This window comes from Chenopodium quinoa, unplaced genomic scaffold, assembly GCF_001683475.1.
Source record: "Chenopodium quinoa cultivar QQ74 unplaced genomic scaffold, ASM168347v1, whole genome shotgun sequence".
Taxonomy (NCBI): Eukaryota; Viridiplantae; Streptophyta; class Magnoliopsida; order Caryophyllales; family Amaranthaceae; genus Chenopodium; species Chenopodium quinoa.
The window spans coordinates 1,049,732-1,121,820 of record NW_018743555.1 but is presented as its reverse complement, the minus strand read 5'-3'; the positions used below and the strand labels follow the sequence as shown (position 1 = coordinate 1,121,820).

Below are 72,089 nucleotides of genomic sequence, written 5' to 3'. Positions count from 1 at the left end.
GTTATTTCGGTCCTGGTTGTGAAAGATATTTCTCAAGTTTCCTACGTGTAAAATCCTATGTTTTTAACTCATTACGGATGGTCTTTCCAATGAGATCTTTTTTATGCATATGACAATAATGTTAATCAAAATTACGCACATGAAATACTTAGAACGTTTCGAGTCTCATCCACTCATTCTAAATCATTGCCGAAACAAATTCAGGAATTAAAATAGAAATCCTCTCCAGTGGAGTCGCTAAAAAACTATGGGGGATAATTTCAAGCGTTAACCCCTATCTTGAACCCCACTGTGATCATACACTTAAGTACGGTGGCGTCCAAAAGGGAAGAAAATAGAGCAAAAGAGTCGCCAACAAGTTTTAGGAACTTGAAACCGTTCACAGGGTGAAGGTTACACCCCTTAACGATCCAAGAGATCGTCAACTCCATAAAGTCTTGAACCAAAATAGGTTTCGGGGATGAAGCTACAAGTCCAACCTAAAAGAGATTGAACCTGCCCTAATAATAGGCCTCTACTTTATTCAGATCGTATTCATGTGCGCTTTCTGATTAACATGCAATCAATAGGATTAACCCTAAACCTGTTTATCTATGTTGGTTGAATATAATGCACAAATAAACTATTATTGGCGATCACTTGAAATTATAATCATATTAACCCTAACAAGATTATTAATCATCTTATTAAGCGTGATTACAAGTACTAATTCCCTTTAAACATGCAAAAAAGGCGTGATCAAGCAATAACAATAAATATAATCAAGCAACATAATAATGATAAATATCATGACAATAAAATTATAATCATAATAATAATCATCATAAATAAAATAATCATTATCAAAATAATAATAATAATAATAATAATAATAATAATAATCATAATCATCATAAATTATAACAATTATAATCATAATCATGTTCATCTTAATATTAAAGCATAATAATAATAGCAAGATCCTAGGCATGATACTAACAAGATTAAAAACAAACCCTAGCATGTCACTAAGAAATAAAAATCAAATCTTTAACCCTAACATGATACTAATAATGATAAATATTAGGAAGAACATAGGAAGCATCGCAGGAATCATAATAAGCATATTTGATATCATAACTTTTTCCCTAAACATGATACTAGGAATATCATAATAACAATCTAAACATGATTTCTACATCATAATATCAATTAAAACCATTAAAGCACTTACTTTGATGCTTCGTACCACTTTCTAAAAACAAAATACACACGTTAGTAACTTCAAGGAAAATAATAAACAAACAATTAAATTAAATAATTGAAATATAGATTTGGGACCAAACCCTCAGAAATTAAACCTTTCACGTCTAGGGCAAAGGCAACTTCGAATATGGCTAGGTGTTTCTAGATCTTGCGAATGCGGAATTTTGTATGTAAAAGACTAGTTTAGAAAAGGAGAAAGAAAGAGATGAATGAATGATTAGAGAGAATTTTGAATGAGCAAATGATTAAAGAGAATGAAAGAGAATTGAAAGCTGGTTGTAGGCGAATGAAAACGGAGTTTTTCAACGTTATTTATAGAGAAAATCAGCCAAAAAGATAAAATTAACAAAACAAAGCATCTGACGCACCTAAAACAGAGCTGGCGCCAACATGATGTGTCTATTTTATATAGTATTTTACCACCGTCCCTTGGTCATAATTAGTAGTGTTTTTGGCTCTTTAGAGCTACTTTTATTACTAATTGGTGTTTTCTAGTGTTTTCGTAGATTTGGTTGACTTTTGTAGGGAATTACACTTTTGGAGTATTTTCCCGAGTTATTTTGGAGCAATCACGAACATTGGAGAAGCACGACCAGATTTTATAGCCCCAGGCCGGTTAGAGCCATCGAACCGGGTGTTATCGGGGCATTTGGACCGAGTATTCAAGACCGGAAGAGGAAACCCAGATTGGCCCGAAGGAATGGACCCCAATCGTAGTCCAAGTAGTTGCCCAAGTGAGCCGCCCGGCCAAAGAGGCTGGCGCCCGGAGGCGCGCCCGGCCGGGCGGGAGAAGCTAAGGTTGGAGTCCGGTGACGCGCCCGGCCGGGCACGAGATTAGTACTAGAGAGTAAAAAGGCGCGCCCGATCGCATGGTGCCTCGCCCGATCGGGCGCATGTATTTTGAAGGGACGATTAGCGTCGTTTTAGTTTGTTTTAGTTTAGGATTTGTACGGAGTATAAATACTCCCCTTAATACGATTTTAAATCTCTCTCTCTTCATCTCTTTTGACTCTTTCTTTACTCTCTTAATTGTTTTCTTAGATTTTCTCCCTCTTAATCTTTTGTTCTTAATCCATCCTTAATTCCAGATTTGTTTGGTAATTATTTCTCTTCTCTTAATCTTAGTTACTTATTATATTCCTTTAATTATGTCTTACTTTATTGTTTTGATTTGTTTAGTTTCTATTATGTGTGAGTAGTTCTATTTCTAGGGTTTTTGGGGATCCATAAATAATATGAAGGGGTAATTTATTATTGTTAGTTATCAATGCTAGATTATTTTCCTATTGATTGATTTAATGCTCTGTGACTAGATTAGGCCTGATCTTTTATGCATGAGTTTGACAATATTAATTCGAGATTCGACAGATGAGAATTGATGTTTAGGTCTAGTTTCAATAGGCAGATTAATTTATAAATGGTTAAGTCGAGATTCGAGAGATGAGATTTAATACCGGTAGATTAATTTTGTGATTGTAATACGTAGCGAAAGCCCTTTACAATCTGGTTAATTGATGCATTGATGATTGACTATTATTGGTTCTTGATATTGCATGATAATTTCTTATTGAATTATTTTAACGCTTTACAATTATGGCTTGTAAAAGTATAGCAATATTGAATTGATGAAACGAGCAGATGTTAATTTGATATTAAAGGCTATTTTCAATAGGAACTTAGGTCTAGTAAATTGCGAGAGCCTGTTAGATCTATGTTGATTAATAAATTGCGAGAGCCTGTTAATCATGTTATTTATGCAATGTCAATGATTGATTATTATGTTTTACCCTGGAGTATTATTTATTGGTGAACCTATGCCCTAGATCCTTTTATATATTGTTTTCTCCATATTCTCAATCTTCGTAGTTTAGTTCAGTATTCAAATATAAATATTGGTTACTTCATAATCTAGATTATATTAGTTAATTAGGAATAAAAAGACTTGTTTCCCTGTGGAGATCGACCCTACTTCCCTATCTGCTTTAGTTAGAGGACTTAGGTATTATTTTTGATTAGGGGATACGACTTTACCCTGTCACAACATTAGGCTCTTGGCGCCATGCGCCAATGCCAGCGCCAGGCGCCAATGCCTGGCGTTTGGCGCTAACACTGTTTTTGATGCGCTTTCTCAAATCAGATAAATTTTGCCGTACATGAGGATAAAATCGTATCTTTTCCTCAAAAATGTTCTTTATTTTTAATTAAAACTCTGAAAAGTCAACAAAAGTCAATTTATCAATGCTAATTGAATTAGGAATGAAAAGAACCTTCTAGAAGAATCTAGAAGACTAAAACCATTCTTAATTGCATTAGGAATGATAAATCATATTAGGTCTTCCCCTAGATCATTGGGCCGCATATAAGGCTCAAAACGGGCCCAGTTCGGTAAATTGGCCATAACTTCCTCAATATTCATCGGAATTGGGCTTATAATATATCGTTGGAAAGCTCTTGTCAAGCCCCATCCAACTACACTACTATTGGACCCATATCATGAACCAACCAAACTGGATTGGCTATTTTCTTAAAATAAGTTTTCAAAAACAGAGAAAAGAAATTAAAACTATCCGCAACAATAAAATTTCCACACTTTCACTTCATTCGATTATGATTCGACGTGAAAGGTACTCATCACTGGGTTTGGTTTTGGGGAGACACAAATGGGTGTCTACAGTTAATTGTTAGTATTCTCCCTTTACCCTTTGATTTCGACCTAGCTTAAGCGCATAATTGAAAGTGCTTGAACATTACCGTTCCTTTTGGTTCGACCCTTGACTTGCCTCTATACTCGTATTTAGGTTTGTTAAGTGTTTATACATTTAGTTTGACCGAGGGAAGATTAGATAACGACCTAGTTTTCCCCTCGTCAAAATGGTGAGCATTTTAGTGATGGCGAAGGAGTTGAAAACCAAGAGAGTGTTGAATTTTATTATCCTAACCCTCCTTTCCCATCTTGATGAGTCTCAAGTGTATGAATGTGACTCTTCTACCCATTAGTGTTTGGACTTGTTTGAGGTTATGTCTAATGTTTTTATTGAGAGTCAAAGGAAAACCCATAGCCTTCTAAGTGAGTTCATTGAGAATGCTTCATGGGAGAGGGATGATTTTGAAACAAATTTACATCCATTCATGCATGGTTTTGAGACTTTGGGCTTTAAGGAAGTTGAGGGAGTTGTTTTCCATGAATGTAGTGGAGGAGATTATGTGGTTCCTCTTGAGAGTTTGATGTTTGAGGGAGATGGTGATCATGAGTGTTCTTCATTTGAGGATTCTATGATTGATTTCCATGCTCTTATTAGTGATTTGAGGTATGGTGGTAAGAAAGAGTTCATTTGTTAGACCATTGCCCCTATTTCCTCCTCTCATGTCCCTCTTTCAAGGAGTTTCAACCATATCCCCTACACTCCTATATCCCTCCCTTCCTTTTTTAATGAGCCTATTGGGGACCCTCTTGTCTATGATGATTTGTTTGTGGCTCATTTGTCCCCGGTTGAGGATAAGGGTGATGTTGTCACCCAATAATATTTTGAGGAGAGTTTGCCTTTTTTCTTCTTCTTCTTCTTCTTCTTCTTCTTCTTCTTCTTCTTCTTCTTCTTCTTCTTCTTCTTCTTCTTCTTCTTCTTCTTCTTCTTCTTCTTCTTCTTCTTCTTCTTCTTCTTCTTCTTCTTCTTCTTCTTCTTCTTCTTCTTCTTCTTCTTCTTCTTCTTCTTCTTCTTCTTCTTCTTCTTCTTCTTCTTCTTCTTCTTCTTCTTCTTCTTCTTCTTCTTCTTCTTCTTCTTCTTCTTCTTCTTCTTCTTCTTCTTCTTCTTCTTCTTCTTCTTCTTCTTCTTCTTCTTCTTCTTCTTCTTCTTCTTCTTCTTCTTCTTCTTCTTCTTCTTCTTCTTCTTCTTCTTTTGTCGAGTTTTCTTTTTATTCTTTTTCCTTCTTTTGGCATCTCTCTCCTCATAGGTGTGCATTAAGCTTGTCGCATGCCTTATTTTTTTCATGCCAGAAGTTTGCGACCCTAATTCATCGCCCAACTAACAGTTTGTCGGCCATAAGTAGTCCGCTCCCCTTTGCAAAATGGGGCATGGACATCTTGGGTCCGTATACGCCATCGTCTGGTCAAAGGCGATATGTGTTGGTAGCAGTTGAATACTTCATGAAGTGGGTCAAAGCCGAGGCCGTCTGAGGCATTAAGTGGACAGATGTGTCAGCCTTCATATGGAAGAACATAATTACTCGCTATGGAGTACCTCAGTCAATGGTGTTCGATAATTGACCTCAGTTTGAAACGCATCAACTTAAGAAATGGTTGGGAGACCAGGGCATAACTCCCTGCTTTGCCTCAATCGTCCGACCACAAGCCAACGGCCAAGTAGAGGCCTACAACAAGTTAATCTCCAATGGTATTAAACACAAGCTTGAAAAAGCAGGCGGCATGTGGGCCGATGAGTTGGTTAATGTGTTATGGTCCATACAAACAACAACAAAAAGTTCCACAGGAGAGACCCCATTTTTTTTTGGTCTATGGTGCTGAAGCAGTTCTCCCAATTGAGATGTACGAGCCTACCCTTCGGGTGATGTTATATGATGAATCGACCAATTGGAAGGCCATGAAGACCGTCCTGGACTTTCTTCCAGAAGCCAGGGGCAATGTGGCGCTTAGAGACGAAATTTATCGTTTAAGGATGACAAGGGCATACAATCGCCAAGTGTCTAAGCGTCCGCTAAAGATGGGGAATCTAGTGTTGAGAAAAATGGAAGATGTAGGCCGAGCAAATGAGGATGGCAAGTTAACCCCAAACTGGGAAGGGAATCAACGAGGAAGTTTGAGATGGTACTTACCGTCTTGAAGCCCTAAATGTCCGTCTAATTGCACGAACATGGAACACGGACAATATAAAAAAAGTATTATGTTTTAAGTTTTTTTCCTTGTACTTAGCCAAAAAGCTGTAAATACAGCTAGGTCCTAACGACCGAACAATGTAATTAAAGCCATACGGCCCCAACAATGTAACCTTGACAAATTAATGAAAAAGTTAGGCATTGTTATTTTATTAAGTTATCTAATTTTGCTTGCATACGCTTTTTGTTGTTTGAGCTGAAAGGCCGAGTGAAAATCATAACGATGTTGTCTGCAACATAGCAACACGACCTATAAAGGTTGAACAATATTGCTCATGATATAGTAAGATTGTCTCAAAGGGCCACCTTAATTTGACTAAAAAAAGAGAGGAGAAAATGATGACTGGAAAGTCATAGGCAAATGTCCAACCCCCATCGGGGCGGACGGTAAAGGCACCAGGTATCTTAAGTCTGTTTCAGGCATTCACCTCCTAACAATCGGGGCAAGGGCATACCTAGGCATTCTAGCCCAGCCAAACTTAGAAATTTCCGAGTTGAGATATTACTTGAAATTTCCTGAGTATGTCCTAGCGATAGATTCAACGGACGGCTCACATAAGGCCCATCAAGAGGCCGCAAAAAGCTGTTGATTCGGTGTTTCACCTAGTCCAAGGGCAATCATTGATATGATTTAATTAACTCGCTAGTTGACATACCCTTTAAGGTATAAAAACTACCAAGTCAATCAAACCACTCAAAGTATGGACTAGGCGAATGCCGAATAAAGGGGCATACCCCCCAGGTTCGTACGAAACCAATAAAGCGTAAAAAATTTCTAATTGTAAAAATTTTCTAAGTATGCAATAGAAAATAAAAATTGCTTAGAAGGAGAAAAAATTAACATTCATAAAAAGCAACTCAGAAGGCAGTAAAATATCTTACAAAGCCGCTCAAAACAGGCGGCACCAAATAAAAATAAAAATTGTTCAACAAAAACAAAAGTTAAATACTGAAAGCCTTGAATTAAGGGACGGCCGGTGGAGGACCTAATCTCTATTTAGCCAAGTCTTCGTCTTAGACAGGTTCCTCGGAGGCAAGAGCGGACGCATCATCAGCATGCTTTTTCTCTTTTCCCTCTTCGCCCTCCACCTCGTTTGCCTCATCCTCATCATCCTCTTCCTCGTCCAAAGTGGTCGGCGTAACATCTAGTTCGGGAGAAGGTTGTCCGGCCTTCTTGGCCTCCTCTCTTAGGCAGACAAAGGTTAGACGCTTAGTGAAGCGCTCTTGATAATAGGCGGCCTCCCCTTCCTCCACCATCAGCTCAAACGCCTCAAAGAAGTGGCTTTTCAACCTCTCCTCGGTGTTGTGCTTGATGCGGATGACCTCATCTGCACTGGGCAACCGAGGTGCTTTCAGTTGTTCTGTTAAGTCCAAAACGGACTTCTTTAAAGTTTCCACCTCGGCCCTAAGTGCGTCCGCCTCATCTAAGGCCTCCTTGAGGTTCTTTTGAGCTAGGGCCACATCCCCTTTTAGCTTATCAGAAGCCTCAAAGGCCTACTTCCAGCGTTGGACATCTAGGATGGTCGCATCCCTCTCCTGCCTCATAGTCTCCCTAGCCAAAGACTCTTGTTTAAGAGCCTTACCCAGTTTGACTAGGTTTTCAGCCTGCCGCGCAGCCTTGTCGGACAACGCGGTAATCAGGGTTTCGAAATAGGTTTGGTGGATTGCAGCCGTCCCAGTGACGGCGTCCTCGGCCTTCCGGACTTCATTCCAAGCCCTCTTGAGCCTCTCATTTTCTTTCTCCTTCTATTCCAGGAAGGCGTTAAGCCGGAGGAAGAGTTGCGTACAAGACAAAGCAAGTTAGAAAAACAATAAAGAAAATATTCTAAGTATAAAAGTGCAAAAGGTTGCGAAAAGTTACCTCGACGCTGCAATTAATTATAGGGCCAACGAAGCCCTCATGGATCCCTTGCAACTTGTCACGTTGCTCTAGGGGGACGGCCCTGGCCATGGATTCTCGCATGGCCTTCCTGTCCGCACCAGTAAGAGACTGGCCGGGCAGCTTCATGTTTAGCTCCTCCGCGATATCTGCATACGACCATAAAAGGGTGTTAGATCGAGCAATACGACTTGTACTAACAATGAGTAAAATTGTGCAAGGTTATTTAAACTAACTGTCTGAGAAGCTCGGAGGAGAAAGAGTGTTGAAGGTGAATGGAGGAGGCGGCCTAGGTTCGTCGCCCTCCTCACTAATGCGGCCGGGTTGAGTACTAGCCGAATGAGAGGCCTCAAGCTAATCAGATTTTCTAACTCTCTCGACATGCGGAGTCGAGATGGGGCTGGTCAGTTTTTCCGGGGTCAACTTACCCCCGTCGTCCATTTTACGGACTCATCATGGACCAGCCTAGCGGCCGGATCCACGGACTTGGAGACCCCGCTATCACCCAGCCGGGGTAGCTCTCCTTTAGACTTCTTAGAAGAAGCATGCGGCTTAGTCTTTGCCACCAATACAAAAGAGGTCTTGGTGGCGACCATCTTCCTTTGCTTGGACGTCTTCCCGTCCTTAGCAGCCGTGGACGACTGCTTCCGCTTAGCCCTGGGGGTGGGAGTGGCCAGCTGAAAAGAACAAGTAAAAGTTAGTGAAACAAAAATAAAGCAATGTTCCAGCATCCGTGTAGACTCAGTTAGGAGCCTCCTCCCAACATACCAACACAGACGAAAAGAGTCGTCCAAGTGAAAAAGAGAAGGAGCCTCCTCCCAGCCTATCAACACGGACGAAAGACTCTGAGAAATAAACCTATACCTTCTTGGTTTGCTCGTACATCTTTTGGCGAGCCTTGTATCTGGCCAAGTCGATTTTCGACATGTCCACCTCCCCCTTTTGTTCCTTATCCAGTATGGCGTACGCTTCCGTTGCAAAATAGAGGTAGAAAAGAGTTAGAAAAATTTCAAAGTAAAAACAATATGTGTACAAGGAATATCTAAACGTCCCACCTTGGGGCAAATTCTTGTACAGGCCGCAGGCCGACATGAATGTTGGGTCCTGAAGCCAACTGGATAAAGGAATCCAATTCTTTGGGACGACCACCATTTTGCCGTCCCTCTCCACCCTCTTGACTTCAAAATAGTCAAGTTGGTATTCCTGGCTGGGGTAGACGGGAGGCTTGTACGGCTTGTGGTCCCCTCGTCCAAGCTAGATCGGTTTGGCGTTGAACCGATTTATCCGCAAGTTAAACTCAACATCCTTAGTCTTGATGCGGTAGAAACGGTTCTTCCAATCTCGCCACTTGGAGACGCGGTCAACCACCACCATATAATCCTTAGTGGTGATAAGGATGAACCAGTCGTCCGTGTGCTTCTCCATCTTGGTCATGGAGTGCATCTCGCAGAAAACAAGAAAGTCTGGCTTGAAACCCTTGCGGATGCATGTTACCAAGTACCAAAAAACATTCAACCATCTGTTCGGCATCAGCTGGAAGAGAGTAATGTTGTATTCGTCCAGGACTGTGCGGACGAAGGGGTAAAGGGGGAAGCGGAGTCCAACGTCTAAGGTGGCCCTATAGACGCTAAAAGCTTTGCAGCGTGACCGCTCGTTCTCCTAGGCGGCCACAGAATGAGATTTCTTTGGTGCCACCTGTTTAGGGTGAAAATACCCTAAGACACGTGGCCCAATAAAGGCTTGACACGTGTCAATCCTTCAGCAGTCTGCAAAGGCCCATTTCCTTTGCAGACACGTGTCCCTTATACCCTAATTGAGGTACAGTTCTCCCTTACTATAAATAGTAAGGGTAGACCTCATTTATGACGGATACATATACATTAATTGCAACCACAAAAAAAACCAAAAAAAGCCAAAACCTACTGAAACGCTCTCGAACCGAGAAGCTTTTACTGTTCTTATTCCACTTCGAAAAGATACTAACTTAATCTTCGGAGGCGGAACTCCCACCCCCCATCCGGAGTCTCCGTTACTTGTGCAGGTACAGGCGCAAGAAGGAAGTCGGCTAGGTGCAGGTACAGGCGTAAGAAGGAAGTCTGCTAGGAAATTGTAACTCTCCCGAAGGACACATAGAAAACCCCCAAACATCTGGCGCCGTCTGTGGGGAGAGTACTTTCTAGATGACATCTGAGCCTATACTACCTGGTAAAGGCAATCTGCCTACTGGGGAGGTTGAGGTCCATTCGGACCAAGATACAGCCGATAACTATGACTTAGAAGCCTACACTGCTGCAGATGGCTCTTTGAGGACCAAGAACACCCGTTCCAAAGATAAGAGAGAACGGGAAGGGAACCAGGCGGCTCCTAGCAAGCCAACTAGGGGGCCGCTTGGGTTAACCTCTACCGCTGGAGACTCCCCAGTCTCCAGAGATGAGCTCATGAATATGATGATGAGCTTCAAAGGAGAGATCAAAGGCCTTCTAGACTCCACAGCCGGCCCCCGTAAGGGTCAGGCGGAAGAAAGGCGTCACGGTAAAAAGACGGCCAAAACAGTCAAGGGTAGAGCATCTACCCCACATCCGAAGTCAGACATGCCAGCTAGGCTCTTTGATTTCTCAAAGATGCACACTCCTATAGATGGAGTCAGAAAGCCCGTCCGGCACATTAAGCCGGATGGAACCAAGAAAGTCTATTCTGATGCCCGGACGCTCATCCAAGATAAAAAGACTCAGCGATCCGAGTCGGCATCAACATCGACCTTTCGAGACATCTTCAATGCCACCTCAGGAAGGCACTCGAGAACAAACAATGACAGCCGGACGAGCGAGGTTTCCGCTCGATCCGGCCCCCATATGATCCAACCGGCAGTGCATGGAACACCGTATACGCCCTTTGGATCCCCCTATGCACAGGCAGGTATTTTCGGGGGGCAGCATCAGTCGCCCGTCCAGCCTATGGACTGGCAGCTCCGGCTGCTCAACCTTGGGGAACAGCCAACGGCGTTCTCCAGAGAAATTACCGAGATGACCCAGCCGTCTAAAATCAAAAACGTGTTGGTAGGCGCCTACGACGGTACCACCAACCCGGAAGATCACCTTATGGCATACACCAACCTGATGTATTTGCAGGGTTTGGATGATGCCGCATACATCCGGTGGGCATGATTGATCTACCCATCCGGTTCGGAGAGAAGGGTAAGGGCCGGCATATGGTTGTCAAGTTTCTTGTTGTAGAAGAGCTGACTGCCTACAATCTGATTATTGGCCGTCCAACCCTTAACCTCTCAAAGGCAGTCATCATCCCATCTCTAATGTTGATAAAGTTTGAAAGGGATGATGGCACAGTCGGTTCCTTGAGTGGGGACCAAAAGATGGCGAGAGAGTGTTACCTCTCGGACATCAAACCAACGCTTGACACAGGCGGTCAAGAGAAAGAAATTGTTGAACTTGACGACTGTGATCAAAGCTTACCGGCTACAAAGCCAGCCGGTAAAAAGAGGAAGGCGGACCAACTGGCGCCTGTGAAGGAGAAATAATAGCAATCACTGTCCGAGAGGACAAACGTCCTTCGCCCTCAGCCGGCAGGAGAAATAATTGATGTTGTCCTTGAAGACAGTCGGCCAGACAGAACCGTCAAGGTTGGAACGGCTGTGTTTGAAAGTTTGGGATCAGGTTTGCTCCTTTTGCTGAAGGAGTTCAAAGATGTGTTTGCCTTTGAAGTAGAAGAGATGCCGGGTGTAAGTCCGGATCTTGCTGTACATAGACTCGTTGTGGATCCTAAGAAGAAGCCGGTCAGGCAAAAGAAACGGAACCATGGCGAGGAAAGGTCCCAGGCGGCAGCAACCGAGGTCAAGAAACTCTTGGATGCTGGATTCATCCGGCAATGTTACTACCCGGATTGGGTAGCCAATGTCGTCCTTGTGAAAAAGCCGAATGGAACCTGGCGGATGTGTGTAGATTACACGGACCTCAACAGGGCTTGTCCAAAGGATAGCTACCCGCTTCCAAAGATAGATCATTTGGTAGACTCTACAGCCGGCCATGCCCTGATGAGTTTCATGGACGCCTACTCCGGCTTCCATCAGATACCCTTGTGGAAGAAAGACCAAGAGAAGACGGCTTTCGTCACAGATCAAGGGCTATATTGCTACAAGGTGATGCCGTTTGGGTTGAAGAATGCGCCTGCTACTTTCCAGCGAATGATGAACTCGGTCTTTTATGATCAGATTGGAAGGAACGTGGAGGTGTACATTGATGACATGATTGTCAAATCAAAGCTGCAGGCGAATCATCTAGCCGACCTCCGAGAAACTCTCACCACCCTCAGACGGCATAAAGTCATGTTAAATCCTAAAAAATGCGTCTTTGGAGTTGAGTCCGGGAAGTTTCTTGGATTTTTGATTGATCAGAGGGGCATAGAAGCCAATCCGGACAAAGTACAGGCGGTGATTGACATGCAGTCGCCACGTACCGTCAGGGAGGCTCAAAAGCTTACCGGTTGCCTGGCGGCACTGGGGAGATTCCTCAGCCGGTCAGGAGACAAGTGCCTGTATTTCTTTCAAGCAATCAAAAAGAGGTCAAGGTTTGAATGGGGTGAAGAGGCTGAGGCGGAATTTCAACGGCTGAAGCAACACCTGCATTCTTTGCCAAGATTGGCGAGTCCCCTACGCCAGGAGGCTCTCTACATGTACTTGGCCGTCTCGGATCACTCCTTGAGTGCCGTCCTCCTTGTTGAGAGAGACGGTAATCAGCTCCCGGTATACTTTATAAGCCATGTCCTCCGGAATGCTGAACTTCGTTATTCCATGATCGAAAAATTCGGTCTGGCTTTGTTCAAAGCAGTCAAGCGGTTGAAACCGTATTTTTTAGCACATCTGGTGACCATTTACACTGATCAGCCGCTCAAAAGGCCTATGACCACTTTAGAGTCATCCGGAAGAATGATTAAATGGGCTGTGGAAATCCAAGGCTTAGAAATCACTTTCGAACCCAGGCGAGCATTGAAGGGTCAGGCGTTTGCCGACTTCATTGTTGAAATGACAAGGCCAACACAGCCGGATAAAACTGATGAAGTTTGGAGGGTTTATGTAGACGGGAGCTCTACGCTGAATGGTTGCGGAGCGGGTGTAATTATTCACTCTCCGGAGGGGGACAAATACGAGTACGCTCTACGATTCAAGTTTCAAGCTTCGAATAATGAGGCTGAATACGAGGCCCTGCTAGCCGGTATCCGCATGTGTAAGGCGGTCGGGGCAAGGAAAGTTGATGCCTGCTCAGATTCCCAACTCATCGTTAGCCAGTATAACGGTGACTACGAGGCCACCCATCCGGTGATGGTTATGTATCTGCAGGCGGTCAAAGAGGAGGCTGGGGCATTTGATGAATTCAACCTAAGTCAAGTACCCAGATCCGAGAATAATCAGGCGGATGCACTATCCAAACTTGCATCCTCCGCCACATGTGATACGCCTAGATCAGTCTTCTGGGAAGTCATGGAAAAGAAAAGCATTGAACATGACCCCATTGGACTTCTAGATCGAAGCTCCACATGGATGGACCCCATCCGGAATTACTTGGAAGACGGCACTCTACCGGAAACCTCATCCGAAGCAGCTGCTCTTAAAAGACGAGCATTAAGCTTCGCAATGCACAACGGTGAACTGTTTCGGAAGGGTTACTTGCAGCCGCTATTCAAGTGTGTTACCCCAGAACGGGGCAAGGAAATACTGGAAGATCTCCACGCCGGCTTCTGTGGATCTCACATTGGCGGGAGGACCCTCGCCAAAAGAACCCGGCGCCAAGGATACTTTTGGCCTACACTTGAGGCGGATGCATTAGATCTGGTGAAAAGATGCGACAAGTGCCAGAAGTTCGGCCGGCTGATAAGGCAGCCGGCAACTGATATGACAGCTATTCACAGCCCAATTCCCTTTGCAAAATGGGGCATGGATATTTTGGGGCCATACACTCCTGCCCCAGGCGGCAGAAGATACATTTTGGTGGTTGTTGATTACTTCACCAAGTGGGTTGAGGCCGAGGCGGTAAAGGGCATCAAAACTAAGGATGTCATCTCCTTCATTTGGAGAAATGTCATCACCCGGTTCGGTGTACCAATGTCAATGGTCTTTGACAATGGCCCCCAGTTCGAAACGCCTGTCCTGAAGACTTGGTTGCAAGATCAGGGGATTTCCCACTACTTTGCATCCGTTGGCCGTCCGCAAGCAAACGGTCAAGTTGAAGCTTTCAACAAGCTCATCTCAGGCGGCATAAAGAAAAAGATCGAGAAGGCAGGCGGGCTTTGGGCAGAAGAGTTAACTCACGTTCTTTGGTCCATCAGAACTACTGAGAAGGGGTCAACCGGTGAAACTCCATTCCTTATGGCATATGGCACAGAGGCGGTGCTTCCCATTGAATTATATGAGCCAACACTTCGAATCATGTTGTATGATGAAGAGGCAAATTGGGAAGCCATGCGCCTGTCTCTGGATACTCTTCCAGAAAGAAGGGGGCAACGCCGCCTTGCGTCATGAAATCTACCGCCTTCGAATGACAAGGGCCTACAACAAAAAGGTGCTTAAACGCCCCCTCAAAGTTGGAGATTTTGTATTACGGAAGCTTGAAGCAACCGGTAGGGCATACGAACAAGGGAAACTGACCCCAAACTGGGAGGGACCCTACCGGATTTTTGAAGAAGTTAGAAACGGCACATACCGCCTGGAAACCCCAGACGGAATGCGGCTGCCTCGTACCTGGAATGTAGATAACTTGAAAAAGTACTACTTCTAAGGATTGAAATGTGAAAGCATATAATTTCCATTCATACAATTGTATTTGCACCTGTCTAGTGCAAGAACACAGACGGAAGAACACTTGTTAAAACCACTGCTCCAAAAAGAGCAGTCATCCGGTGACACCCATCCGAGTGAATCACTGAAGAGAACAGCTCCCTTCTGGGTGGAACATTGTTCTAGCGATCCCATAACTCAACGGCATTTGTCAAACAATTTTGCAGCCGTTAGAGATGATCCTTTGCATCTAGCATTCATCCGGCAAGGACCCAAAAGAGGTCCATCCGGAAAAATGAAATTCCTAATGGGCCACCGTAACCACCTAAACGGTTTTACATCCCATCCTATATATAATTGTACCAGACGGGGCAAGGTTAGGTCAGTCACTGACCCCCCATCCGGCTTCCATGAAACGACTGCCTGTCTACTGTTGGGGTAAACAGGTAGCCATTTCAGGGGCATATTGTGGTATCTCTTCTTCATCCGGCATATATAGAACGTCTGAAATACTTGTAAAAATGCATATAAAAAAAAAAAATTGCAAATACTAGATAGAAAACCCGACTGTGTCGGTTAATAGATTAATTGAAATGTTAGCCGGACCCCTGTCCGGGAAAGATACATCGAAAATACACGGCACGCAGGCCGGTAAAAAAAAAAGAAAGAAAATATCAATCTTGCTGTTGCTCTTGTTGCTGAGGCTGCTCCAACCCTTGAGCTTGCCCAACCTGAGTCTCAGCCGTCTGCTCCTGCTGCTGCTCTGGCTGGTTTCCCATTGGCACCCCATCCGGCTCTGACCCTAACTCCTTCTCAGCCCACTCGTCGAAAGGAGGAGGGGCGGGAGTGCCGAGTACTCGAGCTTCATAAACTTCAGAAGCATACAAGTAACGGAGGTTGAAATAGTCAAAGTCAGAGTCCGGATGGATGAGGCCCCAAGCCAGCTTCATGCGCTCCTCGCAGTCGGCTTCATTCTCTGTAATCAGGCGGCTGAGTTCCTCGTTAAGCTCCTTTTTGTGGGCCGCCTGAATATTAGTGAGTTGGACAGTCAGCTCGCTGTTCTTCTGGCGGAGGTTGGCATTTTCCTTGTCAGCTCCTTCCAGAGCTCTGAGATCAGCCTGGAGGTCCTTGACCTTAAGCTCAAGTTCATCAACTTTCTTTTTGGCCTCATCCCCAGCCAGCACAGCCTCTTTCAGTAATTCCTCCTGTTGCAACTCTCTCTCTTTAGTTGCCAAATCATATTTAATAGTGTGAAATTGACTAACGTCAATTAGGTCAAGGGCACGCTTCTGAGCGTCTCTTACCTCCTCTTGCTTTTTACGCAAGGGGACTCGGAGCCCGTCCACTCTCAGCATCACCTATGGTACCAACCGGAAAAGGAGTTAGAACTGATGATGATAATTACTACTCATCCGGCAAAAGCAGAGCTTGAGACAAGCATAGGGCATTCGGGTTATTTACCTCAGCAAGAAGAGAGTTGATGCGATCCAGGTTTACCTGGTGTACAGCCGGCACCGCCTCCTTTTCAGAACGGGTCAGAGTCTTGACCATTCTCTTGGCGTATTGGTTGTAGTCGGGCCGGCTGGTAGAGACATCTGCAAAGGAAGGGTTATCTGTCAGATACTGGGCATAGGCGCCGCCTATATTCATGCGGCTGCCAGAGGAGCCCCCAGACTGGCTTGCTTGAGTTTTGACTCTCATATGCCCAAGCGGCCGGGGGGGGTCAAAGGCAGAGGTTTTACCTTGTACAGGTTGTGGGGTGCCATCCCCCCCAGCCGCATCTGAGCCAGATCCCATCCGGGTCTGGCCCGCCGAAGCACTCGGCGTTAGCTGCAGGCTCTTCCCTGCAGTGGTTGGCCTGGCAGGGTCAGACGTCCTCTTTGCAGGACTAGCTGCCAAAGGTGGACCCGGCAGCCTTGGAGCTTTTGAAGCCGGCTGAGGTATCACACCAACCGGTCTTTTGTGCATGCTTGCTAGTGATTTTGGCATGCCTTGGGTTCCACCCTGAAAATAGTCAAAACAAAGCAATCAGTTAGAAACAAAGGCAGATCATATGTCATCCGGTAAGAAATGGAAGAGGTTTTACTCCATTCTTGGCGGCCAGTGCCGCCTTCTTCTCTTCGATTTGCTTCTTTCTCAGCTCAATAGCTGAGAAGGCAGGTGTCTTTTCAGGAGGCACCATTCTTTTAGCTGTACCTGCAAAAAAGGGAAATTCGAGTTAGAGCGTGTATGCATAATCAGGTGTCAGAATACCGGATGGGTTAATGAACCTACTCTTTTTAAACATTGAACTTAGATTGCAAAGGGACAAGAAGGACTCGTCCCTTAACCATTCCGGGAGGGGTACCCAGAACTTTGGGACGATGATTTCACTTCCGTCCTCCATCTGATGGGTCGTTTTGAGGAAGAGACCCGTCTCCATTATTTGGTCCCAGGCCTCAGACGGCACTTTCGGGAGCGCGCATTTTTTGCCCAGTAATGCCGGGTGCTTATTATACCGCCGCAGCCGGTGATTTAGGGAAGTGGAAGGCGAAGAGACGACATAAAATTTTCTCTTCCAGTTGGTCCACTTTGATGGCTTCTCCAAAGTCATCATGTATTCTTGGTTGGTGGTAAGGGTGTACCAGGCATTCCACCCACCCGGAGCCCGGCTGAGGTAATGCATGTGTGAAAAGGCCTCCCAACTGGGGTTTACCTCCTGCAGCTCACACGCGGCAATGTACCCCAAAATATTGATCCAAGAGTTAGGAGTCAATTGCCATACGCCCAAGTCATACCCCAGCAATATGTCCTTGATGCAGGGGTGAAGGGGGAACCGGAGGCCTGCTTTGAATGCCGCCTCATAACAGCCGAAAAAATCATCGGCATGGTCCAAGTCGTCCTCCCATACGACGGTTGCATTAACAGGCGGGACTCTTATTTCCCAGTCCTTCCCAACTGGTTTCCTTTTAAAAAGAAAGGCAGGAAGGGTTGCAGTAAGGGTGACCACGTCTCTTGCAGACATGGTCATGTCAGTCGGATCCCCCTTAGCCGGCCATTTGTAGGCCTCCTCAACAATAGGCTCAGCCTCCTGTGCAGGGGCTTCAGATTCGGACCCAGACCCTTCTCCAGCAGATTCATCGCCGGATCCTTCGGCATTAGAATCAGAGTCTTCTAATATGCTATCACCCGGTGTGCTCGGACCACTCGGGGAATCTTGACGAGTCCCCAGGGTTTCTTCCAAAGGAATTTCACCAGACGGTCCTGCCGTCTGGTCCTCGTTTCTGGGATCAGCCGGATCTTCGGCTGCGTCGTCGGATTTGTAATCCGGGTCAACTGCCGTCCATCTTATCCGAGCCATTCTGTCCTGCACATGAACAGAGACGGTCGGATTCGAGGTAGGTGAAGGTTCGCCCAAATACCCCCAGACGGCAGTCCCAGTCCTAGACTCAGCCGTGCCTGGTGACCGCCTGACAGCAGTCGTAAACTGTGCCGAGTGTATAATTGAAGGGTCCATATCCTATCTATGCAACCGGAAAATTAACAAAAAGAATTGAAAAAGGGTGCAGACGGTACCTTTGGAGGTTGGAATTTGCTGAGATGGTGGCTTGAAACCTACACAGGCGGAAATCTCCGAATGTGTTTGAAGCTGAAATAAAGAAAAATAGATCAGACATGTTTAATTGGAAGCTCATTTAAAAGCCCCCCAAGCGGTGGAGTCCCGGATGAGGGATAGCAGAGATGGGCTGGAAGTTGCTCAGGCGACCCCCATACGGTTAAAAGCCGGATGGGGGCTATTTGTATGTTTGAGAAAAAGCTAAAGGCTGCTCAAACAACCCCCATACGGTTAGACGCCGGATGGGGGCAATTTAAACAACGTTTGAGAAAAAGTCGAGGCTGCTCAAACGACCCCCATACGGTTAAAAGCCGGATGGGGGCAATTTGAAACAGTTTTGAGCCAAGGCTGCTCAAACGACCCCCATACGGTTAAAAGCCGGATGGGGGCTATTTGTATGTTTGAGAAAAAGCTAAAGGCTGCTCAAACAACCCCCATACGGTTAGACGCCGGATGGGGGCAATTTAAACAACGTTTGAGAAAAAGTCGAGGCTGCTCAAACGACCCCCATACGGTTAAAAGCCGGATGGGGGCAATTTGAAACAGTTTTGAGCCAAGGCTGCTCAAACGACCCCCATACGGTTAAAAGCCGGATGGGGGCTATTTGTATGTTTGAGAAAAAGCTAAAGGCTGCTCAAACAACCCCCATACGGTTAGACGCCGGATGGGGGCAATTTAAACAACGTTTGAGAAAAAGCTAAAGGCTGCTCAAACGACCCCCATACGGTTAAAAGCCGGATGGGGGCAATTTGAAACAGTTTGAGCCAAGGCTGCTCAAACGACCCCCATACGGTTAAAAGCCGGATGGGGGCAATTTGAATGATGTTTGAGAAAAAGCCAAGGCTGCTCAAACTACCCCCATACGGTTAAATGCCGGATGGGGGCAATTTGAAAGATGTTTGAAAGCAAAGGTTGATCAAACCACCCCCATACGGCTAAAGGCCGGATGGGGTTACTTATGACTAGTCTGCATAAAAACAAAGTTGGCTCAAAGGGGTCCCATGCGGCACAATGCCGGATGGGAGTGTATTAAACATTCCAGACGGCAAAACGCCGGATGAGGGGGATTTTTGGACTTGTCCCAAGCCAGCCCCATGCGGCAAAATGACGGATGAGGGCATTTTACAAGGGAAATATTTCAAAAACCTCACACGGGAAATCCCGGATGAGGTAGGGGTAATTCAGAAATTTCGGACAAAATATACCCAGGCGGCAAAATGCCGAGTGAGGTCCTTAATCTAGGGGCAAAGAGGGAGAAAGCAGACGGTACCTTACTAAATCCGCACTCAGCCGGAAGGCAGATGTCAAGTTCTTGCGAAAACCGGATGCTCGAAAGTCTTGAAAGAAGCAGCCGGTATTAGAGCTTCTCAGGAAATTTTTGAAAATAAAAAGTGCGGAGGAAAGAGGTAGCCACCCTACTTATAGAAAGAGGCAGAAGGCGAACAGTCACCTTCTGCACGAAAATTTGAAATTCAAGGGGGGAAGCAGACGAACCGTCACTTACCCCATGCACCCTACGTCTGTCACAGATGACACGTGAGTTTGCCACATCTCATCTGTGAGGGGCAGATGTTTAGGGTGAAAATACCCTAAGACACGTGGCCCAATAAAGGCTTGACACGTGTCAATCCTTCAGCAGTCTGCAAAGGCCCATTTCCTTTGCAGACACGTGTCCCTTATACCCTAATTGAGGTACAGTTCTCCCTTACTATAAATAGTAAGGGTAGACCTCATTTATGACGGATACATATACATTAATTGCAACCACAAAAAAAACCAAAAAAAGCCAAAACCTACTGAAACGCTCTCGAACCGAGAAGCTTTTACTGTTCTTATTCCACTTCGAAAAGATACTAACTTAATCTTCGGAGGCGGAACTCCCACCCCCCATCCGGAGTCTCCGTTACTTGTGCTGGTACAGGCGCAAGAAGGAAGTCGGCTAGGTGCAGGTACAGGCGTAAGAAGGAAGTCTGCTAGGAAATTGTAACTCTCCCGAAGGACACATAGAAAACCCCCAAACACCACCAGTTCAAATTCCTCCCCAAGGTGGAGGAATGCCTTGTGCTCCTCAAACCCATCATGGAGGTAGCCCAAGGTCGTGCTACCCACCGTACAGGCGTACGGGTCCTTGAAATTGTCAAAATTTGCGACGTCCCCTATGGTCGCCGCCTCGCCTTCGGCCACTTCACCTTCGGCCACCTCACCCTCAGCCTCATTTTCTAACTCCTCGTCCTCTTGACGAGGGGCAGTCCTAAACTCAGACGATAACACTCTGTCCAAATCTGCTGCCTCGGCTGAGCTTTGGCTCCTAGAGCCATGGCCGCCCCAGTTGAGGGAAACTCCTCAGGCACTAAGGGACCTTTTCCCTTGTACTTGGCAGTGGCCGCCCGATTCTCCGAAGAAGGGCCACTGCGAGGAGCCAATTCAGACGGTTCATTAATGGAAATCCCAACCCTTGGTCTGTCCGACTTGCTATGTTAGATATGGGATGGTACTGGAACTAAGACGGACGGACCAGCAGCGTCCACCCGAGAAAGGGAAGAAGGTCTCTCTCGAGATAGCAACTCGGCCTAAGGCATGGCCGAGTTGGCATGTTGTGGGGACCTAAGTTCCAGGGTTCGCTCGGACGCTCCACAGCAGAAGAAACGCACTGTGTACGTTGGCGCTCTTCAAAAGAAGAGGTTACTTCCACGGCCGAGTAATGAGTACCTGTGGAAGCGGTTGTACGGGTAGTAGACCCGGTCTCTACATCTGTGCTATTCGGGTCATAAGGGGTCCTAGGATTAACCAGACTTTCGTTTGGATTTATGGCCGCATAAAGATCATGCATTCGCATCGTCCTTGCCATGTTCGACTGCAGGGACAGAGAAGAATAGTTGGAGGTGAGTAGGTACGCACTAGAAATGGACCCACTCCATGAAGGAGACAACTCGTCTCCGTCCAATCTAGACTCCTCGGTCCCAGGCGGCAAACGGCCGACCTTATGAGGAGAAACGGACGAAGCCGAGTGTTGAGCCAGATTTGAAAAATAAACAACAAAAAGGAAAAATAAAAATCCAAGTAAAGGAGAAGGAAGAGAAAACAGACGGCCTACCTTTGTTCGTGTAGAAAGCTTGCAAAATTCTTGAGAAGTCTTGAAAGTTGACCGAAAAACTTAAAAATGTGCCCGGAAAACTCAATCACACGGCGGAGCTCTTGAAGATTCAAAGGAAATCACTTTCTCTTTCAAAAAAGTTTTGATCTCTCTCTAAAATTCGCAAAGTTCCAAAGTGAAAAAATGAGGTCAAACCCTCTGTATTTATAGGTAAAATTTATGGAGGCATAATAGTAAATACATCTTTCCCGTCTTCAAAATTCAAACGGTTATAATTTGAAAATTTAACTTAGAATTCAAAAAGGTGAAAAGATAGTTCTGTCAATTTGGACGGAGAAAGAGACAGACGAGTAACGGCGCATCCAAATAGGCGGCCAAGTAAAAGGAATTGAAGCTTTCACCTCCAAAATCCGGGCGTCCGAGCTCTCCTCTAAAAACTCAGGTGTCATTCTTCGTCCGCCTAACTCTCAGACTCAAGCGTCTCCTAGAAGAGTTTCAGGCAGACAAGACAGTTAACCAGCCCAGGACGGCCAACTTTAAAGGGGCGGACAGATTTGTTCGCCTTTTCAACAACATGCCCAATCTCCATGTACTCGTATGCATCAAGATTAGTGGATGTTTATGGTAAAAATACCTTATATACGTTGTAGACACCTAAAAATGTCTCCCAAAAACCAAACCCGATGATGAACAAACTTTCACCGCCGTTATTGGTCAGGCTGAGTATTTAATCTTTGGAGTGCTTAAATCCATATTTCCATTTCATAAACCAACCCAATTCCTATCCCATTTACCCAAACCATAACTTATTTTCCTCTTTTCGTGCCTTTAAACCCAAAATAATTTATTTCGTGTCCTTTTTATAAAAACATTTTGTCCAATTTATTTTGGTACATAATCTGGGTCCAATGATTTAATAATTGGATAGGGCTTTAAAAGAGCTTTCTAACTATATATTATAAGCCCAAATCCGAGTTATAACGAATAAATTATGGCCAAAATACTAAACTGAGCCCAAACCGAACCTAAGCCCACCTTACCTACGACCCAATGATCATATTGAGGGTCCAAAGACTTTAATCTCATTCCTAAACCAATTAGGATGAATTGGAAGCTTCTATAAGTTTCTAAAATATTTTAATTATTCTTTTTGAAAAGATGAGATTAAAGAGTTTGAAATTGAATAAAACTTTTCTTTTTGAAAGTCCTATTCTATTCGAATTGAAAGACGTTCAAAGATAGACAGATATTATTTTCGTGCTGTAGACATCTAAAAATGTCTCCCCAAAACCAAACCCAATGATGAACAACCTTTCACCGCCACTATTGGTCGGGTTTAGTATTTAATCCCGAGAGTGCTTAAAAAACCGTATTTTATTAAATTCATATTTTTGAACAGTCCATGGATTAGTCTTGATGTTTGGTAAAAGCATAGTTTTAATTTCAGCCCAAACTTATTAATTAATTTTTAGCCCAAGCCTTTTTATTTTATTGTTTTATTATTTATTTTTGGCCCAAACCCTTTATTTATTTTTATTTAATTATTTTCTTATTTTAGCCCCAATAATAAAAAGTCAGAAAAGGCCCGAAATTATCAATCGGCACTTAAAATGCCGAAGGAAATTAGGGTTAAAAATGTATTTAGACGGAAAAAACAGGCTGGAATTTCCCGCGCCACGGCAGATACCTACCGTGTCATGGGAATCCTTCCCGTCTGACGGTGGGATTTCCCGTGACACGGGAGGTCTGCCGTGACACGGGACATTCCGTGTCTTTTCCGCGTAAACCCTTAACGCGTTTTTTATCCCGTTTTCTGAAAATTTCCCGCGTCACACCAAAAATGTACCGTGTCACGGGAAAGTGTACCGTCTGACGGTGGAGCTTCTCGTGTCACGGTACAGTTTGACCGTGTCACGGGATACTTTTTTAGGATTTTTATCATTTTAGGGTTCCGTGTGCTCCCTCAGCACATTTTCCCTATAAATACCCCCTCATTTCTGATGAACGGGGCACCGAGTAATTCTCTGATTTAATTTTCTCTCTTCTATGCTTTAGCCTAAACACTAGCCTACCCCTTTTCTACTTCAAAATTCCTTCTTCAAGTACTCAAAGGAGTCCATACTTTACTCGTGGTTCTATCCTTAAGCCAAGGCGTGAAAGGTAGAACTGTTTGAGGGTTTGGCCCCAAATCTACCTTACTTTATTTAATTTAATTTAATTATTGCTTTATTATTTTCTTGAAGTTACTAACTCGTTTATTATTTTGTAGTTGCAAACAAACAGAATCAAAGTAAGAGTCATGCTCCTTTTATTTTTATTATTTTTCTAACGATTTTATGTTGTTGGAATTGTGATTAAATTGGTTTTAATATTAATGTTATTCTATTATTGATCACCGTATTGCATGTTTAAAGGGAATATGTAATTGAAAATCACGCCTAATAAGATAATTTGGACAATCGGTTTAGGATCCTTTTAATCTTATTATTAATTGAAGTGATCACAAATATTTTAGCATTATGTGTGTATTAATGTTCCACCAATTTAGTTAAATAATAGTTTGGAGCGAATTGAATTATCGTTTGTATGCCTTTGAGATCACAGGAATTCTTTTCAATATAAGAATCGAGTAGAGGCCAATACGGGCGAATGTGACTCCATGACTCACTTCATACCATCATCCCCGATCCTCCTTTCGTGGTTCCGAACCATATGGAGTTAGTAATCTCATGGATTATGAATGGGGTGTAACCTTCACGGGTCAATCGTTGTTGCCTTCGTTGTCCCTTATTCGTGGTTGCCTTTTATGATCCGTGAACGGTTTACAAGTTCCTTAAAAACTTGTTGGCGGCTCCCTACTTTCCTTGTCCCTAATCGTATTATGTCAATTCCTACTTCCTATGAGTGTCAAGCATATTCACAACATGCTTTAACGTAGGCGCATTTCGAGCGACGCCTACACGTGCCTCATAGTTTTTATCTTAATCTTAGATTGTTAGATATCCCTTGAAATTATATTTCCAATTATATATTATAATATCAGTTCCGAGCTATAACGAAAAAGATATGAATGAAATATCAAACTCTATCCAAAACTGATACCGTCTCACTATTTTGGTCATATATTTTATTATAAAAAATATTTTAATCTTATTCTAATTGGTTTAGAAATTAGACTTCAACAGCTTTCCAACGACATATTATTTATCTTATTCTGATTTCTGGATCAAAAGATATGATAAAAACAATACCGCAAAAACTGATGTCTATCGCAAGAGTATTATTCTGATTCGAATTCTTATCTTTTCTTGATTCTTCGACCCTTCTTTTTCCTTATAAATAGAGGTAATATCTCCCCTTTTTCAATCATAAACAATCTTGATCACAAAATAATTCTCTTCTCTCTCTTTAGCCTAAACACTAGCCTCCCTATTCTTTCATTCCTTCCTTAAGCACTCCAAGGAGTTCATACAATACCCAAAGTTCTATACTTAAACCAAGGCGCGAAAGGTATATTTAACTGAGGGTTTGGACCAAGTCAACTCTACTTTTTATTTAATTTAATTTCCATTTGATTTATTATTCATGATGTAGCAATTCAAGGAAACGCAGAAAGTGAGTAATTAATCACTTAATTACTCTTATTTTATTTTCTTATTGCTAGTATCATGATAAGGTTTATTTATATTTGATTTGACTAACGCTATTATTGTTAAATTGCTTCTAATATTAATGTTTATTCTATTATTGTCATTATGATCACCATATTGCATGTTTAAAGGGAATATGTAATGAAAATCACGCCTAATAAGATAATTTGGACAACCGGTTTAGGTTCCTTTTTAATCTTGTTATTAATTCAAGTGATCACAAATTTTAGAATTATATGTTGCATTAATATTCAAAAAATTTAGCATAATAATAGTTTGGAGCAAATTGAATCTTTGTTTGCATGCCTTTGAGATCGTAGGAATCACTTTTCACTATAAGAATCGAGTAGAGGCCAATACGGGCGAATGTGACTCCATGACTCACTTCATACCTCATCCCCGATCCTCCTTTCGTGGTTGCCTATCGTTAGTAATCTCATGGATTATGAAGGGGGTGTAACCTTCACGGGTCAATCGTTGTTGCCTATCGTTGTCCCTTATTCGTGGTTGCCTTTTATGATCCGTGTGACAGGGTAAAGTCGTATCCCCAAATCAAAAGTAATTCCTAAATCCTCTAACTAATGTAGATAGGGAAGTAGGGTCGAATCCACAGAGAAACGAGTCTTTGTATTCCTAATTAATTAATATAATCTAGATTATAAAGTAACCAAAATATAATGATCAAAGGAAACTAAACTACGAAGAGTAAAAGTGGGAAAGAATAAAAGTAGGAGGAGAAACAATTAATAAAAGGCCTAGGGCATAGGTTCACCAATAAATAATATTCCAGGGTAAAACATAATAATCAATCATCAATGCATACATTAATCAGGTCATAAAGGGCTTTCGCTACGTATTACAGTCACACAATTAATTTACCGGTATTAAATCTCATCTCTCGAATTTTGACTTAACCATTTATAAATTAACCTGCCTATTGAAACTAGACCTAAACATTAATTCTCATCTTTCGAATCTCGAATCAATATTGTCAAACTCATACATAAAAGATCTGCGCAAATCTAGTCACAGAGCATTAAATCAATCAATAGGAAATTAATCTAGCATTGATAATCAACAATAATAAATTACCCCTTCATATGATTTATGGATTCCCACAAACCCTAGAAATAGAACTACTCACACATAATAAAAAAAACTAAACTAATCAAAGCAATAAAACAAGACATGATCAAAGGAATAATATAAATAACTAAGATTAAGAGAAGAGAAATCGTTACCAAAGAAATCTGGAATTAAGAATAAAGTTAAGAACAAAGTATATGAGAGAGAAACTAATCTAAAAGTTAAGTAGAGAGAGAAAATCTAGGAAAGAATTAAGAAAGAGTCAAAAGAAGATCCTAAACTCTCTTACCGAAAAAAGTATTTATGCTCCGTAAGAATACTAAACTAAAACAAACTTAAACGTCGAATAATTAAAATCTAATAATAACACGCGCCCGATCGGGCGAGGCGCCGCCCGATCGGGGGCGCCTTTTTCCTCTCACGGTTGAATCTCGAGCCCAGTCGGGCGCGAGTTCGGGCGCTAGCCTTGCTTCCCTCGCCCAGCCGGGCGCGCCTCCAGGCGCCAGCCTCTTTCGCCGGGCGGCACTCTTGGGACACTATTTGGACCCGAAACAGTTACTATTTTTATAAGTATTAATAAAAGAAAGTCGAGTTTCCGCTGTAAGTTTTGTTGTTAAGTTAAGTATTTTGAGTAGCCTTGCGTAATCACGCGGTGGTATAATTATACGTATTATAATGGTATTTCCGTAGAGGGATATTTGGGGGTGTTACATATGCACTTTACTAATCCCAACCTTTTCCAATTTACTTTAAATAATCTTCACTTTCGATTATTCTGTAATAATCTCAATTTTCACTTACGTCTTTCTTTCTTCAATTTCAAAATGGTCAACAAAAATCAACTATCTTTTATTCTGGTTTACTTAACATGTGTCAACACGTGATTGGTCTAAATTTTATTAAATAAAATTAAAAATCCAAACCACCAGTTACCAACGGTGGCCCTTCTCTCTAGCCTACCCCGACCAACCTCATCCTAGTCACTTTCCGCCGATTTCCTCTTACAAACCAGCCATATCGCGCGAAATCCCCCATACCAACCCCATCTTAAAAACCGCCACTTCTCCTCACAACGCCGCCACAAAACGAGTCCCCTCCCCAACCCAACCCCTTAAATGGACCCTTTCCCTTCCTATATTGCTGAAAACAGCGCCCCCTCCCTTCTTACACCACCGAAACCGACCCCCCTCCCTTCCTCCAACTTCGCCATCAACTATGGTTTTAGGGCTAGGTTGGGGTGGGGGTAGGTTTCCGGATTAGGGGAAAGAAGGGGTCGAAAATCGGGGTTAGGTTGAGGAGGTCGTGGCCACCGGCGGTGAAAAGGTTGAAGAAACTATTATTTAACAACTCGTTTAATAAAATAAGTCTTTCGACAAACGTGAGATAGAATTGAGGAGAAAAACCTTGAATTTAGTTTTTTTGCTAGTTTTGTTCGGAAAAAATTGGTGATGGTCAGAGTAGTTGAGACTTGAGATCTTGAAATAGAGTGGCGGTGGTTTTAGCCATATGAGGAGCTTGCTTAAGGAAAAAATTTTCACACATAAATATTTATGTCCATATTGTTGCATAACTTGGAGAGAGAAAGTGATAAAGTATATTTTTATTGTGACTTAGCTTGATTTTTTTTGTTTTTGTTTTTTTAGAAACGTGACTTAGCTTGCTTTAAGGAAATCAATTAAACTATTATACTAGTAATTTTTTCAGATGAAAACTCTTTTTTTTTATATATTTTTTTATTTCGTATAAATTACTGTACAAAAATGAACATGTAGTATATTAAAATTGAACATTTAGTACAAAATGCACATATTTAATCAATTTTATTTTATCTTTATTTAATTTGTATATACATTAAATTTGAATTCTTTTTTTTTAAATGATCATTAATATATAATATATGAACTTACGCTATTAGAATTTGAGCATGTGATTTTTTAAAAATAGACATTGAAATTTTGAATACAATTATTATACTATTTTATAATGAATATCAATAAATATGAACATGACACTACTCGAATTTGAACAATTACTTTTTGTAAATTAATATTGAAATTATAAATATGAACACCACAATAATTCTTAATGAACATAAATTTTTTGAAAGAGGTTTGTCTAACTCGGGATAATTCATAAGTTTTGTAAACTGAAAATTTAGTGTATATAAAATGAGCATTTCTATATGAAAAATGAACATATAAAATTGGTTGTTTATATTCATTTTTATAATAATTATAAGATGTAATGTTCATTGTTTTTATGTGTTCATTATTTTATTACTAAATATTTATTATTATTTACTTAATGTTCATTGTTTTTAAAAAATATTTATTTTATAAGGTGTAATCTAGCTATTCTATGGTACTACGATAATCATATTCATTTTTAATTTACTGATTATTCCTTTTAATACATGTTATATATTTTACATAAAATATTGGTTATAAACATATTTTTTATTATTATATTTTTCAATGAGTGAAGAAGAAATTTCATTTGAAGAAGAAAACTATTCTAACTCAATGAGGAAACAAGTCAGAATTGATAAAGAAGTCTTTTAAGTTATAATGGTTATGCTTTTTGATTTGAACTTCTTGTTTAATTTCATGAACATATGTTACTTGTTTATGAACATATATACAAATAATAGTCAAACTAGATTTAAATTATTTCACCAAAGTCCCCACCCCTCTGAAACGCTCTGTTCTCTCTCCTCTAAAACAAAAACTCCACCCCTCTGAAACCTAGAACTCACCGGAGTTCCAGGGCCGCGGCCGGTTCTCCGGCGGGTTCCCCTTCCATGTTTTTAGGTTTTCTTTAGCTCCTCTTCTAGCGGTGAAGTCGAAGTGGAACCAGGCTCCTCAAAGGGCTTCTAACTCTGCTTAGTGTTAACCTCTTCTCTCCGGAAGGGTCTGACGGAATTGTTCTTCTAATTTTTCCCTAAGTTTTAAGTTTTAGTAGCTTGTGGTTTGGGTACTGGAGGGTGAGAAGGTTGGTTTTCATTTTGGGTTTAAGGTTCCGGTGACGAAACAAGACTCCACGACTAGCTCTAACGCCACCGACTACGGGTGATCAGAAAGATCGAGTTGGTAAAGGTAAAGTTAGGGTTAGGGTTTGTTAGGTTCTTGCGTTGGCATTTTTCTCGCGCCTCTCGTCCGTGTCCTGTTCCGTATAAGTCGGTCCAAGTTCATTTGTCTTAGTTTTCGTCGCCGCCGGTGAAGTAGCCTTCACGGTAAAGGCGCGGCTGCAATCGGAGCCGGTGTAAGTCGGTTGTTTTCTTCCTTGTTCATGGCCTTACTTGTTTTTTACGGTTTGGTTTTAGTTTTCTGTGCTTTTATGGTTCTTTGCTCTATTTTTATGGTCTTGGATGTAGTTCTCTATGTTCTAATTGGGGTTTGTTAAGTTTTTTGGTGGATTTAGAGGGGTGTGTTATGCTCCCTTCTATAATTATTTTGGATATGCAATTTTTGGTTTTGTGGGGATTTTTCCATCGTTGTGGTATGGTTCGATTGATAGGGTTGGTCTTGGCTGGTTGTTTGTTTGTAGTTTCCTCTTTCGATTTTTTTGGTCGAAGGAGTTTCAAAAGGATGTCCCTTGATATGATGCCCTTTGTTTGAGCTTAGTAGTGGATTTTCAATCTATTACTTTGAAAAATACCTATCTTAACACTACTCCTCAAAATGAAATGTTTGGGGGCCTCTAAAAGATAATTTTGGAGGTTTATAGTATGTCAATGGTCTCTTCATTCCTTTGAGAAGAGATCAATGGTACCCACAGTTAAGGGTATCGAATCACTTGAATTGGTGATTTAGTTTGTGTTGTTAACCTCTGGCCGCTTTGTTTTTCTGCCCCATTTACTTAATGTAATAGGCACTTGGTGTCTTTTTCTGCTCGTTAATATGTATGTCAGAATTGTTTGTTCGTCGTCGTCCTCCAATGCATTCTCCGGGTTCAATGGAAAGTGGAATACAAAAATGAAATGGTGTGTTCCTCGTCGCATGCTCAAAGGCAAGTGACAAATTACTCAAATGGGCAAGAGCAAACATGGAAGTATTTTATTTTGATAATTTCTCGTTGTAATAGAAGAGCTAGTATAGCTCGTAATTTGTAATACTTTTATATATTTTTCAACCGTTGTCAAAACAAAAAAAACATATATACAAATGTATATATTTTGCATTTGATAAAGTTTTTTTTTTTTTGTGAAATTAGTGGTTAAGAATTTTGAACATTTATTTTTATTAGATATGAACCTATGTTACATTGGTTTTGAACATATATATTCTATATATGAGAGCTAATTAATTTTATACAAGTAGATACAAAGGGAGTATCAAGTTCGAACATTCTACTTTCTTAAATTGAACACTAAACTTTTTTAAAATGAACATAATAGACGTATTCGGACCATCCGTTTCAATCTGAACTTCTTCTTGAGAGCTTTGACTTCTTGTTATTCTTACTGTTGAAGTAATTCTCTCTCGGCTTGTTTTTTGTTGCAACATATTTTCTTCTTGGAATTGCAGTGTCTTCAGAAGGTTCTGGAGTCTGATTAGAGAATGATGGGGCTTTATAGTATGGTTATGAGGGTTGTTCAAAAGATTGGGTGGTTGTTTAGAGGTAAATGAGGGTTGTTTAGAGGTTAGTGGGGTTTGGTCTGAAGTTTCTGAGGGCTTTTCAGTAGTGTCTAGGGGCTTTTCAATGGTTGGTTGGCATTTTGGCACTGCTCAGAAGATTGTGGGTGTTATTCAAAAGTGTGAAGGGTTTGTTCAGGTGATTATGAGGCATTTTTAGTTATTTATGGGACTTTTCAGGAGTTGGTTTGGGCTGCTCAAAAGTTTATGGGTGTTGTTCATACTTGTACGTTGTTTGCTCATATGTATGTTTCTGAGGGCTTTTTAGTAGTTTCTAGGGGCTTTTTAGGGGTGGATTGGGGCTGCACAAAAGATTGTGGTTGTTGTATTGTTCAAAAGTTTAGGATCTTTGTTCAGGTGTTTGTTGGTGTTGGTCAGAAATTTGGAGATGTTGTTCAAAGATAGGGATGGTTGTTCACAAGTTTGCTAGTGCTAGTCAAAACTTTGGGGAAACTATTTAGGAGATAATGAAGATTATTTAGAAGATAAGGGAGGTTGTTCAAAACTTGGTGGGCTGTTACAAACAAATGAATAACAAAAATTAACCATAAAGAATAATGTTTGAACTAACATCATACAATATATGAATAAAGCACATAATAAATTAATAAAAAGAATACAACATATGAACATAAAACACATAATATATGAACAAAAATGAGCATAAAGCAAAATTAAACAACAAAAAATAACAATAAAGAATATAATAAGCACACGAAACATTTATCATATGAACATAAAACACACAATATATGAACGAACATATAAAATACTTGTTAATTGGACTTTTTGAAATTTCTTTATTTAATTATTCTAATATATTTTCACTCACAATTGGACTTGTTTTAGATACATCACATATTTTTTTTTCTGGCTTCTTTTTTTGAAAAATGAGAAATTGGACTGTTCATATAATTTAGAGTCTATTTAGTATTCAATTTCAAAATCAACAATGTAATAAAGAAGTAGATTTTTGAACAATAATTTACTTACATATGGTCATCTTCAATAATTGGAGAAGAGGCTTTCGATTATCTTAAAAAAACACAAAAATAGAATTAAGTTCATGAAATTTGAATAACTTTAGATTTTATTCTACAAAGTTCACAAATTATACCGAGTAAGTATAAAGACTAATCCAAGTAGTGTTCATTTTATTTTTTACAAATTTTAATAAGTATGAGAAATTGAAATCTATGAATTTTAAAAATTATATTAGCGAATTGAACTAAATATTAGTGAATTTAAAGTAATAAACATATAATATTACCTTTTTGATGGAGTTTTAGAATGTTCTGCGATGTCGTCATGCTTCTCCATGGTTTTGTTCAATTTTTTCAGAGATAGAAAAATGGAGAGATCAGAGAGGAGAGAGATTATGAAATTGGTTAAATGCAGAAATTGGGGGAAGTTGTGTTTAATGACACAGGATAGTTTTTTTTTTAATTAATAAAATGGTTGTTGAATAATAAGAGGAGAGATTGTCTATCCTTACATCCTAGAGTAGGGAACTCTACCTACACCCCATCAAAACACACCGTTTAATCCCCCACCTTCATACTGCACACTAGCTGACTTTACCCCTTATATATGGATATAAAAATAAATAAATAAATAAATCAAAACCTCCATGTGCATTTGCATTTTCTCTGTCCTTACTCATTTCTCAACTATTTTCTCTCTCATCAAAAGCTTAAATGAAAAAATTCCTACAAAATTATCACAAATTATCACAAGAAATTGTTCGATCACTTCAAAATTCAACAAAACAAAGGCAAAATTCGAAAAGAGTAAGTTATTTTGTTCAAGTTTGGAACGAAAAAGAGTATAAACCCTAGGTTTTACTAATTTTTGTATTGCGATTGTATTTCATGAATATAATCAAAACATCAGCCATGGAAGTTGTATAACATAAGTATAATACTATAGTTTTTAGTAATTTTTGTTCAAAAACTTGTAATTTTAAACCAACACATTTTATTTTATATTTTATTTTATTGTATTGTATTGTATTGTATTGTATTGTATTGTATTTATTTATTTATTTTATTTATATATTTATATATTTATTTATTTATTTTGCAAAATTAAAATGAAGGATACACTTTCAAAGAACAAAACACAAAGATTCTGGAGAAATGTAAGTATTAATAAATTTAGTTCGTAGTGATTTATTTTTTTTAAATAAATGTTCATTTCCATTTTATATATTAGTATACTGTTATATACTCATATCATAGTTTGGAGTGGAAAAATATTTTGATAAAGGTTTTTTGTTATGTTGGTAGATGTTTAATCACATAATAATACGTGGTCATTCACTCATTCATAATTTCACATATTAACAAATGATTATTAAAATTTTGATAAATGTTCATGTTTTTGTCATCTTCTTCAATTATTCCATGTTCATTTCAATTTTGAATTTCAGTATATGTTTTCTCATATGGACATATGATCAATCACATATTGATAGCTTCAAGAGTGTCTATTGACATATTTATTTTATGTATATGTTCATTGATCATTATCTTTCATGGTTATTATCAAATTAATGTATGTTCATTTATATATTAATATATGTTCATATCCATGTTGAATTACGTAAATATGCTCATTTATGTTTTAATATTGTTTATTTTCATATTAATAGATTATCATTTCCACAATTGTACATGTTCATTTATATATTGATAGATGTTAATTTTCATACCAATACTGTTAACTTTTATACTCATCCTTGTTTATATTCATATGAAAATTGGTTTATTTCAACATTTATTCTTGCTCAAATCTAATACAATATTTTTTATTAGTTAAAAAAGAATCGTGCATATAGTGAGTTAGACCGCACAATATCTAGGAAAACAAGAAGATGATAAAAAGAAGGAAACCATGAAGGCATGGAGTCACCAAGCAACATGAACCAATAACACAAGCTTGAATTTTCCGAATTTGGGTCAATAATTTTATTGTGTTTGACAGTAGATGCGAAATTGTATATTACTTTAATACGTAGTATCCAATTGTTCAATTTTTGGTGGTACACAAATTATTTTGATTTTATAAATAAAGAAGGAAATGAACTTGTTTATTTTTCTTTGAGTACTAATATAAATAGTCATCTAGAAACACACAAAAAAAAAAAAATCTAATTTGAAGATTTCATGTTGTATTAGCATAATTGAACATTTAATAATTATTATAGAGAAATTAACATTTATTTATACAAAAGTGAACATTTACAATAATGAAAGTGAATATTTTATGTAATACCCCGTATTTTCCTAATTAATTAATTAAGTATTATTTTCTAAAAAGTGTATTTTAGTAATTCAACTTACTATTTAAATCTTGGAGCCAAAATGGTATTTGAATTTTGGTACCAAAAGTATTTTAAAAACAAATTATTATTTTGGATAAGATTTATTATCCATTTATTTATTTTAAAAACCGGATTATTTATATATTTTCGATATTTTAATTAAGGCAAAAGTTATATTTTATTATTATTTTAATAAGGTCCGAAAATCCCATTAAATGGAGTAATAATTTCGGATTTCCTAGTGTGCAAATCTGATTTTATCAGTTAAATTATTTGGTGAATAATTGGTATTTTATTAATTAATTATTTTATACAATAAATATTATTTACACAATTATTTTTAATTCCTTAAAACTAGAAAAATAATTTCCTAAATACTAAAGAGGAGGGCCGAAAATATGAGCTTAGGAAAGCTCAAAAATTTTGGCCACCCTAAGTGGATTTTCTCTAAATTATTTTGGTAATTTGTATTTTTAATTACTCCCTTAAAATCTTTTATTTTCCTTAATCCTATTTTTCCATCTCTTAAATATTTAGCCATCTTATTTTCCTATATCCTCCTTGATTATTCTCCAAGTAATCCCTCTTACCATATTAATTTTTATGACATATATACCTTCCATATTCAATTAAACACAATCACCCTAATATAAAAACTTTCCTTAATTTTGTTATTCACCTCTCCAAGTAATCTCTTAAAGCCTGCTTACCATAATTCTTCCAAAATTTTTCCTATCATAATTCATACACATGCTAGCCTATAAATACCCCTTTATTTCATGATCAAACACTCACACAATTCTCATAATTTTCTCTCAAATTCTCTCATCATTTTCTCTTATTTTCTTTTCTATTTTTCTTATTTTCTTTCTCCTACCTTGCGCAACCACCGAGCACCACCCCAACCATCACTCTCGGCGCCACCTGTCGCCGCCTCCGACCACCACCAGCCGCGGCAGCCACCTGCTGCTGCCATCTCCTTGCTCTTCTCTTCTTCGATTTTTATTTTCTTTTCTCCTTTCTTCTGATTTAATTAATTATTTATATCATGGGGATTTTATAAAATTATAATAAATGGTTTTAAATCAAATTTTAATTATGTTCTTGAGAAAATAATTTTAAGGTTCATATACATATAGCTGGGAGGTTTTAATTTAATTATTTGTGATTATTTGTTACCTTATATTGATTAAGGTTATATTTATTTGTAGGGTGTTTTTGATCAAGCTACTTGAGGGTTCTTTTGAGGTGTATTTGGCTAAGCAAGGATCAAGGTACGTTAGGTGGTTAGATACCTTGAAAGTGATTGGTTAAATAAGCATGTTTGAATGATTTTGTGATGTTTGAATTAAATTGAATTGAATTATGATTTATGAAATAAAAGTATGTTTAAATGATTGGTTTTAATAATTAAATTAAATTGAGGCATTAATTTTATATCATGTTTTGAATTATTATTCATATTTTAAAAAGGTTTGATATTGGAAGCATGTTGAATTTAATAAAAGGGTTTGAATTATTTAGAATTATTGGATTTAAAAGAGGATTTATGGAATCATTGATTTAAATTTATTATTTATGCTTTATAAGCATGTTAGTAATCCCACTATACGAATTTGGTTTATTTATAAGGCCTTGGACTTTGTATGACCGGGTCTTTCCTCAAGAATAGCCTTGTAACATAAGGAGACTAGCTTGGGGGTGTGCACACTTGCGAGAGGAATTGGTTTAATTGATTTTATTGGTTTATTACGAGGAATTGGTTTTTAATATGAGGAATTGGTTTTTAATATGGGGAATTGGTTTAAAATAATTGGTATTGGTTTTATTTGTTAAGTATATTGGAATATTGAGAATCGGTTTTGAATCATGAGTTGGAATTATTGGATTAATTACTGGAATTGATTTTAAAAGCATGTTTGCAAATAAATTGAGTTTACACTATCTGGCACTTAAGGCTGTACACCGATCCAAAACCGGACCGAACCTGTTAGGACCGGGGCCTGAATCAACGAATTTTGAGGACCGGAGATTGGACCTGATTCTAAAGGTCCGGGTTTGGACCTGAACAGACCTGTTTTGTGCGTGTGTGTGTGTTTTATAATAAAAACCTGTTGCATCTGTTTATGGACCTATTTCCTATTGCATAATTTAATAATTACATAAAATCTGAAAATATCAATCACAAAAATTACATAAAATCTCTAAGTCTCAAATATAAGAAAAAATTCATAAAATTACACAATACTAGATATACATAAATTATCCAAAGAAATGACGATTTTTGACGAGTTGCTTTCCCTTTGATTGCTTGATTCTTGTTGATCCGTAGTTCTTGTTGATCCTAGACATATAAAACAATAGAATTCAATAACAAGTCGAAAAAAAAAATCATGAATAGACATATAAAGTCTCACTCTTAATTCTTCATTTCAAATACATAAATTCGAAAAAAATGAACTTAAAAAACATAAATTCGAAAAAATATAAACATATAAACAGTTATATAGCTTATAAACATGAATCCGAAAAAAAAAACTGAATTAAAAAAAAAATAGTAGATTGCAATTTTCACACTTAATAAACATATAAACAGTTATTTAAAATCAAATAAACCAAAAAAAAAATGAATTCAAAAAAATTGAACTAAAAAACAGAAATTCAACATGCAAACATCAAACAATCATTATAAGCAATTGAAACATGAATAAACATATAAATTCTCACATTTAATTCATTATTTCAAATACAAAATGCCCAAACATAATTAGATTTAATTTCTTAAAAAATAAAAAACTTACAATTCCCTGGGTGTGTGGTGGCTGACGCAGCGTGTAGGGCAGTAGGGGGGTTTTCGGCTGGTGGCCCGGTGGGCGACTTGGCGAGAGGAGTGTGCAGCGTGAGGGAGTGGGTGTGTAATTGGGTTGGTGTCGGCTGAAAGAGTGAGTGAATGAATTATGGTAACAAAATGAAACTGTTTCTTGTTTTTCTTTTTGGGAAAAAAGATTTTTTTTTTAATAAAAAAACTCAATTTTACCGGGTTTCAGGTCCAGACCTGAAAACCTCGGTTTTGGACCTGATCCGGATTGGGACCGAAAACCTTGAATTTCAAGTACCGAGATCGAACCTGAATCTACAGGTCCGGGCCAGGTCCGGTCCCAACAGGTCCGGATCAGGTCGTTTTTAGGTTCGGTCCTGTTTATGTACACCCCTACTGACACTAATCGTACTTAGTATATTTTGCTAACCCGTATTTCGCCCTATTTACCGTAATGCTAAGCAGTGTTATTTCAGGTGGAGTGAATAAATTGATGCATTGGAGTCTCGGGATTTGGTTTCATCTATGTTAGGAGTGGTCTTGTATTTAATTTGAGTACTTATGACATTGGTTTCTATTTATAGTTATTATTAATAAAGAAGAGTGTTGAAGTTTCCGCTGCAAAGTATTGATTTATTTAGTAAGTTTGAGTAGCCTTGCGTAATCACGCATCGGTAGTACGCTTAAGTCTATCTCTACGGTATAATTATACATATTATACTAGTATTTCCGTAGATGGAGATTTAGGGGTGTTACATTTTATAGGTGATTCCGAACTGAAAAAACAACCAAGATGATGTCGTTTGAAAAGAGTGGGGGTGTAGGCATCTCTAGCTGCTCCGAAGTGTAGGCAAAAATTTGTAGAGAAAGTGTCGTTTGTTTTAATCTGGGTGTTCAATTTGGGCATATATGGTTTGTGGGCTATTATTTGGGGCTGGTGCATCTATTTTGTGTGCACCATGGTGCATGTAATAACAATTAAATAAAAAATTATGATTATTTAAAATAATTGGGCAAAAGTTAAGATTATAAAAATGTATTTTTCCTCGTTTTTTTAAATAACCGGATTCGATATAAAATCGGGTCATGGCCAGTTGATTGAGTTCACGATACCCGTTACGCTGTTGCTCCGTAGTATATAACGAGAAAATTTGAGAATTAATTTTTTGGAAAAATTGACAGGAATAATCCCAACTTTGCCCGATTCGCTCAAAATAATTTCAACTTTTGATTATTTTTTAATAATCCAAACTTTAAGATGAATTTGCCTTTAATGGTCCCAACCGGTCAAATAACTTGTTATAATAAGTCAGCTGACACGTGTCAGGATGTGATTGGTCAAAAAAAAAAAAAAAAAAATATAATTAAAAATAATTCATTAAAAAGTAAAAAATAATTAATTAAAAAAAATTCAAAACGGGGGTTGAAACAACCTCCACCAGACCACCGTACCAGCCCAGCAGTCCACCACCGGCACCTGGCCCACTCCCCGGCTGGTGAATTCACCGGTGAAAACAACCCCTCCCCCGTCGGTGAAGCTCAACCACCTCATACCTTACCCCTTCCCACGAACAACCCATACTCCCCAAATTTCTCCACCCCGACGCACCGCCTCCTCCCATTTCCCCCTCCCGATCCACCGCATAAATGCCTTCCCTCGCCGGAACGACCCATAAAACCCAACGGGAAGCTTACATTAAACAACCCAGAAAACCAAGGGAAGGGGAGAGGAGTGGGGTGAGCTACGCCAGCGGGGGAGGGGGGAAATAAGCCAGCAGGATGGACGCCAGCCAGCCATGGAGTCAGCTAGGTGTCGACTGTCGGAGTTGGGGGTTAACAACGGTTGTTTTATTGGTGGTGTTTTTTTTTTTAATAAAATTTTGTTAAGTTAATTAATTAAACAATTATATCAATAATACAAATTAAAATTAATTATTTTTTACTAACGATTTCCCATAATATTGTTGAAATAAAAATCAATTCCCATAATACATTGATTTAAAAATAAATTCCCTACATAGTGTCCACGTAGGATCGTTTTTTTTTGCTTTAGGTTCAACTTAAAACCGCTAATGGTGATAGCGGTTTTAAAAAAGAGACCGCCTCTAACAATAACAGGTCTCTTTGCGTCCTTGGTTAATTCACAAGGCATAGTCTACAGGAAAATTATTTCAAAGAGACCGCCTTTCAATAAAAACAGGTCTCTTTGACTTTATTTTACAAAAATTGCAAAACCGCTAATACCGTTAGCAGTTTTAAGTTGAACCGAAAACCAATCCTACGTGGACACTACTTTGGGAATTTGTTTTTAAAACGAAGCATAATGGGAATTAATTTCTATTTTAACAATATTAAGGGAAATCGTTCTATTTTTTACCAATCATTTAATGACACATGTACATTAAACAATTTTAAGAACAATTTACCTGTTGAACAGGTTAATGGTCACCTAGGACCATTGAAAGCAAATTTGTATTAAAGTTCGGATTATTAAAAATAATCAAAAAATTGGGATTATTTTGGGTGAATCGACCAAAGTTGGGATTATTTCTGTCAATTTTTTTTTTTTTTTTTTTTAAAGTAAAATTGAGTAACACCGTTACATTTGACACCTCGTCTTCCTCATCCTCCTTTAGTTTAGTAGTTCTATCCAAAAAAGCACACCCTCATCTCTCTGCTGAAGTAGCTCCCTCTCTCTCAATCGCTCTCTCTCAATGTCTCTGCCTCTCCCAAGGTTTTACTCGTTTCTATCAATTTTTCAACTTTTTCGTTTTTTATGTCTCCTTACTTTGTTCATTCTTGGGTTTGCTTCAATTTGCATTACCAATCAATTTTAATTCATGGATAACTTTGCTCCAATTTAGCTAACATATTTTCGTCAATTCATGGGTAATTTTGTTCCAATTTAGCTCAATTTGAACAAAAATTTAAATGGTTAGGATTTATCAGTTTCTAGTTTGATTTTGTCTAAATTTTGAAATGTATGAATTATGCCTTTTTACAGTTTTTAGCATGCTCAAATATTGTTCTTACAGTTATATGAAATTTGCTGTTTTCAATACATTTCTTTGTAATTTATTTCATTATTTGCATACAATTTTGTCTTAAAACTAGCAGTCTTCTTTAGATTTGATAATGCCTATCTCATAGTGTTGTTGGGGAATTATTTTATTTTGTTAAATTAAGGTGATATTAATTTTAAGGATGCTGAGGGGAAAGGGAGTTGTAGAATGCCTTTGAGAATTATAAGAAGCGAAATACGTCCAAATGGGAGTAAATTGCCGATTTGCTGCTGAAATTTTGGTTTGAAATACGGTGTATCTTGCATAGGTCTGTATAATGAATTATTGAAGTCTTCTAGTGATGATTATTTTATGTGATATCTCAGCCACATGAAATCTTTATTTTTTGGTGGGAAAATTGACGTTACTGCGAGTGTTCCTGTCGCTCGTGTTGGTTTTTGGAGGAAGAATGTGGAGTGTAAAGAATCAAGAATAGGAAAGCAGCCTATTACAGTGCCAGCTAATGTGGCAATCGCGATGGAAGGACAGGATCTCAAAGTGAAGGGTCCTCTTGGTGAACTTTCGATCACTTATCCTCGTGAAGTTATACTTGAGAAGCAAGAATCTGGATTTTTAAGGGTTCGAAAGGCAGTGGAAACAAGAAGAGCCAATCAAATGCATGGACTTTTCAGGTATACTAATGTGTGATTTAACCTTATTTGCTCGTTGAAAGAAGTTTGTAGGATGCAAAGCATTTTAGCCCGATATTTGAACGTAACATACTATCATACAAATTCATTATTAGTTCATTTATGCGGGAAATTTTCTGTATTACTCAGCAACAAAGCAGTGGCGTCGTTAACATAAGCTTTGTCTATATATTGTATTCCTGATTCATTTATAGTTGGTCATAATTTGAAAGGCTAATAATTCCTCTTATGTTATTGAAGCTTCTTGTTAGTAATTTGTAACTACTGTAGGAATTCCAATGCTTCGTGATATTAGTTTAATACTACCTACAGAATAATTTTTGCTGGGTTCTAAAAGAGCAAAAAGAAAACAATTGTTTAGTGCAGTTGCATTACCCTTTTTTTTTTTATGTAATGCCCCGTACATAGATTCTAGTATACCCAGTGAGCTGTCTTCTGCAAGTCCATTGTCAACTCATTGCTTCAATTCCTTACCACAATACTGCCTCATGGAAACATAAATTGAATACGTTTTTTTTATTCTTTTATTTATTTGGGTGTATAATTCTGTGGACTACATTTTGGCAAATTTGCTATAGAAAAACTTCTTATGTGAATCAATGATCCATTTATTGTAGAAGTATCTAGAGTCTGAAACCTCTTGGTTTTTGGTATTGATCACGAGACTAAGATTTTTCAGTGTTAACTTTCACTCTGTAGACTGTAGTCTTATTAGGTGTTGTTACAGTAGAATAATTTCATTTGCATTTGATTTCCTACATTCCATCTTAGGTTGTTTCTTATGCCCATGTTAGCTATTAACATCTAAATCAAGGACCTCAAATTATGCATATGAAATTATGAACGAGTGCAAAACTGCAAATTATTCAAGTTTGTGGATATAAACTGATATGTATCATTGATTTGAGTTTCCCTTTTCCTGACAATGAGTTTGATGTGAGATTAAACAATGACCCACCTAACTTGAATATCTAATATCTTTCTAAAGTCATGGTAGCGAAGCTGAAGTATGCCCTCATCATTTTCATTTTTGTTAAATGCTAAGAATGCATTATTTGTTTGAAAACACTATAGAACTCCTGATTACCTTATATATTGCTAGGCTTCTTAATCTCGGACAGATCTCATAATCGGTACTTTCAAAACAAAAAAAATGGTCTACAACTGATGAAAGTTGCTCATATAGCAGACTCCCTGAAAGTCATTTAATTGGGGAATTGAAATTCCAATTTTTTTGAGTATGTAGTTCTGATTATCTGTAGAGTTTTATAACATCTTCTTCGCACTGAAAGTGTGCCCTATCTTCCTGATTTCACTCTCTTTGCTAATGAACTTCTTTTTCTTTTCCATTTCTACCTTTTTTCCCCCTTTCTTTTCTGAATAAGCCTTTCCTTTCCCTCATTTTTTTTTGATTAAGATATTTACAAGCACTATCATCCTTGTATGTTCTATTGCTTCATTTTTCTTGACTCAAAATGTGAGAATAACTGCTCTAAATTTGGTCTCTGTTTCCTTGAGATTACAGTTTGTCTTGGTGTGTAAAATAACATAACAAGTTAGTGCTAATAGATTGGATGAAAGACATTGATTACTCGTGAACTCGTGATATTAGCCTTTTAAATAATTTTGGACCTATTCTCAATAATGCTCCCAATTTTTTTGTTTATTTATTTTTTTCAGGACCCTTACGGACAACATGGTAGTTGGTGTTTCTAAGGGATTTGAGAAGAAGCTTCAGTTGGTTGGTGTTGGATATCGTGCAACTGTTGAAGGGAAAGAACTTACATTGAATCTTGGGTTTTCTCACCCTGTTAAGATGACAATTCCAGATGAACTGCAGGTTAAAGTGGAGGAAAACACCAGAGTAACTGTTATTGGACGTGATAAGTCTGTTGTTGGTCAGTTTGCTGCTTCAATTAGGAGCTGGAGACCCCCAGAACCATACAAGGGCAAGGGTGTAAGATACGTTGATGAAGTGGTCCGTCGAAAAGAAGGGAAAGCTGGAAAGAAGAAGTGAGAAACAATTTTTTGTACCTGGTCTTTTGTGCTATCTTACTCGTGTAAAATTGATACTGTACTCATCTGACAAAGAAAGGAATACAATGGCTATTTATGTCTAGTCTGCATTACTTTTCCTGTATTGATTGACTGAGATCATAGTTAACCTCTGCTTAGGCTTTTCATAAGTTTTGAAATGATTAATTCTCAATCTCACTGTTGGCTTTGGGCAAACGGAATACTCACTTTTCATTAATTGTCCTGTGCATCAACAGCGAAACAGTTACAGAGTTGTTGGTGCAACATGTGTTAAGACTAGAATAGACCCGGTCTACAATAACTTATTGTAGACCTAACCTTCTAATATACCATAGAAATGTGATTATATTATACGAAATGTGATTATATTACTACAAAAGTGATTATATCATCCTGAAACTGTTATGTAAATGTATCACTCAAATAGTGAATTTATCATTATAAAAAGTATCAAATAGTAAATTACATTCATTAGAGGATTTTTAAATTTTAAATGATTTACATTCATTCAAAAGATAATTATATAATCTCATTAAATGATTTACTATGAGATTATATAATTCAAAATCTGACTCACAAAAGGATAATTATATCATCTAAAAATGTGATTATATCATCCAGAATGTGATCATATTATTTGAAATTTTGGGTCTACAATAATTTATTTTATTGTAGACCGGGTCCATACAAGACCAAATACAGATGTTGCCTAAATTCTTACATTTGGATTATAAGACTTAAATGTCAGATTGGCTTATTAATTCTACAGATTCCGAGCTGAAATGAAAATCTGAAATTATAACCCCTACTGCAAGCTAAGATCGTGCAGAAGAGAAGCAAAAGGCAAGCTGGGCATCAGCGTCACAACTTAAAAACGTGCAAGAGTTACTATAGAACAAAAACCAACCAGATTGTTGGAATTGGAAATTTAGAGTATTTTTATAGCTTGATCCATGATAAATTAATGAATATCATTAGGATATAGTGTTTGATAAAGGAAGGAAACCAAAGGACATTTGTAAACCGCAAGAAAAATGTAAAAATCGGGCGAGTGAAGCATGCACACAGACGTTCACTCACGCCCGATACGGGGCGAGTCCTTTGATTGATTCCTTGTAACCTTCCAATAAATAAGATTGTGCGGTTAATGAGATCACATCTTAAGTAAAAATTGTGCTGGAGAATTAAAGATAACCTGGATGGTCATCCTCCTAAGAGTGTTAATGAGATGAAAGTTCAAAACAACTTTGTTAAGTTAATAATAACCTGTAGAAAAATTCTTAAGCTCGTAAAAATAAAGACCAAAGCTCAAATAACATCATTTTCAAGATTGTTCATATGTAAGCTTGATAATGTTTGTGAACTTGAAATGCTCATATGTAAGCTTGTTCATGTCTATTTATAACTCATTTAAAGCTTTATCACGATTGAAAAATCCTCTAATATCTTAAGACAACTTTAACATCTTTAATTATCTTCTGCTCATACATGTTTGTAAATATTTCAAAATATACATAGGCATGAAAACCTGACCATTGCTTTTTCTTTGTAGAAAGATTGAGAAATCCTCGAATAAAATCATATGAATGCATTAATTTCAATATATACATACACACACATATATATATATATAGAGGTAACCCAAGAAATTGTAGAAATTGTTTGACAATCAAACTAATCTATGTTTGTTGCTCATGTTTAAAATTGTAAAATACAATGGGCATTTTCATGAACATAACTCGAACAAATCAAACTCTTAACTAGCTAAGCTCAAACAAGAATTTTAAAACTAGTTCAAGCTCAAGTTAGACCAAACACTAATCGTTCCCTTAAACCCCATCTACAACAACAATAAGCAAACTAAAAGGTATGGGCTCTCGAGCGGTTCATATAAGGCCTATGATCGTATTCGGTGGGATTTTCTAAGCAAAGTTTTACAGGCCTTTGGTTTTCCCCCTTATTGGATCCACTTGATTTCTCAATGTGTGTCTACTGTTTCGTATCAAGTTCTCGTCAATGGAGACCCCTCACCCTCTTTTCGTCCCCTTTGCGGTCTTCGCCAGGGGGATCCTCTGTCCTCTTATTTGTTTGTTTTATGTATGGAAATCTTGTTTGCTATGCTTCGGAGAGCAGAAGATCTATCTCTTATTCAGGGAATTCAGATTTCCCGGGGTGCTCCTCCGATTTCTCATTTTGCTGCCCTTAAGCTTGATATGAATAAGGCCTATGATCGTATTCGGTGGGATTTTCTAAGCAAAGTTTTACAGTCCTTTGGTTTCCCCCCTTATTGGATCCACTTGATTTCACAATGTGTGTCTACTGTTTCGTATCAAGTTCTCGTCAATGGAGACCCCTCACCCTCTTTTCGTCCCCTTTGCGGTCTTCGCCAGGGGGATCCTCTGTCCTCTTATTTGTTTGTTTTATGTATGAAAATCTTGTCTGCTATGCTTCGGAGAGCAGAAGATCTATCTCTTATTCAGGGAATTCGGATTTCCCGGGGCGCTCCTCCGATTTCTCATCTTTTCTTTGCGGATGACTCCCTCCTGTTCTTCCGAGTCTCTCCAGCTTTCTGTGATCGGGTCATGTCGCTATTAAAGGAGTTTTGTGATATGTCGGGTGAGATAATTAACCTTCAGAAGTCATTTGCAAAATTCAGTCCCAACACTCCGATAGATTATCGTGATTCATTGGCAAACAGTATGAGGCTTCATTGTCAGGATTCGTTGGGCTCCTATCTTGGTCTTCCTGTTGATATGGGCAGAAGTAAGGTTGAGGCGTTAGGTCATCTATTGGATTCTGTCGCTAAACGTCTAGCGGATTTCACGTCTCTCGCTTATCAGCAGCTGCTAAGCTTGTTATTATCAATTCAGTCCTAGTAGCTTCGTTTAATCATGTTCTCTCGGTTTTCAAGGTTCCTGCTTCGATTTGTGACAGGATAGATAGAATGATGGCTCGATTCTGGTGGCAATCGTCGCCTTCTTCTAAGGGTTTGGCCTTTCGCTCTGCGGCTCTCCTCCATCTTCCCAAAGGAATGGGCGGTTTGGGTCTTCGGAGTGTGTCTTTATTGAATTCTGCATTGTTAGCCAAGCAATGTTGGCGTATTCAGCATCATCCTCAACTATTGGTTGCAAGGGTTCTATTTTCCAAGTACCCTTCTCTGGGTTTATCACGGGTAGCTAGTACCCCCAGATCTTCTTGGGGTTGTCGTGGTCTTAGGGAAGGTATATCTGCTTTTTCTGCTGGTCTTTCTTGGAAAGTAGGGTCCGGGTCTAAAGTTCGAATCTTGGAAGATGACTGGGTTCCTGGTGGCCCGGTCAAATTTAAGGATTCAGTGGTTGAGTCGTCCTTGCCGACTCATGTTTCTTCTATTATAAATCCGCGTACAAACGCGTGGGATACTTCTATGATACATCGCCTTTTTGACTCAGGGTCGGCGCAAAGGATTCTTTCCTTGGAACGGCCTTTGAGTATCATGGATGATTTTGTTTATTGGAAGTTTAAAAGAGATGGGACCTTTTCCACAAAGACTGCTTATGCCTTGCTGGTTCGTCAGTCTATGATTTCAGTGGCTAGCGTTCCGGCCCCAGATATATGGTGGAAGCAGTTTTGGGGAATCTCTATGCTCCCGAAGGTTCAGATTTTCGTCTGGAAGTTGCTTCATGATGCTTTGCCTCTCACTTCTCTTCTTCATCAACGGGGGATACCAGTCACTCCAGTTTGTGTCTTCTGCTATCAGAATTGTGAATCAATTCCCCACTTATTTCGCGATTGTGAGTTTGTTTCTGATCTGCTTGTTCATGGCCCGCTGGCCTTTTCTCGTACCTCATTACAAGATAAACCCTTTACCTCTTGGTTCACGGATACGATTACAGATTTCAATGTGGCCAAGGATTGGTCTGGTCTTTCCTTCTTTGTTAGCTTTATGTGGGCAGTTTGGATCTCTCGATATAATTAAGTTTTCCGGCAGGCAACGGTTTCTCCTGATCTGGTTTTGTTCTTGGCTGCGGATTGGGTTTCCCGGGGGGGAGGAGGCGCTGGTTGTTTCTGAAACTCGGTTCTCGCCTCATCTACCCCGAAGGGTTTCTTCTCCTTCGGGAACAGGTTGGCTTCGAGGCTCAGATTTGGATTCTCTCGTCTGTTGTCTTATGTTTGATGGAGCTTGGAACGGTAATGATAATACGGCTGACATTGGTTGGATTTTTCGAGATATTCGTTCAGACTTGGTATTGGGTGGTGGTTTGAGGGCTACTAGAGCTGGATCGTTGCTGGCTGAACTTCAAGCTTGCTCTTGGGCTTTCAGGATGGCTACTCGTCGGGGTTTTAATCGTTTGTTGGTCTATATGGACTGCACTCAGGTGGTTTCTTTGCTAACATCTACAGGTGGTAATGATATTTCTTGTGTTCGGCTTTTGGATGTCATCAGGGATGCCATCAAGAACTTCTCTGCCTGCAGGATTCAGAAGGTTCCTAGGTCTTGGGATCTACCGGCACACTGGCTTGCGGGTCAAGCTCGTCGCCGTCTTTCAATTTCGTGGACTTTTTAGTGTTTGTTTGTTCCCTTTGTCAAAAAAAAAAAGGTATGGAGGAATCTTATTCATAAATGTCCAACTATAATTTTTGACATTTAATTAGTATACCTAAGATCAAACTAGGAAATCATTGCCTCTTAGATCTACCATCGATTTTCCATAATAAAAACGTCGTCAAACCTTCCAACCATTCAAAAGTTGTCAAGATCCACATCAAAGTCATTCAAAAGTGCATGATTAATAGGAAATTAGCATATGCTAATATGCAATTCTACATAAACCTGTACAGCATAATGTACTTTTAAGTCTTTAATACATAGTTTTGACAACTATACACAGCCCCAAGTAGAAAGTCGGTTCAATATATATACAGCTTGGAAGCTTTAATGTGATGCATTTGCCAAGAGTAGCAGTGTAGCACTACTACTTTCACCCCAATTCCATTTTTGTTAAGTGAGAAAAAGAAACTTCAAGTCTGCTTCAGTTAACTTAGCCAGAGCAGCTGAAGATCCTCCAACAGTCCTGCACAGTAGAATTGAGTAATTAGGACTTCATGCTTCCCACCTGTTTTTAATTAAACACAGATATAACTCACCCTTCGAAAACTAATTCCTTCTTCTCTTGCAGCTTCAATATTCTTTCCTCTATGGTATTCTCTATTACGAATCTCACAATTCTGCGTGAACATTTCCATTGTCAGCCATCTCATAAAGTCCATAAACTAGGACATAAGGACAAGTAAATGAAAGACCTTATTGGCTTATACTGCCCAATTCTGTGTATCCTATCCATGGCTTGTCGCTCTGTTGCTGGATTCCACCAAGGATCCATCAAGAAAACCTATTATGAAGTATAATTTTGGACAACTGAAACTGTTACTAATGAAAAATAACAATGTACACCCAAAAAAAAAAGAATAGAAAAGAAAAGAAGTAATTTAGACTATAATATAACTGCTTACATGTGAAGCCACAGTAAGGTTGAGTGCAACACCTCCAGCCTTCAAACTAATGAGGAAAATTCTGCATTCAGAGTCCTCATGGAATCGTTTAATTGCATTGTCTCTGGCAGTGATTGTCATAGATCCGTCCAGTAGGACACAAGTTATGCCAGACTGAGAAATCATTAATCAACTGTGTCAATAAATGGCTACCAATAGCAAGATTGACATTTTTGTTCACAAAAAAATGAGATGTGCAACTCTGGAACATTTACCTTTTTCAAAGAATACATGATCAAATCCAAAAAAGATGTGAACTGGCTAAAGACAATCCCTTTTGCAGAACCATCTCTTTCAATCATAAATCTGATTTCCTCCCTCTAGGTCATTAACGTCCAAAAGTGGAATCAGCAAAGATATAATTTTAGAAGAACAATTTAGAGCACAAATACAAAGTGAATACAATTCACAGAAGCAGCAGTTAAATACTAAAAAATTTGGCCATTTGACATTTTGACAAAAGAATCCTTGATCCTCCTTTACAGCAAGGAAGATAAGGGTGATAGCTGATAGTTGATCCACATTAAAGAAAAGATTCAAAGGGCAACAACCAACTCTTCACTAAGAAAAATGAGTATAATCATAGTTCTCATTTGACTAAAACTGATACCATAACACAATTCAGGGAAGAATAAACAGGAGGGCAAGATTAACCCGCCTATTCGGATACACTTGACCAGTGAGACAATAAGATATCAATAGTGGCTAGATGACAGATCTTCTACTGTCTTTTATAGGCAAATTGAGGGCTTAAATCATGACAGATAACAGATAAAACTATGCTGCACCCTCTCACTGTTAACATACTCGCAGATCAACCAATATCTCTTCTTTATATTTGAGTTAAAATTGATGGATTTGGGTTGGGTCTAGATTCACCTCCAATAATGCTGGTGTGGGTCTAGATCTTGTCCGAATTCAGTCCGAACCAGATCTGACCCATTGCCTTCTCTAATTAAGACACTTCTTCCGTGTTTTAATAAGTGTTACACTTACCAAATGCAGTTGTGTTTTAATAAGTGTTACACTTTCTTTTTTGGCAAAAAACTACATTTTAATATTGCATCTCTCTCCTCGCATGGTCCCCAAGATATAGTTCATGTTTGTGTTTTTTCACAGTATTCAAAAATGGGAGGAGAAAGTGGATGAAGTACATTAAAAGTGGAAAAAAGCTAGACAAAAGTACAAGGTAAGTGGATAATTCAAGGGGAAAAGTGAAAAGTACAATTATAGACAAATGTTAGATAGAGAAAGTGGAAAAAATTACACGGCAAGTGAATAATTTAAGGTTAAATTAGGAAGGTCAATGAATAAAATTAAAAAATGAAGGTATAATGGTCTTTACATACTATCCAAAAATAGAAACAGGGCCTCCAAATAGGAAAATAGGAACTATAATATGGGACGGAGGGAGCATTTTTTTCCTCACGTTCATTACTTTTCAATGAATTATTAACCCCACTATCTTTCTTTTACAATTTTTTATACTCCAACTAACCCACTCACCTCTTCTTTTATCTAAGTCAATTAAATTACCTAAAACTATGTGCTGGTCAAAGTGCAACACTTATTAAAACACGGGGGAAGTAATATTGATGTTGCTCCCATGACATAATAATAAAAACAGTGATGAAAATTAAGTGCACGTAAAAACATTACAACATGATTGGAGTAAGATAGTAAGAATGATAGCATTTTCCCTTTACTTCAAAGAAACACCATCCACTAAATATCGCAGCTTTATCTATGATGAACCAACTCACTCATTTGTTGTAAGATAGCAACCAAATGATGCCCCACGGCCCCCACCAATCAAAAAGCAGATAGATACATGTCACATATATCAAGCGCAAGATCATAACCAATTCCAATCCCTCCTCCCAACACCGCCCCTAAAAAAACAATACCCTAAGATAAAACAACGAGTTAATGAAATATTTTATTAAAGGAGATATCTAGACTTCTACAATTTTTTATGCCCAGTAATGCAGAATGTATCAATCACATATATAACAGAAATAAAGTATTTCTCACAACACTGCATTCCATGTAAAACCATTTCACCCTACCAATCAATGCCTTAAGAGTGACTAATTCCATACCAATGCATCAATCTTTGTGCTTGTCTGAAAATCATCCAGATGGATCCTGTTCATGATGCTTGAGCTTTTAAACCCATTAACTGACGTCTTTGATCTCTGGTCTCCAATGCTTGAATTTGAAGTAAAATTAGCAGTAAGTGGTTTAGAACAAGAAGGGCATGAAGGTTGCTCCAAGGAAGATGAAAACTCAATGAGACAAATTCTACAAAAACGGTGTCCACATGATGTAACCTGTCATCAAACCAAAAAAAAAAAAAAAAAAAACAAGATTTGAGAGAGAGAGAGAGAGCAAAAGTCTAGTAGGATAAGAAGCGTGCGAGGTAAACAAACATCGGAAAAATTAACATTTATTTACACTAGGGCAGCCAACGCGCGCGTTGTGCGCGGGGTGGCTAGCCATTTCGAGTTAGGTTATTTCAACTTGTGTTTAGGAATGGCAATATCTATTTATCACATGTGCATAATTATCACAAGTGTAGCTAAAATCTGGCAGTGTTTGGGTGGATTTAGAAACAGCGAGTACTTTAGTGGTGGAAGATTACTATTGTTTTTCATTACTGTTTTTCGTTAATGGGAATAGACCTGGCAAATGGGTCATTCAGGTCGGGTATGGGTTGGGTCATTTCGGGTCGGGTCAAGTTCGGGTCGGGTCGGGTCATTTCGGGTTTCGGGTTGTTTTCGGGTCGGCCGATATTCGGGTCGGGTCGGGTATCGGGTCAACACTTCGGGTCGAGTTTGGGTCGGGTCAGTTTGGGTCAGGTTAATTTTCGGGTCGGGTTGGGTCAATTCAGGTTAGGTCAATTTTCGGGTCCAATTTTCGGGTCAACTCCGGGTCGGGTCAACTTCTAGTAGAGTCATATTCGGGTGATTCATTGGGTTAAATTCAACTCTGTATATATATTTATTTATTAATTTTTGACGAAAAACTCACTATATTTATTAAGGCTATTTTTTTCATGGATTATAGTATTGTTTGACTTTTATTAACCTTTTTTTTTTTTTTGTGTGTTTAGAATTCTAGACTGAGAATCACTTTCAGGATCTCCTGAAACTAAGAGGGATGCTCTAACTAATTGAGTTATACCTCACTCTCTTATTGATCTTGGTTTTAATATGTACTCTTATTATCATTGTCATTGTTGTAATAATTTCTTTGAATTATTCTTATACCTCCTCCGTCCCAAATTACTCTTAACGATTTGACATTTTGCACTATTCACACATCTCACTTTGATTATCTTTTTTAGCTATTATATGAAAGTCAATGTAGTCATGTAAGATGTTGTTGGGTCTATTTAAATGTATAATTTCCTAATATAAACTTTTTATATCTTATATAATTAATTACTTAAAGAAGTTAAAGGTCGGGTCATTTTCGGGTCGGGTCAACTTCGGGTCAGGTCCTTTCGGGTCTCGAGTCAACTTGGGTCGGGTCGTTTCAGGTTTCGGGTCAAGGTCGGGTCAGTTCTACTTCGGGTCGGGTATGGGTCGGGTCAGGTTAATTCGGGTTTTGAGTCAATTTTGGGTCACTGGTTTCGGATCGATTTCGGGTCATCGGTCGGGTCATTCGGGTCGGGTCATCGGGTCTAGGTCAGGATTGCCAGGTCTAAATGGGAATAGTTATTGTAAATTATTTTTAAGTAGTATTTTAAGCTTCCTATGACATATTGATAACATAAGATGTTGTGTAATAAATTAAATATGGCCTCCATTGAGCATATGAAAAGCTTTTTCACATTTATCAATTATCATCTTTATTGCAGGTCAATTATTACTTTTGATTATATGACAACATAGAGAAAATGTTGTGAGTGATATAGATCAGAATTGTAGCCTTGTGAACATTAGGCTAACATTTTCAGCGACATTCCAGGCAACTCTGACTTCATCCAACTCTTATTCACGTATGCTTGCATTCGCATACAAAATCTCAAGCCAGGATAATACTTATGAGGATCCAAAAACTTAGCAACTTAAAGCCGCATTATAGTTACATAGAACTTAATAATCTACTACATTTTTTTATCTCTTCAGAAGAACTAATATTTATATCTCTGGCCTTTCTTATCCTTAGGTTGTCTCCTACTCTCCTCAATCTAAGGTCATTTCCTCTCAAAACTAAAATTGCTATAGCAAGAGGTAGCATAGTTCTTTGAGAACTTGTTGAGTGATAGCTTGAGAATATCTTTGGGGAACAATCCTTGCTTAACCATCTTCATAATTAACTAATATTTATACCTCTGGCCTTTCTTATCCTTAGGTTGTCTCCTACTCTCCTCAATCTAAAGTCATTTCCTCTCAAAACTAAAATTGCTATAGCAAGAGGTAGCATAATTCTTGAGAACTTGTTGAGTGATAGCTTGAGAATATCTTTGGGGAACAATCCTTGCTTAACCGCTATAGTAGTGCCAACATTTTTGCCGATTTTGACCAATTTACAAGCTTATATAGTTATTCAAAGTAACAAACAACTAACAAACTATCAAAATTGAAAATATAACAAAGGAATCAAACCGAAAGCCACACTCACTCACACAAAAAGTATTTTACAGAAAATTTTGCCGAACAAAGAGCCAAGAATCAAGTCCTCATAATTTTTTATTTATATGCATTAGGTTGGTCTACGTTTCAAACACAAATGAAATTTCTCTTAGCATAGTGTTGTGATAGGTAGTATATTATAGCATATAAATTCACACAGAAATAAAATTAATACCTAGAAGGATTCTACTTAAAAATTTCAAATGTACTCCGTATTATTAAAGCAGCCCATAGGATATCTACCCACCAAGTCTAGTCCAACCATAAACCAAAAACTTGTTAATGTCCAATGAACCCCAAAAATTAAGTCAATACATGAGGATTATACAATTGCAAATGAGCTCTAACAGAACCACTTAATTTTGGTAATACCTACTATAGTTTGAAATTAATAGCAACCAGAAACTTGTTGATAATAACCTCAATCTTTACACAAAAAATGTGAATGCTCACTATGATTCGTACTACAATAGTAGGGGTAAAACTTAAAATTATTAAATAGCATAATAATATTATAAAGATATGACCAATTGGAAACTTATTAAACAAATGAGTAATAATTGAAGACTCTAACTTCTAACGTGGGTAGGATATATATGGAGGTTTGAGTAACTAAAGACCAATTTGTATCTGCCATGGATGGAAGACCCTCAATTATTGTAGGTGTTATAGCTAGGTCTTCTTAAATAAACCGGACCTCCAAATTTGTAATAAAGGGGTATATAATTGTGACGCCGCTTCATTTTTAACTGCCGTGGTAAACTGAAAAAGCTCAAGAGTATCACATACTTCAATGCCTCAATGGAGATGGAGATGAGAGAAAAAGTTAAAAAATGCTCAAGAGTAACCATACTTCAATGGAGAAGATGAATAGAGATGGAGAAGAAAGAAAGCTCCAACTAATTAATGAGTAAGGAAATGTAACGTGTGGCAGGAAAAATTGTAGGAAGGATTAGAAAGAATTAAAGATGAGGGTAAGAAGGTAAATAAATATTTTGAAGGGCATAATAGTCCGTGCACTATTCATAAGAGTCATTTTCTACTTTTTATAAAGTAGGGATTAGACAGAATCATATACTTTGTATAAATTCAGACTTGATTACCATTCAAAATTAACTGTCTCAAGCTGAAAAATTGACCAGGCCAGGCCTACCAAGCCAGAAATTAATATGCCGTTCACCGATTTTTTTTTTTAAAGAAATATCAATGGACCTGAAATGACCTAAATGGAACCAAATTTCTTATTATTTGAATAAGACCATAGATATTAAAATAAAAATTTAAATCTTAGAGTCTTACAATTTTACAATTCATGCATATCCATACAATTCTACCCAACTTTTCAGAGTTCTCTTAAGTAGCAAAAACCTTACAAGCTTAAAACATGCCTACAAAGTTATTTGTAAAAATTTATTGTCAATTACTGGTTATTTAATGGGTAAACAATTATTTTCTAATAATAATTAGGTTTTTAACTTTCATTTTAAATATATTCAATGAAATTTGGATATGACATTTAAGATTCTACGATTTGATTATGAGAGCCCATTCCGATTCAAAGAAGAATCTCGATTTTGATAACTTTGATAAGACCTGAACCAAATAATCTCAAGAATTTGACCTGAACAACCCATATTCCACTTCTATCTATGATGGCAACTATGCCAACAATGACCTTGATAAAACTCACAAACATCAAACCTTTGATTTCTCCAATTAAACTTTCAGTTGTCCTAAGTTGTCTTCAGCCATTGTTATAAATCAAATCTATAAATGTAGTGCCCTTAGGTATGATTATTGTGCTTCGTTTCCAATTCCTTAAACCCAAAAATCCAGATTCTTATCTATTCAAAGAAAAAAAAAACGCCCAAACTCAAATCTCTAAACCCACACTCAAATAAATCCTTGGTTAGAGCTGTAATTATTTAGTTCAAAATGTTTCAAATACTCTAGCTACAACATAGGTCTAACATCACTGTGTTTCCCAGAGGTTGTGACATGCCAGTACGTCAATAAGACATCAAATTCACAACAGACCGAATACTTCTCAAGATTTATTTTTGCAGATGTTGGATAAAAGAGAGTGATTTATATGTAACCACGCAGACCAATGAAAAGTGAAAGACTTAAATTTTATATAGTTGCTATTAACCTAGCAGGAGTTCAAATAATCAAATCTTACCGTAAGATCCTCAATTGGATCATGACATATGCCACATGCTTGTTCTCCATTGTCATCTTCCACCACACTTTCATTCCTCAAACCATTGGCACGAGAATATACCACAAGATATGGATGGTCAACCGCCTGTACCAATTGAAGGAAAAACAAAATTCAGATTTCATCTACAAAAACTCCATAACTCCATTACACTATATACAATGAAGTCTACTAAGAGTCTGAGATATTCTCACAAAGAATCTTTTTTTTTTTTTTGAAGCATTCTCACAAAGAATCTAATTTCCTGATTTCAATGATTCTCAGCAATATTGGCAGCTAGCTAGAATCCAATCTGATAGGCCAGTAGCATCATGTACCTCCACCTATTCTTATTTACCATATCAATTGCTTCAGAACAATAGGTAAATTGGTCAATTTGATGCTGACCAGGTAGCAAAAGAAATTGAAGATGCATCCGTTTTTGATATTTTATGTGTCACTCACAACATGTTAGATAGGTGCATTAATTAGGTAATGAAGAAAAAATAAAGAAAATGAAGATGAATATGGATGGTACACTTGTACAAAGATAAAGTAGTGATAATGCAAAGAGAAAAAGAGTGACGGGAATATTATTAAGGGTAATGCATTACCAAAGGGGTGGTGGGTAACTATATTACCCCCAAAATGATGGTAATAGCTTCCCATTCATCCTTCCACCAAACAAAATCACTGCCTCATTCCATTTAGCACTTTCAATCTCATTAAATTTGGTATATGAGTGAAACCTAGAATCAATACAGCACTCTTACACCAGCCTGGCTAAGATTGAAAGGGACAAGAATGAACTAGCTTGACATCTACTAAACCTACTAACCTGTGTTTTTTTCACAAATTCCACCAGCTCCAAATGAGCACTTGCTTTGAGTTTAACTAGGAATGATACTAGCTAAGGCTTTATTTGCAGACCATCAACATATAAGCTGCTTCTTTCCTTTCTTAAAACATAGCCTTCTCCGTGCAAACCAAAATAGATAAAAATAAAGAAAAAAAAACCAAATACAGTTCTAATAGAGCATATAGGTAAAAAGAAAAAAACAATTCAGAGATAAGAACTTGCTACGTGTATTTGGAGTGCAATTAAGTCCAATAGTGGGCAAGCCTGCTTTAAGTACACTCATAAGGGAAGTTGTTCATCAATGAGAAAAGGACTCACAAAGGAGGCTAAGAGAGCAGCAAAGTCTATTCTGCCAACAGGTAACATAGACAGAGAGATATATAGTAGAGCAAATAAGAACCAAGGAACGCTTACTAACACCACTAACTCAGCTTTGTTGGCCTTAGGCTAAAGAGGTTTGGGCAAAGAAACCAAGCAGGATGCTAAATTTATGATGCACTGTTACAAGCTGAAAAATCAGACTTGTAGAAATGAGGAAGAAGATGACTTGGGAGAACACTGGAAACTGGTTGCTTTAGCATTTAGAAAATATCAATACATAGGCAAGTTTTGACTTCCTTCCCCAGTTCCCTTTCACCTTACATAAATTCACTAACTTTCTCTCCACAATCCACATCAACACAAACCAACTGATATTGTCATACACATACCTATAGTACCTCCCCCTACCCCCCGCTCCCTTCATGCTAGTTAATTACATGTAATTACATAGTTACAGAAAGTGTTGGAAAGAAATTTGATATTTGTGCCCTGAGCCATGGGCTTTAAACTTGACCTCTAAAAGCTAGATCACTATTAAAGATGGATCAGTGTTATTAATTAACACAAAAGACCCTTTCACGAACTAACAACTGAAAGTGGAAACTAAATAGGTAGCCATAGATGGTATATTAGTCCATTTAAATAGTTAAAATCAGGTACTAAAATAACATAAGGTGGACCAGAGCTTTCTCCTTTACCTCCATAGACCTTGATTGATGTAGCGTGAGTAATAAAGAGCTTAATGATATAATGAATGAAATCCTATATAAAGAGGCCTTACTTAGAGAGGACATTATATTTTGATGAATCAAAGTCACTGATACTGTGTAAGATTAGTTAATGATTCCTAATTCAAAGGGATTTTTAGTCAATCTTTTATCAAGATCGTAACTTCTTTTCATGTAAAAGTCGTATTAACCCTAAATATTTGTTGACTATTTTGCTTGAAAATCTGAAATTCATCGAAAACCTTCAGAATTGATTGAAAAAACCTTCATAAACCCCACCCCTACACAGTCTGCCTCCCAATCCACCATCCTTTGATAGATATATGGACAATAAAAAATAAAAGACCTGAGCTGCTAAGGAGTTATACTAGCTTTACAAAACAAACAAACAAACCAAGAACAAAAAAAAAATGTAATGCAAAAAGACGACAGAATACTTCACCTGCCGCAAACGCGTAAGTAAGTCAAATATATGAGCATAATTATTCATCAGGGTTCCTGTCTTAACATATCTGCAAACAAAAGAGATCAGAAAACTTAATATTACTACTTTATAGTATAAATAAACTTGATTTGTAAATAGTCAGAAGCAAAATGAAGCACTTGAAGAAGCACATAATACAAAACACAATCCAGATTGGTAGAATGTGCACAATGATGCAACTAACTAAAAATATTGCCAATGTAACTCAGTAATTCACAGTATTTTATCTTTGAGACATGTAATCAAATTGGCTAGCTCAATTGTCCATGATTACTGCACACAGCAAAGTAGTGAAGGTTGTGTTTCAAATTGAAGTCAATTGTAAAACTGCCTCTGTGATATCCAATAGGATGTACACCTTATTAAAGAGCTAAAAAGTGATCATATAACAACCAATATCCAAAGTATATCCAAAAAAATAAATCAAAAATTTGGAGTCCTGATCAAGTAGAACGCTCTTCAGAATACCACAAAGATGAACTAATACCTGATACAAACATGTGGTCACATTGAAAACATCAACAATATTCAAAAACATGATAATGACAGCCAACTTACAAATCAAAAAACTTCACTTGGTATGTTTTTACGCTTCACTCACCAAAATATAAAATTTAGAAGGGATTTCAGTCTCACTCAGGGAAGCTTGAATCGAGACATCAGACAACTTCATCAAGGATTTTTAAATTAGCTTAACTCAAATGGGGGGGGGGGGGAGGTGTCAAAGGAAGACGAAGAGATATAAGCATGTTCGAAAGAAATTTTTACTTTATTAATCAACAAATTATTAACGTATGATAATGCCTACTGGAAATCTAGAGCATGTTAAACACCCGGCTAACATAAGCCAAAAAGGACTTCAAACTAAGCTAGAAGACCTATTAAAAAGATATCTCCATGTCCCATTAATAGTGACACATCATGAACCCCAAATTTACCCATCTCTTACCACGAAAAATCACAAGAACCTTGGGAGCACATGTCCTTGTTTCTTTATTCAAGCACCATCAAAAATATAATTGTTACTTGTGTTTGGATCAAGCAAGACACTTTATCATGTTAGTATCAACATTGGTTTTTTCCTACTTTCCTTTAAATCTATAAATCATCAAGGCCTGTGATAGAAATATGAAAAGATATTAACCTAAATATAGTGATTTAGGACGAAATAACCATGACTATACATATATCTGAACCTAATAAATGGAAAGAAGATAATATTAATAGACTCTAAGACAATTTAAGGTTAACCATCTATTAAGCAGTTCTAAATGACTCAACTGAAATAAAGATATACACTCACGTGTTAAATTGGGCTTGACTTTCATTGTACAATGAGTGATAATAGTCTTCTTCTCTAATATCCAAAGAATCTCGCCTCAACGACACCTTATAGATAAAAAAAACCAAGGATTAACAATGAACAAATTACAAGAATCATACTAATTCTAAACTTTGTAAAGGAAGAACTCACAATCTTTGATGGAAGAGCAAGATCTGAAGCCCTGCCAATTTTAGTACGTCTCAGCAAAATGCTCTTGAGAATTTTGTGCTTCAGCAAAAACATGGCTCTTTGTCCATCCCCGGAATTCCCATGCAATTGTATTGGTGTCGCCACATTCTTGCATATCAAAAGCAGAAAATAAGTATGTCTAGTACAAGATCTGAAGATAGTGGACATCCACAATACTTCAGAAAAGGGGAAAATGGAAGATGAAAAGGAATCCAATAAGTAGGATACTTTGTTCCACCAGCAAAAATGCCTCACAGATTTGTGACTGCAACTTTTACATTCTCCAGAAGAGCTGAACAAGAAAATAGAATATTAGCTTAGAAATCAAATTATACTTCCTCCATTACTCAAGTGGCATCATTTTGACTTTTTACAATTTCTTATAAAAATTTTGACTGTGCTCGTTTATTAACATTTAAAATAAATTTCATTATTTTAATTGGTGTTGAGTTACTCAAAATATAAACTGTTAATATTTTAATGGTTAAAGTAGTGTGTTGGAATTCATGTCTAGTCAAAATGATACAACTATTATAACGAAGGTGGTATAATGAAAAACAAAGCAAGAAAACACCGCCTGATTATAATAAATTAAAGTTTTTATAGTACAAGCAGAAAAGATATAACTGACAAAGCCATTCATTCCCCTACAACATATAATCATTTCCTATGACAATAAAACTACAAGAATAAAACGTAGTTTTTCAAACATACTGAAACATATCCAATTTTTGCTCAGTAGTTCAATTAGGGAAGAGATAAGCAAGTAATTCAATCGGACAGAAGAAGATAAAGTAAGAAAATGATATCCACATTATTTAATTGTACTCAGAAGTTGGCATATGCACAACTTCTTTTAGTAAATTCAAGAGTAGAAACAATTAGAGTGATGCACAACTTCTTTTAGTAATTCAAGAGTAGAAACAATTAGAGTGACAAGTATATATTAGTATTTCATCTTCTCCTCCTAGAACTTAACGGTCATTAATGTCTAGGTGAACCCTTCAACACCTCAGGAATTAATAATGATGATGAATAAAGTAATCCCACCATCCCGATTTTATTATAATTTAAACTTTTAATTAAAATATGGTATTGGGCTTTGTAAAAAAATAATTTATATGACCAATTTTGGCACCCCCATTCTCTAAATACATGACTCCCCAATGGCCCATCCGGAATAAAAGAGTAAAGGCAGATATGCACAAAATTTGATCAGAAGAAAGAAATTTTAAAGCATAAGTTATCTTATTACCTGTAATCAAGTGTTCTGCACTCACAATCCTTGCACAAATAATACGAAAAAGGAACAATTTGTAGAAAGCGGATCTGCATGTCAATGCTGAAAGGATTTAATACAAAACTATTTAAACAAAAACCTTAATAAATTAGGCAAAAAGAAGCTTATACTTCCTCTGATCCCTAAATATTGCTAGATTTCTCCAATTGGGAAATTTCAAATTTATTGCTACAGACCCATTTTTTATAATGTGTTCTCTCTATCTCTCTCCTCATCATATGCTCCCTGATTTTATTTCTCTCTATCTCTTTCTTATTTCTTAATATGTGCCAACAAGTTGGTAGCAATATTTAGACAGCAGTGGAAGTATGAAATAATATATACAGATGTGCCATTTGACAGAAAATAGAGTAGACAACCAGTGAATAGAGCTCTCCAACACGATTCTGAAGAGGAGTACCACTCAAAGCCCACTTGTAAGAAGATTGCAATGCAAGAACTGCCCTGGCAGTATTGCTACGTCTATCTTTGATGGAGTGAGCCTGATTATTGGGCAACAAGTGAAAATAGAACAGATTTAAATACTTAGTGAACATATAGTGAGACCAAAAGGAAGAAAAAAAATAAAAAAGACAAAGCTCAGAAGAAAAATATATACTTTGAATACATTATAATGTCAAATCCACTTTCACAAATCTAACCTACAATATTCTCTGTTACATAAACTCCCTGTTTACTCTCCATAACTCCTTAGATAGAGACTCAGTGATTTAATGAATCAATTAGTAGTAAGGACGTAATGATCCCACAATGTGCTCTGATATAGCATCTATGCCTTGCCAAGGCAATTCCCAGTATACTTGTACTTTCAGTGACTAGCCATTAACAACTGGTATGCTTCATTTTCCAGCCCACTTAGAGTGCTTATACTCCTAAGTCATCCAAGAAAGCCATTGTTCTAACGCATTTGGCACAAAACAGCCACACTACTCCTTAGACTGCAAACAACATCATCATCATAAAACAGGAACTAAAGATAATGTGTCTTGGATTGTGCCCAATACTAATTCCATTCCAGTTTAGCATTTATATTTGATTCAAGAAAAGTGACAACCAAAAAAGCCATTCCTAAACTTGCCTATTCAAGTAGCAGGCAGAGTCTTGCATATAAACATACCTAGACGCAAATTTTAACATAATACTGTATTTAGGAAAACCCCCTACTTCCAACAAATGGACGTGGAAAACGAAGATAAACATATGCTGGTAGCATGAATATGAAATTTAAAATTCATGGTTAGCTTAGAGAGGAAGAAGGGAGCTAGTTAGGGGTAAAGGAAGGGGTACTGTTATATACAGAGGAGTTTGAGAAAGAGTAAACAGAAATTTGTTGGTAATTTAATTTAATTTGATTGCATTGTACGCGTAAAGTGTCTAGCCACCCAAAAGACTGGGACTATAAAGCACATTTGATGATTCAATAGCATCCAATCACAATATACTGTCATTTCCCTTCAAATTCTCTTTTTCCTCATTTCTACAAATCTGATTTTCCATTCTGTTACAAAACCTTAACTAAAATCAGACCGGATAAGATCAATCACAACACATACAAATAAAAAGAAGAAAAAAAAACAGATTGAATTAATAAATAACCAACTGAACTAAAGATAACCTAATACAGCCTATATTATAATACTATGAAGAACTGATTGGTGTTCGCTGCAAGAAAACACAAGACTCTAGCAAGATATACTACCTTAGAGACCTTCAACACTAAGATATATGAAAGTTATACTGACCTCATCCAATACAATACGCTCCCATTTTACAGAGTGCAGAGCTGACTTGCGAACATTCGCCTCAAAATTGTCAAGATCCTCCTCATCAGATTTACTTCCGGATTCTTTTGAGGGATTATACACTTTACCACTCTTCTTATTATCATCTTCAGTAGAAACTTTCAACACTTTCCAGTGAAGTTTCTTACTCTTTTTCTCTTGCTTAGACTGCTTCTCTGTTTTTCTTGCATGAGGCCCACAATAATATTTGAGATGAACAGCCATTCTCCGCTCATGAAATAACTTACCACACCATTTACAACTCTGCTTGGGTGGTAACACTTTGCGATAATCAGCCTCTATTGTGTTGTAAGTGGTGATTATAAAATCATACTCTGAAAATTGTAGAGCATTCTTTGCTCTCTTAGATCCTTGATAACATAGCACTTTTGTGCTTCCCTCTACGGTAAATCGCTCAATCTCCCTTTTCCACTGATTTAAAGCAGACGCGGGGCAGATAATAAGGGTACAAGTAAGTTCAGGAGGTGCAGAAGATGACCCAGGCGACGACAATTTATCAGCTCCGCTATTGGCTCGGCGGAGTTCTCGTTTAGCAAGCACAAGTGCGATTGCCTGAACAGTTTTTCCCATTCCCATCTCATCTGCAAGAATTCCCCCTCTAGTCACAGATTCTTCTTGTTTCAACGCCCATGTCAGCCACTCCTTCTGAAACCGCAACAACTGCCCAACTAGCTCTGAGGGTTCCTCATGCATTTCATCAATCACCTCGTTCTGCTGATCCAAATCAACATCAGCAGTCATATAACTATCAATCCATTTCCTATGTTCTGCTTCCCATATATCATACATATATGTTGGCCTCATGTCCCCATTCTTCTTTTGTATCATTTGCCTTTTCATCTTATTTACATCAACAAACTCAAAGCCACTAATACCCTCAAAAGTTTCAGCTCCTGGCTCAATTGTGTTCTCTACTTCAGCAATGGGCTCTTCATTTCTCATTTTCTCTTTCCTAGAGCATTTTTTCCTTTTTTTATTGACCTTTTTTGTATTTCTTTCATATGCGTCATCCAATTCACTATCATCCAATTCACTATCGTCAAACTCACTATCATCCAATTCATTGTCATCGTCTACTATGCCAACGTAATCAATATCTGACAGGAGTGAAGGCTCACTCAATTCTACGATGTCGTTGCCATCATCTTGAACTGAAAGGAACAGATAATCATATCAATGATACATTCTTGCTTTCAACTACAACCATAACCTAAACTGAAATAAAGCAGAATCTTTTTCATTATCATAAATGCCCGGATATTAGTCCACAACTGTTGATTCCCAATTACTGGATTTGACAGGGAAAACATCCGGTATTCTTGCATACCATTGTAGCAAATCATATACAAATAATAATATCAATATAACATGCTAAAATATAAAGTCCCACTTCCCCCGTTAGGGATGACAATGAACCTAGCTAGCAGAAGAATCACCCAAGCTCGCGCTAAAGTTTTTCAGGCTCAACACAAGAGGCTCTTCAACAATCTTGGAATATTTTGAACTATTTAAATTTATATACTTCACATATTATTAAAACTTAAAAAACTTTAAAAAATCTTGTTTTGCCTATAAAATAATTGAACCCAACTATAATTAAAAGTATGTACCGACAAACGTGCCAAAATGAAATGTATTAAATATCAACAAAAATGAAACAGATGAAGTATGATTTACGAAATTCATTCATGGACGCAATTACAAATTACATCAATAAAAATGATTTCTGAATAAACAAATTCATTTCACTCTATCAATCTACATCAAACCCTCAAAATTATACCCAATTCAATTAATCAATTACAGAAGAACATAAAAACAACAATCAAAATCATCGGAAAATTTTCAAAAATTAGCACCAACAAAAAATAAAATCAACCACAAACAACAGCAAATTTCGATAATTCCATAAAAGGAGAAGAATTATACCGTCGATCGTGGGCTCCTCCAGTACACGATTAGAGCGAAGCTGCATTTTCGACGATGAAGAGGAGAGAGATTAGGGTTTCAAAAATCGGAATTGATGTCACTGAAATGGGGAATGTGAACGGTAATGGTACTAGTGAAGTGGTGGGAAAGAGTGACGGCGGGAAACGGTCCCTTTTTTTTTATTAGTGTGTTTTTCTTTTTTTTTTTAACTTTTGTTTTTGACTAGACAGTTCTATTCCAAATTTTCAATAAGTACAAACTAGTCAACTACTACCAAGGCAAAGTATATCCAAGAAGTTTGGTGGTTTCCAAAAAAAAAAAAACTAATATAAAAAACGGTTTTTTCACCAAATGCCCTTAAACTCTTTAAAAATTCACCAAATACTCTCAAGTTTTCCAAAATTCACCAAATATCAGTGACGTATTGTACTTTTCACACCATGACCTTGGAGGGCCCCTGACATTAGTGAACCGTTAGTGCAAAACTTAATTCACCAAATGCCCTTATTTTCTAAAATTATTACACAAAATGCACAAAAATTGATAAAAATTACACAAAATACCTCTATTTTATTTAAGGTACAACGGCTACTTTTCAAATTTGGGAACTAGCCGTTATTTTGCTCTCTTATAAATACTCTTGAATGTACAAGGCTTAGCGATCCTTTTTTCACCAAAGTAACCACAAATTAACACACTATGAGTTATATTTCTAGATCCTCCTCCTCAATGCATGAGGTTTCTTACATAAGAGTGGCAAACAAATATTGTGTTTGTGGGAGGAAATTTGCAATTAGAAGTTCCGATTCATCATTAAATCCACAAAGGCTTTATTACAAGTGTGATGCGTGCAACAATTTCAAATGGTGCAAAGTTGGTGTTGAAGAAAGTTTGAGCAATCAACAGCAAGAATGTCAGAGTAGGGGAAGGGGAAGCACGGACACAAGGGATGGGGAAGGACAGATGAATATGCGTGAAGAGTTGACGCAATTAAAGAAGAAGATCAAAAAGAAGCAAAAACTTGTTAATGTACTCATAAAATTAGGGATATTGTTGGCTATAATCATTGTAGTTGTGTTGTTGAAGTGATTATGTTGTAATAGCTTGAAAAAAATGAATAAATAATAACACTAGTAGAAAAATGGTAATTGGCACCGAGTTTTGGGCGGGTTTTTAATAGAAGAGTATTGCCACCGGTTCAAACCAAACCGGTGGGGAAAATGTTAATCCCACCAGTTTTAGAACGGTGACAAAAGGTAAAAAAAAAAAAAAAAAAAAAAAAAAAAAAACGGTTCATTTATCTCAGAACTCCAACTTTATAACCCTAAATCCCTTATTACTTACTTCTCTCTCCGCCTCCTTCATTCCCCATTTCCTCTAATCTCATTCTCTCTCCTCTCACTTCTCTCTCCTCTCCCTTCGATCTCCTCTCTCTCTCTTTGTTCTCCTTTCATTTTCGTTCTCCTCTCTCTCTCTCTTCGTTCTTCTTTCATCTCCCCTTAGATCTTCTTTCATCTCCGCAACAACAGCCGCCACCACCACCACATCATCACCACCACAAAGTTCGACCACCGCTGCAAAGCCCACCAACATCAACATCAACAACAATTTCTGGGTATAATTATTTGAGATTAGGGTTTAACTTATGGGTTTAATTAGATTGTAATCGATTTTGTTGGATTTCATTTTGGGTTTAAGTAATCGATTTTGGATTTTAATCGATTTTTCTGGGTTTATTTAATCGAATTTTGGATTTTAATTCGATTTTTGTGGGTATAATTATCCGAATTAACTGGGTTTCGTAATTTAATTCGATTTTTCTCGTTTTTTCTAGGTTTAATTTTGGGTTGATTAATCAATTTTAATGGGTACATGCATTTTGTTTTTGGGTATTTTTTTATTTTGAGTTTTCTAGGTTTTTTTTTCGAGAATTTTGTGTTTTTTTTCAATTTTTTTTATTTTGTGTTTTCTAGGTATAATTATCCGAATTTAATTGTTTTTTTTTTTCAATTTTCAGCTCGTGAGTCATCTTCTTCGAATTCGGGGTTGGAGAAGAAAATTGATGGCCGATACTGCTTGCTGCTTCTGCAATTCAGCTACTGAGCTCATGCTGTTCTACTTCTCGTCGAATCCATTTGTTTAGTTTTATTTTTTTATTTTTTTTGTCAAGTGTAAAATTACTGATTATGAATTTCAATTATATTATGTATTAATGTATTATGTATATATATAACTGTAGACGTCGTTCGAAGTGCGCCTACATTAAGCATGTTGTGAATATGTTTGGCACTCATAGGAAGTGGGAATTGACATAATACGATTAGGGACAAGGAAAGTAGGGAGCCGCCAACAAGTTTTTAAGGAACTTGTAAACCGTTCACGGATCATAAAAGGCAACCACGAATAAGGGACAACGAAGGCAACAACGATTGACCCGTGAAGGTTACACCCCATTCATAATCCATGAGATTACTAACTCCATATGGTTTGGAACCACAAAAGGAGGATCGGGAATGATGGTACGAAGTGAGTCATGGAGTCTCATTTGCCCGTATTGGCCTCTACTCGATTCTTATGGTGAAAAGTGATTCCTGCGATCTCAAAGGCATACAAATAAAAATTCAATTTGCTCCAAACTATTATTATGCTAAATTGGTTTAATATTAATGCAACATATAATTCTGCAATATTTGTGATCACTTGATTAAACAACAAGATTAAAAAGGAATCTAAACCGGTCGTCCAAATTATCTTATTTGGGGTGATTTTCAATTACATATTCCCTTTAAACATGCAATATGGTGATCATAATAACAATAGAATAAACATTAATATTGGAAGCAATTCAACAATAATACCGTTAGTCAAATAAAATATAAAATAACCCTAATCATGATACTAGCAATAAGAATAAAAATAAGAGTAATTAAGTGAATCAATTACTCACTTTCCGCGTTTCCTTGAATTGCTACATCATGAATAAACCGTTAGTAACTTCAATAAAAATAAATCAAATGGAAATTAAATTAAATAAATGTAGATTTGATTTGGTCCAAACCCTCAGTCAATTATACCTTTCACGCCTTGGTTAAAGTATAGAACTTTGAGTATTGTATGAACTCCTTGGAGTGCTTAAGGGAAGAATGATGTAATTAGGAATATAGGTTTGAGGCTTAAAATATGAGAGAAAGAGAAGAGAATAATTTTTGGTGAGAGGAAGAGAGAAGGATGTCCTGCCCCGAACTGCAGAAATGACGGTCTTATTTATAGGGAAATTGAGTAGAGGGAACACGCGAAACCCTAAAAAGATAGAAACCCTAAAAATCAACACCGCGACACAGTAGAAAACACTGTGACACGGTGCCAGGCACCGTAAGATGGGGGAAAATCTCGTGACGCGGTGGACAATTGGAGTGACACGGAAAATATTTGACCTACGGGAAGTGAAAACGCGTGAAGGGTTTACGAGGAAAAGACATGAGAAAATTCTGTGACACGTCACACGTACCATGACACGATAGTGTCCACTGTGGCATGGTACAATACACCATGTCACGATATGGGAAACCTGGAAATTACACGGAGAAAGCACCGTGACACGGTGAGAAATACCTTGTCACGGCAGCAGGTACCGTGTCACGGCAACAGGTACCGTGCCACGGTGGAATTTGGCGCGAAAAAGCTTAAAAAATGGCACCTTGACATGATGTACAGTACCGTGTCACGGGACCAGGCACCGTCAGACGGGGCACACTCCCGTGACACGGTGCTTTTGCACTGTGCGCGGTGATTCCAGTTTTTATGCGTTTTTAAAATCACCATAACTTTTGATCCGTAACTCGGAATAAGGCATATAATATATCATTGGAAATATTATCAAGTCTAATTTCCATCCCAATTAGAATAAGGCCAAAATGATTTTTAGATTATAAGATATGTCCGTTTTAGTGGAAGGGTGTCGGTTTTGGGCCGAGTTTAGTGTTTTGCTCATATCGTTTTCGTTATAGCTCGGAATTGGGCTTATATATATGGTTGGAAATATTATTTAAAGGCCTATCTAAAAAAATAATAATTGGATAAAAATTATTTATCCATAAAATCATTTTCTCTCGGTTTTGCGATGTGGACACGAAAAGTGGAAAATAGGTTATGGTTTAGGGAAATGAGCTAGAAATTGGATTGGTTCATGAAATATATTGGATAGAAAATGGATTTAAGTACTCCAAAGATTAAATACTCAACCCGACCAATAATGGCGGTGAAAGGTGTTCATCATCGGGTTTGGTTTTGGGGAGACATTTTTAGGTGTCTACAATAACATTTTGGTGATTTTGAAATTCAATTATATTTGGTGTAGCATTTGGTGTGTAATTACTGATTATAAATTTCTATTATATTTGGTGTTTTATGAGTTTTCTTCTAGTTTTAAAGGTAAAAAAGACAAAAAAAATATTTTTTGGACATTTTTGGCACCGGTTAACCGATGCCAATTTTAAGTTTTCCCACTGGTTCAAACCGGTGGCTTTTAATGCGATTATTGGCACCCCCCAAATTGACACCGGTTCAAAACCGGTGGCATTGAGGGGTTTTGAACCGATGCCAATTTTGTTTTTTCTACTAGTGGAAGACACTTGTTGATTTCAATTGTCTTAGCAATTTCATCATTGAAACCCAAAAATTACAGCTCACCATTTTGTTCAATAAGATGCTGCCTAAAAATAAGTACAAATAATGTTCAAAATAATGTTGTCTTAAAATAAGTACACAAATAAGTTTTTTTTGTTCAAAAAGATGTTGCCAAAAAATAAAGTTGCAAAAATTCAGGCTTGGGGGTGGAGTTTATACTTCATTCCTTGATCTCTTTCTTGTTGTTGACCTGGACTTGGATGTGGTAGCCTCATCAGCTGTCTTCCTTTTCCTTGCGGCACAAGTTAACTTGTTATGCCCCATTTCTTTGCACAAGCTACACTTAACTGTGCTCGTTCTCTTTCCCTTCCTTGCTTCATTTGGCCCCCTTTTGATTTGTTTGCGTCGTCTTCCAGCACTCCTCTTTATGAATGGAGGTTGTGTCTCAGGAAGATTAAATGATTGCCACTGAGTTGGATCAGGCATGGGGTGGATATGCTATGCATACACCTGTTTGTATGCAGCCTGTTACGGGGTTTTCTGATGTCCTGCGGGAGAGTTACAATTCCGAGACTGGAACCGGACGCCTGTACCTGCAAAATAACGGAGACTCCTGAGAGCTCCGCCTCCAACGGTCAAGTTAGTACCTGATTAAGGAGTAATTAATACGGAAATTAAAGTAATAAGATCTCTCTAGGTGAGAGTGTTTAATGTTGGTAATCTGCTTTGTTAGCGAGATTAGCCGGTTATTAGTGTTCCGTAATGTTTCTGTTCTTCTCTGTTCTTCAGGTGAGATTAATTGCTTGATCAACTGCTCTCTTAATTGCTTGATGTTTTCTTGATTGCTTGATCCTCCCTTTTAATGAGGATTAATTAAGTATTTATAGTCTTGAGAAGCGTGCCACTCTCTAGGTTTAGGGTAAACCTAGGGCTGACCGGGCCTCTAGACAGGATTGGGCCTTGTTGGCCGGTTTTCCCATTTGGCATGGGTGGACACGTGGCGTGCCTCGATTGGTCCGTAGAGGACGTATCTGTGATTGACACGTGGCAGGCTCCTATTGGCCTACGTGAAGGACACGTGGCGGAACCTGGTTGGTCCACTTGTCAGACGGTGATTGGTGGATAAAAATCCCCTAATCATTTGCCCCTCACAGGTGGCACGTGACTGGTCACGTGTCGCTTGTGACAGGTGTCGCACGGTGACAGGCGACGGCCTGCTACAGGTGTCACCTTGCAAACGGCCGAGAGATTTTCCCGCCCAAATTTTGAATTTGGAAGCGACCCTTCGCCTTCTCACTTTGCCTATATAAGGAAGTGCTGACTTCGGTCATTTTCACATTTGAGAACTTTGCGAGAACATTCGGACCCCTGAACTTGCTCTGACATTTCGGACCTTTTCTGCCTACCGCCTGTTCTGACAAGCCGACTGCACCGGATTTCCAGAACTTCATCAACCGTCACTCGTTCAGGTAACTCAGTTCTCTTACTCTTAATTTTCTTTTTATTTTTTGAAATGGCACCACGGAAGCACACGACACGACCTAAGTTAGTGATCAGCCGGTCACCGGGGACGGCTGAATCTAGGACTAGGAGTGCCGCCTGCCCTTTTCTGGACCCATCTTTGCCCTTTATACAAAGTCCGACTGTATCTGTGTCTATGCAGAACGTGATGGCCAGAACAAAAAAGACTGCTATGATCTCAAACTCAGACGGCTCCTCCCAAAGGGTGCTTATTAGTGAAACATCTGACCAGGCGCCAGATGTAGAATTGAAACGAGGCGGCTGCCAAGCCGACAGTTCTGAGAGAGGGGCCAAGGTGGTCCCTTCCCATTTCACCGTTGATATGTCTAATTTTCCTCCTGCTCCTTCTAAGGGAGAGGAGGCGGGCCCCTCTGGGAGAGGGGAGGAGTCGTCCTCTTCGGACTCGTCAGAGGACGAGTCCGAGTCCAGCTCTTCTGGCCACAGTTCTCCAGGCTCAGAAGAAAGAAACAGCCGCCTACAAGAGGCGAGACTTTCTCATGCAGTTGAGAAGGGGGACAATTGGGCGGAGCCGTCCGCCTCTTACAGAGAGGAAAACGCCCCCTACTACTGCATGGTACCCCGGGGCCGGATCGCAACCATGCAAGACAAAGTGGAGAGCTTTATTGCTAACCACAGAATGGGCCCGGAATTTTTACTGTTCGTGCCAGATCTAGAAGACACTGTCGTCTGGCCGGCTGGTACCAGCTATGATGACGGCTGCTTTGGCTGCTATGTGGCGGCCATCAAAGCTGGACTGCGCTTCCCATTACATCCGGCTGTTCAGCGGATTTTAGATGGGTATGATTTGGGGTTATGGCAGTTAGCCCCCAACTCTTGGGTAAACGTACTCGGCTATGTGGCCGGGTGCGAAATGTACGGGGTGGAGCCAAGCTTTGAGGCTTTCGCCCACATGAACTATCTCAGCCGGACCCCTAAGTCGGGAGGTACCGGCTGGTATCAATTAACAAGCCATAGGGGTTACCTCATGACGAGAGGTAAGGCGAACAAATGGAAGGATTGGCGGAACACCTTCCTTATCATTGAGGGTTCAGATACGGAGCTGAACCAACGTTTTAACAAGTGGAATAGGGATCCGCCTCTTCTCGCAGGCGGCCGCAACATGCCGACTGTTCCCCCAAAGGCTAAAAGAGAGATCCTAGACAAAGGACTCTTCAAAGTAGAGACTAGGGTGAACTCTACTTCAGGGGTACGAGAGCAAGTACCCCTAAACTGCGTCCCGAGCTTCAAGTGGCTCTATGACGAGTACTTTTTGGCCGCCTGTGGCCTCAGCAGTCGGTGCTCTAGAGGTAGCCGGCCTGTCAAATACTCTGTTTTTTTCACGCTTTGTTTACTTGGGATTTTACTAACTTTGCTGTTTATTTTTTGCAGCTGACGCCATGAGTAAAATAACAGCATCCAAGACTGCGGCGGCCATGTTGCGGGCCTCTCTCATGCAACAGTCTTGTACCGACTCCCCCAACAAGGGGGCACCCTTGGTAGGCTTCGAAAACTCTTCTTCTTTTAGGAGTTGTCTTATGCATATACTAACTCTTTTTATTTTCAGTCGGGCACTCCAAGAGCTTCTTCCTCGCAACAGCCGGACCCCAAGGCCCGGAGGACGACTGTTGCAAGCTCTCCTGGGTCTTCCAGGAAAACAGTGGCGGCTGAGAAGAAGCCGGCCACTTCTTCTAAAACCCCGGCGGGGCCGCCTAGAAGTATGGACAATTACTTGTAAAAACTCACTTGCTTCCTTCTTGACTAGGTCTAACTTGGTTTTTTATGCTTGATGCAGCCGGCCCTCAGGGGCTTGACTTGGTTGAGGTAGCCAAGTCCATGATCAAAGTAGTTCCTCCATCTGAAAGGGAGGCGGTCAGGGGTGTCGGCACCC

General features: G+C 38.4%; 2 protein-coding genes across 2 annotated transcripts; one reads left to right on the top strand and one right to left on the bottom strand.

The window, feature by feature from the left end:
* Window positions 1-39,581: 39,581 nt before the first annotated feature.
* LOC110740290 (50S ribosomal protein L6, chloroplastic) lies at window positions 39,582-42,918 on the top strand. The gene is made up of 3 exons (XM_021920770.1): window positions 39,582-39,731; window positions 40,386-40,691; window positions 42,390-42,918. The coding sequence occupies exons 1-3, from the start codon at window positions 39,712-39,714 to the stop codon at window positions 42,724-42,726; spliced, it is 663 nt and encodes a 220-aa protein (XP_021776462.1). The 5' UTR covers window positions 39,582-39,711; the 3' UTR covers window positions 42,727-42,918.
* A 4,574-nt stretch (window positions 42,919-47,492) lies between these two features.
* Window positions 47,493-64,433, bottom strand: LOC110740289 (DNA repair protein RAD16-like). The gene is made up of 15 exons (XM_021920769.1): window positions 64,055-64,433; window positions 62,066-63,276; window positions 60,683-60,805; window positions 60,279-60,352; window positions 59,252-59,315; window positions 58,985-59,131; window positions 58,814-58,899; window positions 57,469-57,538; window positions 55,101-55,226; window positions 50,378-50,608; window positions 48,491-48,595; window positions 48,237-48,389; window positions 48,027-48,115; window positions 47,871-47,951; window positions 47,493-47,797 (listed from the first exon to the last, which is right to left on the bottom strand). Exons 1-15 carry the CDS (start codon window positions 64,098-64,100, stop codon window positions 47,725-47,727), a joined length of 2,679 nt encoding a protein of 892 aa, XP_021776461.1. The 5' UTR covers window positions 64,101-64,433; the 3' UTR covers window positions 47,493-47,724.
* Window positions 64,434-72,089: the final 7,656 nt, after the last annotated feature.

Bases quoted from the DNA above. Each gene is read 5' to 3' on its own strand.
- LOC110740290 (XM_021920770.1), top strand. From the start codon at position 39,712: ATGTCTCTGCCTCTCCCAAG. The intron at 39,732-40,385 runs GTTTTACTCGTT...GTGATATCTCAG, and splicing joins ATGTCTCTGCCTCTCCCAAG to CCACATGAAATCTTTATTTT. The intron at 40,692-42,389 runs GTATACTAATGT...TATTTTTTTCAG, and splicing joins CAAATGCATGGACTTTTCAG to GACCCTTACGGACAACATGG.
- LOC110740289 (XM_021920769.1), bottom strand. From the start codon at position 64,100: ATGCAGCTTCGCTCTAATCGTGTACTGGAGGAGCCCACGATCGACG. The intron at 58,900-58,984 runs GTGAGTTCTTCC...TTTATCTATAAG, and splicing joins TTGCTCTTCCATCAAAGATT to GTGTCGTTGAGGCGAGATTC. The intron at 48,596-50,377 runs GTATGGAATTAG...TTAATGACCTAG, and splicing joins GCACAAAGATTGATGCATTG to AGGGAGGAAATCAGATTTAT.